General features: G+C 42.1%; 2 protein-coding genes and 1 non-coding gene across 4 annotated transcripts; 2 read left to right on the forward strand and 1 right to left on the reverse strand.

Annotated features, from left to right (window-relative positions):
- The first annotated feature begins 6212 nt into the window (after positions 1-6212).
- Positions 6213-28705, forward strand: KCNG3 (potassium voltage-gated channel modifier subfamily G member 3). Of its 2 annotated transcripts, none has more exons than XM_059942949.1 (2): positions 6213-6877; positions 28060-28705. In XM_059942949.1, the coding sequence occupies exons 1-2, from the start codon at positions 6213-6215 to the stop codon at positions 28703-28705; spliced, it is 1311 nt and encodes a 436-aa protein (XP_059798932.1). The 2 variants fall into 2 exon arrangements, with proteins under 2 accessions (XP_059798932.1, XP_059798933.1); XM_059942950.1 differs by having other exon boundaries at positions 6213-6844.
- Positions 28706-33902: 5197 nt separating this feature from the next.
- On the forward strand, positions 33903-34004 carry LOC132347166 (U6 spliceosomal RNA). The gene has a single exon (XR_009497122.1). It is a non-coding gene; the product is annotated as a U6 spliceosomal RNA (small nuclear RNA).
- Positions 34005-53780: 19776 nt separating this feature from the next.
- On the reverse strand, positions 53781-54351 carry LOC132377143 (heat shock cognate 71 kDa protein-like). Its single transcript, XM_059943194.1, is given in 4 exon segments — positions 53781-53887; positions 53890-53913; positions 53916-54077; positions 54255-54351. Coding segments are annotated over 4 exon segments (381 nt in total). The 5' UTR covers positions 54343-54351.
- Positions 54352-72089: the final 17738 nt, after the last annotated feature.

Below are 72089 nucleotides of genomic sequence, written 5' to 3' on the forward strand. Positions count from 1 at the left end.
TTAATTGTGGCTCACGGGCGCAGTTGCTCCGCGGCATGTGGGATCTTCCCAGACCAGGGCTCGAACCCGTGTCTCCTGCATTAGCAGGCAGATTCTCAACCACTGCGCCACCAGGGAATCCCAAGTCTAACCTTTTGAAGCCTCATTTCCTCATCTGGAAAATGAGGGTAATAGTTAGAGCCTTTTTGTGGAAAGCTGAGCTTGTGGTGCCACATAGAAAGGGCTCTTGGTCACTGTAAGAAGCAAGAGACCTGGAGTGATGGTGGGCAGAAGGGTGGTCACATCATAATGCAATATAGCAGCAGGATGGGAGTGAGGGTTGGGTGAAGGTAAAGGGGAGGGGTCTTTCTGTAATGGCACCAAAAATGTATTTTGCTGTTAATGATGAAGGGTAGAAGAATATCGCACCCTAAAATATGTCACTTTGGCATAAGGATTATTTTGAGCACTTAAAAAACATCAGGTACATAAAGGGTGCTCTGACCTCCCCCTTTTCTTTCTAAAAGCAGGAGATAAAACCGCAATTTGAAAGATGTCTTCCCTGTACCAGGAGGAAAGTACCATTCTTATCATCAAGGACAGAAGTCGAAGCTGAGAGAATTCTGTATAAACAGACTTTGTTAAAATAATTCTTATCTTCCTTTAGCCTCCCCATATATTTTAGTTACTTTTCTACAGTTGCCTCTCTTTGTTCAACCTTGTATAAAAGGATTTAGGGGGCTTCCCTGGTGGCACAGTGGTTAAGACTCCGCCTGCCAAGGCAGGGGACGCAGGTTCGAGCCCTGGTCCGGGAAGATCCCACATGCTGCGGAGCAACTAAGCCCGTGCGCCACAACTACTGAGCCCGCGTGCCATGACTACTGAAGCCTACGCACCTAGAGCCTGTGCTCCGCAACAAGAGAAGTCACTGCAATGAGAAGCCTGTGCACCGCAAGGAAGAGTAACCCCTGCTCACCACAACTAGAGAAAGCCCAAGCACAGTAACGAAGACCCAACACAGCCAAAAATAAGTAAATAAATAATTAACAAACAAACAAAAATAGTGTTTAGAGTTGCTGAAGGACCCTGAACACATCCAGTCGTGCAGTGCAAAGTGATGGAGGAATCCATGTTCAATCCAGACTCAGCAGTACATGGGTCACAACTTCTCACTGAATTTTTGATGTTTCAGGTTACTTTTTGTGATTGGTCACATTTTTAGATGAATCAGTTCACTTGTCTGATTTGTATTGATTTACAACCCAGGAATGAGAATGAGCATGACCTGCTTGGGCTGGTGGAGGCACACACGAAGTGAGATTTTTTTCCAGTGTCATGCTTTGAGCCATCTACCACCCTTGCATCATCTCATTCAATCCTCACATCACCCCTTTGATGGAGCCATGTTATCTCCATTCTAGGGATGAGAAAACGGAGGCCCAAAGAGGTTAAGGAACTTGTTCCAAGTCACTTAGCAAATAAGTTGTACAGCCAGGATTTGAACCTAGAGACAGCCCTTAGAACCATTGTGGACTTTATTGTAAGGACAATTTGTAATTGTAGATCCTTAGCCACTTTAGGTTCTTGAACTGGGGAACGACTTGATGAAACTGAAGGAAAGGAAGAGCTGTCCAGTGGCATAATACAGGATTCACAGACAGAGGAAGGCACTGGAGTGCAGAGAGCAGATAGGAGGTTGTGGCAGCAGTGCAGGCTCTGGAGACGGAGTGACTAGGGTTTGGAACTAGAAAATCTGGTTCTAGCCTTGTCTCTACCGTGATGCTGCTGGTTGGGGAACCTCGGGCAAGTTACAGCCACATCTCTGAAGCCGTGTTAGTCCTCCCCAAATAATGGGCTTATAAATTGAGACAAGAAAATCTCTTTCAAACTCTAAAATTCTGCCTGATGCCTTTAAAATTTAATGCAGTTTAAAGATTTATATTTGAAGACCCTAAATATCATCCAGAATCCAGAAAAGAAATTAAATGTAATAATTCTCAACATAAATCTTTTTTTTCAGAGTTCAAAGGAAGAAAATTGTTTTTAAGAATGCTTTTTAAACCAGATTATATTGACACAAGCCAATCATCTCTGCATCTTATTGTTTTCTTTGTTTAAAAAAAATGACTTGGGGGGACTTCCCTGGTGGCGTAGTGGTTAAGAATCTGCCTACCAATGCAGGGGACACGGGTTCGAGCCCTGGTCCAGGAAGATCCCACATGCCACGGAGCAACTAAGCCCGTGCACCACAACTACTGAGCCCGTGCTCTAGAGCCTGTGAGCCACAGCTACTGAAGCCCACGTGCCACAACTACTGAAGGCTGCGCACCTAGAGCCTGTGCTCCACAACAGTGGAAGCCACCGTAATGAGAAGCCCGCACACCACAATGAAAGAGTAGCCCCCACTCACCGCAACTAGAAAAAGCCCATGCGCAGCAACGAAGACCCAACACAGCCAAAAATAAATTTATTTATTAAAAAAAAAATGACTTGGGTATTGTTGTTGCAGTAGTGGTTGATGATATTAAAATCAAATAAGAATATTACTCTTGAAACAAATGAAATGATTTAAACCTATCTCTCTAAGTCATTTTATGAAAATATACCTAGGAGACACAAACTGAATTGTCATCAAATTAATTTGCTTTCCTTTTTTTTTTAACATCTTCATTGGAGTATAATTGCTTTACAATGGTGTGTTAGTTTCTGCTGTATAACAAAGTGAATCAGCTATACATATACATACATCCCCATATCTCCTCCCTCTTGCATCTCCCTCCCACCCCCGCATCCCACTCCTCTAGGTGGTCACAAAGCACCGAGCTGATCTCCCTGTGCTATGCGGCTGCTTCCCACTACTTATCTATTTTACATTTGGTAGTGTATATATGTCCATGCCACTCTCTCACTTCATCCCAGCTTACCCTTCCCCCTCCCCGTGTCCTCAAGTCCATTCTCTATGTCTGAGTCTTTATTCCTGTCCTGCCCCTAGGTTCATCAGAACCTTTTTTTTTTTTTTTTAGATTCCACATATATGTGTTAGCATACAGTATTTGTTTTTCTCTTTCTGACTTACTTCACTCTGTATGACAGTCTCTAGGTCCATCCACCTCACTACAAATAACTCAATTTCGTTTCTTTTTATGGCTGAGTAATATTCCATTGTATATATGAGCCACATCTTCTTTATCCATTCATCTGTCAATGGACATTTAGGTTGCTTCCATGTCCTGGCTCTTATAGAGCTGCAGTGAACATTGTGGTACATGATTCTTTTTGAATTATGGTTTTCTCAGGGTATATGCCCGGTAGTGGGATTGCTGGGTCTATGGTAGTTCTATTTTTAGTTTTTTGAGGAACCTCCATACTGTTCTCCATACTGGCTGTATCAATTTACATTCCCACCAACAGCGCAAGAGGGTTTGTTTTCTAAGCTCAAATTTAATTTAAAATACGATATTTCTTCAGCTGGTTCAATCAACAGACTTTGAAGGGATTTTAGATACAGAACATAGGAAATAAATATAGCAGTGTTGAAACGAATAATCGACAAAATAGTTGTTTTGTGTTCTGCTGCCTGTGATGCTTCTAGAAGCCAGGCTCTTCACTCTGCTAGCAACTGCAAACTTTTCTCCACCCTCATATCCTATAACAAATCCATTTCCAAGCCCTGCTGAGTTCTTGGTCTCAGTGTTTCTCAGAAATAATCCTTCCTCATCTACAAAGATTTAGGGGTGGGGTTCCCATTCCTTGGTTGCAGAAGTGGCCTTCTCCTGAGGGCAAATGGCTCTTCCTGAGATAAAGTTGGTTCTATTATTAAAACCTTCAGGGATCCCATTAGCTTGTAGGATGAAATCTAAATTCTACAGTGGAGATCCCCATCCTTTCAGCCAAGCAAATGCATTAGCTTTTTTACGGACTTTAGTCCTCCACACCTGAGATTTTGCTACTCGGCAGGCTCTCCTCTTTCTCTCTGCCAGCTTATGACCATCACCTCCTTTGATTCTGTCTTGAAACATTTCTTTAAGGATGTTTTCCTGGGTTAGTAGATATTTAGCAAGTAAACAACTTCGGTTTTTGAGTTTTTAATCACACTGAGTGCATTTAAGATAAATTATCCAAGTCTAGGGATAATATCCAAGTCTAGGGAAAAACAACTTAAAGAGATTTTCATTCTTTAAGAAATCACCCAACAAGGAAATATATTCAATATCTTGAAAAAACCTTTAATGGAAAATAATCTGAAAAAATTATAGACATATTATCTATCTATATCTATATATAACTGAATCACTTTGCTGTACACTTGGAACATTGTAAATTAACTTTACTTCAGTTTAAAAAAAAAGGCACACAAAAAAATCACCCAGAGTGATTTTACTTTGTGAGGAGAGACCACTCCAATTTTTAGGTGTCTGCCTTTTCGCTAGGAATCCACATTAGAATAAGAGCAAAACGACTCTTGATGGTGACCTCTAGTGGGCAGGGGACAATCCTACGAAATTATGAAAAGTGAAGGGCAAAGTAAAACCTTTCCCAAGTAACCAGCTGGGTTTACTCTGAGGTCAAAAGACCGCATCCACTACATCCCACCCCACTCTTATTTTTTCTTCCAGTACTTGTTTTACATTTAACATAGCTTGCCTTACAACTCACCTGTTTCGCCTCTGGCGGGTACTGCGCGGGCAGGGCTGCCTGTATCGGGTGTCGTGTGAATTGCTGGGAGCAATTTAAAATAATCCCTGCCAAATGGAGCCCACTCCCAGAGCATCGAGCAGTGCCCCGGGCAATTCGCTCTGCAGAGCCTTAAAGGGCTCTTCAAGCTCCGAGGGCCGGTGCTGCAGCCGACTTGGAGGTGCATGGGGGAAATCAAGACATTATGAAAAGGAGGGGGCAGACGAAGGCAACGCGAAATTCTGTTCTTGCCAGTGGCAAGGCAATTCTCCCCAGACTTTCACGCCACTCTGCAGGAAGCGTCACGAGAGGGTCCAGCGGCGCTACACTTCGGTGCTCTCTTAGGACCCGCGCCCCAGAAAGCGGGGGCTGGAGCCGCTCCCCTCCGAGACAGGGCAGGCGGGAAGGCGGCACCGAGACCGGGTGCTGGGATGTGTGGCCGCCTTCGGAGCACGCGGTACGTAAGTCTCCGCGCCGGGAGAGGAAGAACAAAGTCGGCAAGAAAAGAATTGCTGGGGTGCCTTCTCTGAGAAATCCTTTGGGGCGGTCTCAGAAACCGAGCTGGGCTCCGAATAGCTTCTGGAAAAAGCTCTCCCAACGCCGTCTGTCCCCGCCCCTCATATCCCGCACCCCAGTCCTCACTCCTCCTTACCTTCCTGTCGCCTCCCTTTGGGGGCCGTTAAAAGGGCCCTTGGAGACTCCCCAAGTCATCCCGATGGTCCGGGGCGGGACGCCGGAGCCGAGACCCCGGCCGCGGGGCTTTGCTACCCCTTCCACCCGGGGCTCCAGGCTCGGCGCATCCCTGCTCCGCGGACCCCTCCTGGCCACTGGGGGCGGGAGCGGAGGGGGAGGACGGCGTCACGAGGCGGGGAGCCCGAGGTCCAGGGAGGGGCGCCGGGGAATCCCAGCCCGAGCGAGGTGAGGGCGCGGATGGGAAGAGGAGGGCGGCGCGTGGAGGGAGGTGAGCGGAGCGTAGCCAGGAGGCAAGGAGGGGGAACCGCGAGGAGGCCCCGCCCCCGCCTCTCGGAGCCGGCTCTTCACCGCCTCCGAACCCGCTCACTTTACCTCTTGCCTCTGGACGGTGGCGGGGCGCGTGCTGGAGCCGCGGCCGGAGGGAGCGCCAGGGACCCGGAGACATCCAGCGCCGGCGCCTCCTCTCTGCACGCACGCCCCCCAGGGGGGAAAGCGCCGCCGCCTTGAAAGGGCACCCCGGCCTCGGAGGGGGCATCCCTCAGACGCGAGGGGCGGCGGCGCTGGCAGCTTCGTTCTCGGCCCGTGGGGCGCAGCGCTGGCGCCAGAGGGGACTCCCCGGCCACCTACAGGTACGGCCGTGCGGAGGGAGCGTCGCTAGCAGCCACGCCGGACTGCCGAAGAGCCTAGAGCCGAGGGGCTCCCGGGCCAGCGAAGGGCAGCAGCGGAGCACGGAGGGAGAGCCGGCGGTATAGCCTGCGGGGCCCGACGGCGCGCTCCCCGGTCGGCCAACAGCAGGCAGGCCCCGCGCGGCGGCCGGGGGGGCGGCGGCGGCGCCGTCGGGCTTCGGGGCCTCTGGGCTGCCAGCCATGACCTACAGGCGCAGCGGGGCGGCCTCGGTGGTGCTGAACGTGGGCGGCGCCCGGTACTCGCTGTCCCGGGAGCTACTGAAGGACTTCCCGCTGCGCCGCGTGAGCCGGCTGCACGGCTGTCGCTCGGAGCGCGACGTGCTCGAGGTGTGCGACGACTACGACCGCGAGCGCAACGAGTACTTCTTCGACCGGCACTCGGAGGCCTTCGGCTTCATCCTGCTCTACGTGCGCGGCCACGGCAAGCTGCGCTTCGCGCCGCGGATGTGCGAGCTGTCCTTCTACAATGAGATGATCTACTGGGGCCTGGAGGGCGCGCACCTCGAGTACTGCTGCCAGCGCCGCCTCGACGACCGCATGTCCGACACCTACACCTTCTACACGGCCGAAGAGCCGGGCGCGCTGGGCCGCGACGAGGCGCGACCCGGCGGTGCCGAGGCGGCCCCCTCCCGGCGCTGGCTGGAGCGCATGCGGCGTACCTTCGAGGAGCCCACGTCGTCCCTGGCCGCGCAGATCCTGGCCAGCGTGTCGGTGGTGTTCGTGATCGTGTCCATGGTGGTGCTGTGCGCCAGCACACTGCCCGACTGGCGCGCCGCGGCGGCCGACAACCGCAGCCTGGATGACCGGAGCAGGTACTCCGCCGGCCCTGGGAGGGAGCCCTCCGGGTAGGACGCACTGCTTCTCTGCCCGTCCTGTCCGTCCTGTCGAGTCTGTCCGTCCCGTCCGTCGGTCCGGTCTCCGTCCTGTTTGCCTCTGGGAGGCCAAGCCAGGCCGGGTTCTGGGCCGAGCGCGGCCATAGGCGCGGCCAGCCAAGGGGTGGGTTGGTCCTCACTACCCCCCCGCCCCTTTCCCCAGCTCTAGCCGGCTCTGGTCCGCCCACTAGACGCCCCTCCTGAGGGCGAATCGCCAGCCTTGGGGAGACGCAGATAGAGATGAACAAGCCTCCCATGTTTGTAGTTTACTTTTGAGCAAATTAGCAACCGGTTAATTAGATTTCTCTAAACTTTCATCGTTAGTATTCAACAATTTAACCTTGGGCTAAGAGCAGTTTGAATTATTTGCAAATTTCTGATGGTGTTTGAAAAGATGAAGTCTTGTTATCATGGAGTGTGGTCTGCTGTACACTGCCCACACACTCTATACACTCTGCATAACATGAGTTGTAATGGAATTGTTATAAAGGAGATTAATTTAGCGATAGATTCTAAGTAATGGATGTCCGTGCCCTTTTCTCTCTTCTTTTCCTACCAAGTATGGAGTTAGCAAAGCACCTGTCCACCGTTTGTTACCAAAGATTCACACTATGACTTCCGGAAGATCTTCAGGCTAGGGAGGGAAAAAGCCATGGGAAACTGCCCTAAATTCAGAAACAGTATCCAGTATTTAATGGTTTTTCTTTTCACCTTAGTAGGATGAAAGGAAAATATTTTGATCTTTCCTTTGATGTTGCTTACCTTTCAATAGTGATAGCATACTTCCGTTTTTAGTTCTAGTGAGTTTATTTTGCATATTTGGTGGGAGGAATAAACAGTAAAGTTGGACTTTCAAGGGAGACAGCCTCTTTGGGCACAAACACAAAATTGTATCATGTATTTTACCTTGTATCCTCTTTTAAGATTCACTCTCCATTCATTTTAAAAATTTGGTTGCTTGCCTGGTAATCTTTTCCTGATAGACATGTGCATGGTTCCACTGGTGCTATGTGCCTTGATACTGGAGTGGATTACTTCCACATAATATTCTTCCTTTGGAGAGTAAAGATTTTTATTTAAATCTAAGAAGTAAATAAACTGTCTGGAACCATGGAGTCCATTACTGATATGCTATCTTGACATGAAATCTAAGACACATGCTTTGAAAGGAAATTAATTAGAAAACTCATTTTGTTTAATGTATTAGTTTCTGAGTTTTCAATTTACAGATAAGAATTACTTATTTGGTACTCCATCAGTACAATGAAATTAATTTATGTACTTATGAAAGAAATGAGAGACATGAATAATAATTTTAGGGGGAGAGAGAGAAAGAAACCAAAAAGGGAAGAGACAGATGGAAAAGAGGAAGACTGCAAAAGAAGTGAAGGAAGAAGATAAATGTTTTATTTGTGTATATGTATTTTATGTATGTATATAATTATTCACGTCAGAACTGTTTCCTAGATACGCAGATATTTCAGGCAGAAACATGTTTTTCTTGGCTTAATGGCCCGGTTTTAAGCTTCACTCTGAGTGTAGGTATATGAAAACCATTATCTGTAATCCCAAACAGATAAACTGAAGGATGACTGAATGACTTGAGGCTGCACATTACAGAGAGAGCCTCCCACAGGCCCCCTCCAACAGACAACTAAGGTGGTACTTTGAGAATAGTGTCTCAAACCCTGTTTGCTTGTAGTTGCTGAAATTAGTCTTTCTTCCTAAAACATCTTTCTGATCATATTTGTCATCTCCCAAATGAAGTCGGAACTTCTCTCTTGGCCTTCAAGGCTCTTTACCTTTGGTTTGGTTTGTTTTGTCTTGTTTTGTTTGGCCGCGCTGCGTGGCTTATGGGATTTTTAGTTCCCCGACCAGGGATCGAATACCGGCCCCTGGCAGTGAGAGTGTGGAGTCCTAACCACTGGACGCCAGGGAATTCCCCAAGGCTTTTTTAAAAAAAATTATTTATTTAATTTATTTTTGGCTGCATTGGGTCTACATTGCTGCACTCAGGCTTTCTCTAGTTGCGGCGAGCGGGGTCTACTCTTTTTTTGTGGTGCGCGGGCTTCTCATTGCGGCAGCTTCTGTTGTTGTGGAGCACGGGCTCTAGGCACGCAGGCTTCAGTAGTTGTGGCTCGTGGGCTCAGTAGTTGTGGCTTGCGGGCTCTAGAGCACAGGCTCAGTAGTTGTGGCGCCCGGGCTTAGTTGCTCTGTGGCATGTGGACCAGGGCTCGAACCCGTGTCCCCTGCATTGGCAGGCGGATTCTTAACCACTGGGCCACCAGGGAAGTCCCTCCCCAAGGCTTTTTGCCTGTTAACCACAATCTGCCTTTGTTGACTTACCCACTGTAACTTGCAGGCATCTTTTGAGTATCCGCTGTGTTCAAGGTACTATTGGTATTCCAAATATTGTAACATTTTTTGGTGAGGAAACCGTGTCAAGCTGGCAGTTGATGTAGGAATCAGAGGCACAATTGATCAACAGTTGAGTTGAGTTGTTCTGGGAAGGTCTCAAGGTGGGAGAGGATGGAAACAAGCTGTCTTTGGAAGGTTGCAGAGGTTGTGCACTGCCCAACACTGGCAGGCAGTATCATTTATGTAAACTACAGTGTTTGAAACCTGTACAACCATGTGTACCCCACCTGGGAACAAAATACGGAGATTTTCCGGGTAATAGGAACATCTAGGGCCTAGGCATGACATTTGTATATTACGTTTAGGGAGTGTGAGTCCAGTGATGGAGTGAGAGATGGAGACAGGGCAATGTTAGAAGGCCTGGAATGAGAGGGAGAATAATTTTATTTTGCAGGCGGTGGTTAGCTGTTGGCAGGTTTGGGGTGAGTGGATCATGAGTATAAAGTGACAAATGTCATGAGTTGTACACCATAAATTGGAGATGGTGGAGACTGGAAATAAGAGGATTAATTTGGAGATTTTTGCAGAGGGAGGGAATGAGAGCTTGGATTGCTTTGAGGTTGGTGAGAATGGAGATGAAATGACAACTCTGGGAGATAGTAGGAAGAATCAAAATAAATCCAGGGCATTGGAATGATACAGGCTCAGGGACTGAATAAGTGGATTTCCAGGAGCTAGGAGCACTCCCTGCCACCTGCAGGCTCCATTTGTCCAGACCAGCCTGTTCACTTGTTCCTGAGCCACCTGGATGTCCCTTACTGTGCAGTCAGTCCCTTGCCTATTGAAATTAGATCATCCATCAAGCCCAACTCTGATTCTGTTTCCCTTTTGAAGCGTTTCCTGACTACCCTAGTAGATGTGATATTTCCTCCTGAGTTTCTTGAGAGACTGCTTACTTGTGTGACTCATTTGGCAGCTGTAATATTCTTCCTAGCATGGTGGTTATTTTTTTATATAACCATGTCTTAGCCCCCAAACTAGATGAGATGAAAAGCCCTAGAAGGCATCTAAATTCTCTTATTCTCTTGTACTATTTATTATGATAGCATCTTTTAGAAAAAACTATTATTCAGGCACAATAAATATCTATTGTTTATCTTACATTTCAAAACATAACCTTCCAGGAATATATCTTCTCTTGCATAGATTGAAAAGCTCTGTGGGTTAAGGCTGAGGCATTCAGGTGGTGGAACTCTTAGTTGAGGAGAATGGGATCCTGTGCTAGAATGAGAAAAAAGTCTGGTAAGTCAGGGAATAATTATTTATCAAGTACTTACTGTGCAAAAGGAATAAAGATAAGAATATATGGTTTGGGGACTTCCCTGGCAGTCCAGTGGTTAAGACCTGACGCTTTCACTGCCAGGGTGGGTTCAGTCCCTGGTGGGGAGCTAAGATCCGGGGAACTAAGACCCCGTAAGCCACTCTGCGCAGCCAAAAAACAACAACAACAACAAAATCCCAAGAACTGCTCAGTTCTTTTATGCAGCTGCATGACGTTCCATTGTATGAATGTCCTATAATTTCTGGACACTTAACATTGTTTCTTGTCTGTAGGGAATGCTGTAGTGAATATCCTTGTACATGTACATTATTTTGCTTTCATGAAAGTATATCCATAGGATAAATTCCTGAAAGTAAGTCATTGGGTCAAAGGACATTTGTACTTGTCTTTTAAAAAATTATATATATATAATATATATATATATATAATTTTTAAAATTTTTACTGAAATATAATTGATTTACAATGTTGTGTTACTTTCAGGTATACAGCAAAGTGATTCAGTAACATATGTATGAATTCTTTTTTAGATTCTTTTCCTTTATAATTATTACAAGATATTGAATATAGTTCCTTGTGCTACAGTAGGTCCTTGTTGGTTATCTACTTCATATTTTGTACTTGTCATTTTCATAGATAATTCCAAATTGCTCTACAAAAAGTTGTATCAATTTATACTCCCACCAGCAGCATGTGAGAGACCATGTTTTTTCATACTCTACAAAGCATTATTAAACTTTTGATTTTTTTTTTTTAGTTATTTCTGAGTTATACATTTTAAAGTAATAACTAGAATTATGACTTATAACATTATACCTATACTTTTGATTTTTTTATCATGCTGGAAGGTGAAAAATGGTGTCTAACAGTTTTAATTTACTTTTGCCTTGAGTAAAAATGTGCATCTTTACATATATTTAGGACTCAGTTATTTTACTTTTCAGTGAGCTGTGTGTACTGTTTGCCCATTTTGGCGATGACTTTCTTAGTTGGAAGATTTTTAGAAAGAATTAAGAAATTAGCTCTTTGTTAATGACATGAGTTGCAAATATTTTATTCTCTAATTTAGGACCCCATTCAAAGAAAACTACAGGGACTTCCCTCGTGGCACAGTGGTTAAGCATCCACCTGCCAATGCAGGGGACACGGGTTCGAGCCCTGGTCAGGGAAGATCCCACATGCCATGGAGCAACTAAGCACGTGTGCCACAACTACTGAGCCTGCACTCTAGAGCCTGCGAGCCACAACTTCTGAGCCCGAGTGCCACAACTACTGAAGCCCACGTGCCTAGAGCCCATGCTCCACAACAAGAGAAGCCACTGCCATGAGAAGCCCCTGCTCACTGCAACTAGAGAAAGCCTGCGTGCAGAAACGAAGACCCAACGCAGCCAAAAATAAAATAAATTTCTAAAAAATAAATAAATAAATAAAAAGCAAAGAAAAAAAGCCTCTGTGCTCCCAATGCAGGGGGCTTGGGTATAAAAATAAATAAATAAATAAATAAATAAATAAATAATAAAAGATGGACCAGATATAAATAAGTTGTGCCTTTTACTTTTTAGTCCCTCAGTTATCTCAGCAGCAGTGTTCTCTTTTTTTTAAACTTTTAAAAATTAATTAGTTAATTAATTTTATTTTTGGCTGTGTTGGGTCTTCGTTGCTGCACGCGGGCTTTCTCTAGTTGGCGGCGAGCAGGGGCTACTCTTCGTGTGGTGTGTGGGCTTCTCACTGTGGTGGTTTCTCTTGTTGTGGAGCATGGGCTAGGTGTGCGGGCTTCAGTAGTTGCAGAGGGTGGGCTCAGTAGCTGTGGCTCACAGGCTCTAGACTGCAGGCTCAGTAGTTTTGGCGCATGGCCTTAGCTGCTCCACGGCATGTAGGCATGTAGGATCTTCCCAGACCAGGGCTTGAACCCATGTCCCCTGCATTGGCAGGCAGATTCTTAACCACTGCGCCACCAGGGAAGCCCAGCAGTGTTCTCTTTTGAGCTTTAAATCTCTTTAGCATGCAAAGCCTTGCTGTAATTTTAATCTGTTCTTTAGAAATTATTTCTAAAAGTTGCTTTGTGTTGTAAGACTTTGAGATTTAAAGATATTTAAATTTCTTTAGGTGTTATTTTAAGCCCAAGTTTAAAAAATGAAATCAAAATGAAACAGCAGGTGATGGAAATTTAAAACTCAATTGTATTATTTCTATTGCCTTTTAGGTCAGTATTATATAAATGCAATAGGTTTTTTAAAGTACTTTAAAAATAAAAGCAATATTTGAAACTGAAGATGAAAGTCTCAGTGCTTTTACTTTGCAGATAAGGTGGATATTTTCGGAAGCCAGTAATTAATAGATCTCTGATAGGATTGAACATAACCCAGAACCTCAGTTAAAGTCTGTTCTTTCACAGTGGACTGTTTCTTTTAATCTGTGTACAGGGTTTTTCTATCTGCTGCCAATTTTAGAATTCAGTGGAAACTTCCTTTTGTTAATACCTTTTATTTAATCAAAGTGCTTTTTTTCTCCCTTTTGGTAAGCAAGTTGTTTTAAACATTATTCTTCTTTTTTTTTCAAATGAAAACTTTGCTCATTGGAAAAAAGTATGGTTCTAAGTGTTACAAAGTAAAGAGTAAACATGCCTCTTTCTCCTGCATCCTATTACCCAGTTTCTGAGTATTCTTCCAGAAATTTCTTTGCATATATACAAATACACACACATATATATGTGTGTATATATGTGTATATGTATACTATCCACATATGCATGCATATATAATTATATATGCATATTATACAGATGTCTCTTATTTATTTATATATTTACTTATTTGATTGCACTGGGTCTTTGTTGCAGCACGTGGCCTCCTTAGTTGTGGCATGCAAACTCTTAGTTGCGGCATGCATGTGGGATCTAGTTCCCTGACCAGGGATCAAACCTGGGCCCCCTGCATTGGGAGCATGGAGTCTTATCCACTGCATCACCAGGGAAGTCCCTACAGGTGTCTTTTTATTTTTTATTTCTTAATAAATTTATTTATTTTTTCTTTTATTTTTTGGCTGTGTTGGGTCTTTGTTGCTGTGCGCGGGCTTTCTCTGGTTGCGGCGAGCGGGGGCTACTCTTTGTTGCAGTGCGCAGGCTTCTCATTGTAGTGGCTTCTCTTGTTGCAGAGCACGGGCTCTAGGCACATGGGCTTCAGTAGTTGTGGCACGCGGGCTCTAGAGCGCAGGCTCAGTAGTTGTGGCTCACGGGCTTAGTTGCTCTGAGGCATGTGGGATCTTCCCAGGCCAGGGCTTGAACCCATGTCCCCTGCATTGGCAGGTGGATTCTTAACCACTGCACCACCAGGGAAGCCCCCTTACAGGTGTCTTTTTAAATTTATAACTGGGATCATTCTATAATCTTGTTTAGCAATTTGCTTTTTTCACTTAACATCTAGGAACTCTTTCCACATCAGTTAATATAAATCTTCCTCCTTCTTTTTAAAATTTGTGTAGTATTCCATTGTATAGATGGGCCACAGTTCATTTACAAGTGTCTGTCCTATCAATTATAGTAATGGCTGTAATAGTCAATATTTATTGAATACTTATAATGTGCTACTCACTTGTTAAGGTTTTACAATTATTTTTTCATCTAAGTCTCATAATAATCCTACAAGGTAGCACCATTGTTATCCCCATTTTATGACTGAGATTTAGATAGATTAAGTAGTATGTCAGACTCACATAGTGGTTAAGTCGTGACCTGGCATTTGATTCCCAGGTCCCTGCTCTACTCTGCTGTGGAATGGTTAGCTTGACTGTAGTTTTTCAAAAATGCAAACAGCAGTGCAGAACACAGTCTTTTTCATGTTTCTTTGCAAATTGGTATAAGTACATATGTTGGATAAATTCCAAAGTGGAAAAATAGCTGGGGACTTCCCTGGTGGTGCAGTGGTTAAGAATCCGCCTGCCAATGCAGGGGACATGGGTTTGGTCCCCGGTCCGGGAAGATCCCACATGCTGCGGAGCAACTAAGTCCATGAGCCATAACTACTGAAGCCCGTGTGCCACAACTACTGAAGCCCGCATGCCTAGAGCCCGTGATCCGCAACAAGAGAAGCCACCGCAATGAGAAGCCTGTGCACTGCAATGAAAGAGTAGCCCCCACTCGCTGCAACTAGAGAAAGCCCGCGCACAGCAACGAAGACCCAACACAGCCCAAAATAAATAAATAAATAAATAAATTTATAAACAAACAAAAAAAACAGTACCTTATGCAATGGGCTTTTAAAATAAATTGTCCCTATTTCTCATTTAATCTGTATAGTTTATTTAAATGGTGGATGTTTGTGCTTCAACATTTCTACAGCAAATGCTCCAAAGAATTATTTTTAACTTAGGAGACTACTGAAAATAAAGCAAAATTTAAGCATTTTTTTAAAATGTAGATTTCTTTATGCCAATCAAAATTTGTTTTCTTTGAATACAATTACCAAAAACTTAAAAAGCAGAACAAATCAATCTGTGAAATAAAGGAAATACATGTTTTATGAAGGCAGAAGAGGAAGTTATGCAGAAAACCATCATAAAGTCTTTCAGGCATGTAAAAAAGTATAGATTATAGTACATCGAACACCTGTGTACCTACCACCCATCTTAAGAAATAAAACATAAAAAGTACAGTTGAGGTCTACTAGGTGCCTTTTGCCCATTGAAATCATTTCCTTTTCCACAGATATAGCTACTTTCCTGACTTTGGTGTTACTATTTTATGCATTTAAAAACACTTTTAGGAATGGTACAGATGAACCGGGTTGCAGAGCAGAATTTGAGACACAGATGTAGAGAACAAACGTATGGACACCAAGGGGGGAAAACTGTGGTGGGGTGGGGATGGTGGTGTGCTGAATTGGGCGATTGGGATTGACATGTATAAAGTGATGTGTATAAAATTGATGACTGATTAAAAAAAAAAAGAAAGAAAGAAAAAAAAAAAACCAGCAATAGGTATTTGAAGAACAGAGGATTTTATGTTCTCTTTGATGATGATCCATTAAAATATTTTGCCCATGGTTAAAAAAAAAAACAAACAAAAAAACACTTTTAGGGACTTCCCTGGCAGTCCAGTGCTTAAGACTCTGTGCTCCCAATGCAAGGGGTGTGGGTTTGATCCCTGATCGGGGAACTAAGATCCTGCATGCCGCAGAGCTCAGCCAAAACAAACAAACAAACAAAAACACATTTTTTAAAAAATTGATTTATTTTTTGGCTGCTTTGGGTCTTCATTGCTGCGCGGGAGCTTTCTCTAGTTGCGGCAAGCGGGGGCTACTCTTCATTGCGGTGCGTGGGCTTCTCATTGCAGTGGCTTCCCTTGTTGCAGAGCATGGGCTATAGGGGCACGGGCTTCAGCAGTTGTGGCACGCGGGCTCAGTAGTTGTGGCTCGCGGGCTCTAGAGCGCAGGCAGTAGTTGTGGCACATGGGCTTAGTTGCTCCGTGGCATGTGGGATCTTCCCGGGCCAGGGCTTGAACCCGTGTCCCCTGCATTGACAGGTGGATTCTTAACCACTGCGCCACCAGGGAAGCCCACACTTTTTTTTTTAAGGAAGCGTGTTTTAATCATTGCTCATAATTGGAATTAACATAAACATGACAATTCTGAGTACAGCTACAAAAAAGTTCCTTAAGATAGTATGGATTCCCTGAAAAGAGATTTCTAATTGAGAAACCTGTCAGTAATCCAGGAAAGGAGGGACATACGGAATGTTCTGCCCCACAGTCTTCCAGGCTTATCCCAGAGCAAGGCGGGGCCCAGGGGACGAGTCCAGACAGGCATAACGAGCCCTCCACTGGGATGACCCAGGCCCCAGGCCAGGGCATGGGTTGAAGGGGCGATGTGGGCCAGGCAGAAGGCCGCGATTCTTCTCGTTGCCGAGTTCCACAGGGCTTCAAGCCTCTACAGGGTTTCCGCAGCTCCGGGGTGTGGGGTGGGGAGCGGCCTGGGCACTTGGAGGCGATCTGGCCTCGTGTCTTTCGGCCTCTGCTGCTGCTGACATCTCCTGGCTATTCAGGCCCTATTGTGCCCTGCGGTGTTTGGCTTTGGCCTCTTCTTGACGGGACTGTCGCTCCATCCTGGATTAGCCACTGGCTCCTGGATGTGTGGTTCTCACCAGCGTTTTTGGCCGCTCTCCACCTGGGGACCGTCTGCGTGTCTGGTGCAGGCATGACGCGGCAGCCCACATGCACAGTAGTGCGCGTTCCCACAGAAGTGGGGGCTTTGGCAGGAGGGGCAGCTCAGCGCAGGGAAGTTATCCAGAGCCCAGGCCCAGGCCTGTTCTAGGTTCAGGCCCGGTGGCATGTGGGGCTCTGGAGTGCCCTCCTCCAAGACAGCTATTCCAAGGTGTAGTATGCGTGGGCTTCCATGGCTTCAGCCTCCTCACCCGGCAGGGACGCCTAGCAGGTCTAAGCAAAGGGGCGAATCAAAAACACTTTTAATATATGCTTGTACATACGTATGTATTTACACATAAAATATAGCGTTGTTTTGCATTTTTAAAACCATTTTTAGGGACTTCCCTGGTGCAGTGGTTAAGGATCCGCCTGCCAATGCAGGGGACATGGGTTCAAGCCCTGGTCCGGGAAGATCCCACATGCTGTGGAGCAACTAAACCTGTGCGCCACAACTACTGAGTCTGTGCTCTAGAGCCCGCAAGCCACAACTACTGAGTCCACATGCCACAACTACTGAAGCCCATGCGCATAGAGCCTGCGCTCTGCAACAAGAGAAGACACCGCAATGAGAAGCCCACACACTGTGACGAGGAGTAGCCCCCGCTCGCTGCAACTAGAGAAAGCCCCCATGCAGCAACGAAGACCCAACACAGCCCCCAAAAATAATAATAAATGAATAAATAAATTAATTAATTTTAAAAAAAAGAAAAGAATTGGGGGAGGGAAGGACTTGGGATTAGCAGATGTAAGCTATTTTATATAGGATGGATAAACAACAAGGTCCTACTGTATAGCACAGGGAATTATATTCAATATCCTGTGATAAACCATAATGGAAAAGAATATTTAAAAAATGAATGTCAAAAAATAAATAAAAAAACAAAAAGAGAAAGTAGAAAAAAAAAGAAAAGAATTGGTATCAGTTTTTATAAGATGATCGTGTCTGAGGAGGATGGTCTCTTGATATCATTTCTTTTTTAAAAAATTCTTTTACTAATGCACTGCCAATGAAATTTTAAAAAAAAGTAGAACCCATCGGGTAGTTATATGTGGATTGGGGACAGATCAATTCTTGCAGTGAGTTGATCTTCTTGCATCATTATTTAGATGGATTAGTGTCTCTTTGGAGTGGAGGTGAAGGTGCTGGGGGAGATTATTGTACCTGCAGGATGAAGGGCACCCACCTGGAGTGGAGAACGCTGGTGGCCTGGATGGGCAGGTGTTGATGGGTCTGGGTTTCTGTTGCTCTCACCTCTGGGAAGTGTTTTAGTAGTGAGAACCAGGACCACAGATTTTGGGTCTCTCCACTTGTTATGTGTATGTTCACCTAGAACATGGTGGTTTACTGAAAACTCATTCCTCAGCATCTGGTGAAGAAAAGCTGCCCTGGTGTCCCTGACTTTGAGAGCATCTGGTAGAGATACACACAGAAATGTGGATTGTTTCTTCAGAGTCAGCCCAGAGCCTAGTCCTCGATTACAGGGTAATGAACACAAACACTGAAGCATGGTGTTGATGAAATGCTTTTCATAATTTGGCTCTGGAAAGATGATTTCTGTCTTTTCATCTGTTAGGAAAATCAAGAGACTGGTTCAGAGTGGCCATCTCTTGTAATAAAATTTTGCTGGGTGGTTTTCTTTTCTTCGCTTGCCTCGAGGCATCTGCCTGGTTCCCTCTGACCCACACGTCTCTCCGAGGTCCAGGATGGTGGTGAAGGTCTGCTGAGTCTTGGGCGTCTGCTCATATCCTTGCAGCTGCAGCTCTTTGTGCCCTTCACAGCCAGCCAGTGGTAGGGTCTTGTTGAAGTCTTCTGCCATCTATCCCCCATTTCATTTCATTTCATTATTTCATTTCGTTTCATTCCCATCATCCGCCAGTTTGGGCCTTCCATTTCTCTTGCCTGTGTCACAGCCTCCTGACTGTTTGCACCCTCCAGTCAGCCCATAAACATCTGCCCGATGTATATTGCCACAGTACACTTGGCCTCTTCCCAGCTCACAGGCCTGGCAATATGCCCAGCACACGGTAACCTCTTAAGAAATGCTTATTCAACGAATGAATCCACCTGTTGCCAAATCTTTAAGGGTTTCCCTTTGCTTTTAAAGCTATAACTTGACTTTGAAAATCTATCAGCTTTGCCATAAGGCTTCAGTGTTGCCATAAGGCTTCCAGCCATAAATCCTACAATCACGCCTCTCTCCACTGCACATCTCACTTGGCAGCCCAGTGAGGATCCCTGTTCTGTGCGTACTGTGCATTCAGTTGTGAGAATTAAATGAATTAATATGTATAAATTTACAGAAAAATGCTTGGTACTCGAGTAAGTACCTAATGTATGTTTTTGTTTATTTTCATTACTGATCTAGAGTACAAAATATATGAGTGGTATGGATTTTTTCTTTCTGTAAGGTAATTAAAATACATAAGAAAAAAATCAAGTTTTTTTTGTTTGTTTGATTCCTGCCTTTTTCCCCCACTGAACTTGTGGAGAAAACTTTTATAAGGACATGAAAGAGACTGTAGAGAATTTGGTGGACGGTGATGTACAGTTTGTTGGTGATGTACAGCTTATTACACCACGTATCATCACACTGTATAGGCCTGCTGGAAATGCCTCATACGTTCAAGCCTGAAAGCTTGGGGTAGGAAGGGTGCAACTCCTGGGGGTGTGCTGGTTGATTCAAGCCACTGACAACTTCATCATGGTGATTGCTCTTCTAGTTGGGCATGCTTTTCACTTTTTCTTTAAAATTTTTCTTAATTGGAAAAATAATATGTGCACATGGTAAATCATTTAACAGCACAAAAGGTAATAAAGTAGAAAGTGAGTTTCCATCCTGCGTCAGGCTCCCTCCCTAGAGTCAGCAACTGGTATTAACAGTTTCTTAAGTATCCTTCCAATACACACGGACACACACACACATGCACGCACATGCACACAATTAAAGCATAATATATGTACTGTTCTGCACCTGTACATCTTGGGAGACTGTTTCACATCAAAGCTCAGGAATGCACCTTAACTCTTTTTCGTGGCTACATGGCATAAGGTAGAGTCATAAAATTTCCAATGTCAATTGCATATGGTTCAACCTAGTAACTTTGGGAAATACATTTATATAATCAATCTCCTCTGGATAGATGTTTATATATTTTTTTATCCTTGGGTATTACAAACAGTGGATCTCATTGTACATATTCTTATGTAAATATGCAAGTGTGTTTGTAGGATAAATTCCTAGAGTAGGTGGCTGGGTTTCATGTGCAGTATAAAGCTTGATATATTCTGCCAATTGCTCTTTTAAGTGGTTTTACCAGTTTATGCTACAGCCAGCAGTGTGTGAGAATATAGGCAGAATTCTTGGGAGAAGAGAGAATGAAAGGATGGAGCTTTCATTCTTGCCTTCTCTTTGCACTCAGGAAAACACTGAAGTGATCTCCTTTTGAGTGTGAAGGGAAGACTGCAAGCCCAGAGATGGTTTGTAATAATGATAATTATAGACACGATTTATTGAGCACTTACTATTATTTCATATTAATTCATTTAATTCTTAAGACAATCTGAGAGATAGGTCTTACTGTTATTCTCATCATTTAACCGTTGAGGAAAATTCAGGAAGAGAGATTAAATAGCTTATCCATGGTTTCACAGCAAGTTACAAGTGGAGAAGGGCTCCTTGCTTCAGGAGCCTCCTATCTTCTTCCCTTCGTTGGACAGTTTCATGTACGTATTTTTATTTTGGGCAAAAAGTACATAACATAAAATTTACCATCTTACAAATCTGAAACTGTGTTAAGAACCAGCAGTATGAAAAATGCTGCTCTAACACATAAACCATGGAGACTAAGAGATTGACATATTTAATATTAACAATTAACATTGTCATAAAAATCATTAGCATTTTCAGATGTTCCTTAGTGCTTCAAAGCCCAGTAGATCTGTGTTTTATTAACTGTGCCACTGCAATTTCTTAGTTGTGTGATCTTGGAAAAGATGTTTGACTTTTTAACCTCAGTTTTGTAATCTGTAATATGGAGATATTAGGGGAAATACCCATTAAACAACAACTTCTCTTTTTCCTCTTCCCTCAGCCCCTGGTAACCACCATTCTATTTTCTGTTTCTCTGAATTTTGACTACTTTAGATATCTCCTATAGCTAGAATCATACAGTGTTTGTCTTTGTGTGTGTGTGTGACTGGGTATCTTTCACTTAGTATAACGTCCTGAAGGTTCATCAATTTATTAGCATGTGACAGGATTTTCTTCCTTTGTAAAGCTGAATAATATTCCATTGTAAGACTGTGACACATTCTATTTATGGAGTCATTCATTAATGGACATTTAGGTTGCTTCCACCTGTTGGCTATTGTGAATAGTGCTGCTATGAACACAAGTGTGTAAATATCTCTTTGACACCCTGCTTTCAGTTCTTTTGGATATATAACCAGAAGTGGGATTGCTGGATGATATGGAAGTTCTGTTTTTAATTTTTTTTTTTTTTTTTTTTTTAGAGAAATATGCTCACTCTTTTTTTTTTTTTTAAAGTATTTGTTTTTATTTATCTATTTATGGCTGTGTTGGGTCTTCGTTTCTGTGCGAGGGCTTTCTCCAGTTGTGGCAAGCGGGGGCCACTCTTCCTCGCGGTGCGCGGGCGTCTCACTGTCGTGGCCTCTCCCGTTGCGGAGCACAGGCTCCAGACACGCAGGCTCAGTAATTGTGGCTCACGGGCCTAGTTGCTTCGCGGCATGTGGGATCTTCCCAGACCAGGGCTTGAACCCGTGTCCCCTGCATTGGCAGGCAGACTCCCACCCACTGCGCCACCAGGGAAGCCCTTCAGTTAACTTTTGTACTTGGTGTAAGGTAAGGGTCCAGCTGAATTCAGCATGATTTTTTAAAAAATAAACTAATTTTTATTTATTTATTTTTGGCTGCACTGGGTCTTGGTTGCAGCGTGTGGGCTTTTCTCTAGTTGCGGCAGGTGGGGGCCACCCCTCGCCGCGGTGCGCGGGCTTCCCATTGTGGTGGCTTCTCTTGTTGCGGAGCACGGGCCATGGCACGTGGGCTCAGCAGTTGTGGCTCGCGGTCTCTAGAGCGCAGGCTCAGTAGTTGTGGCTCACGGGCTTAGTTGCTCCACGGCATGTGGGATCTTCCTGGACCAGGGCTTGAACCCATGTCCCCTGCATTGGCAGGCGGATTCTTTTTTTTTTTTTGGCCGCGTTGGGTCTTTGTTGCTGCGCGCGGGCTTTTCTGTAGTTGCAGCGAGTGGGGGCTACTCTTCGTTGTGGTGCGTGGGCTTCTCATTGGGTGGCTTCTGTTGTTGCAGAGCACGGGCTCTAGACACACGGGCTTCAGTAGTTGTGGCACACGGGCTTCAGTAGTTGTGGCTCATGGGCTCTAGAGCGCAGGCTCAGTAGTTGTGGCGCACGGGCTTAGTTGCTCCACGGCATGGGGGATCTTCCCAGCCAGGGATCGAACCCGTGTCCCCTGCATTGGCAGGCAGATTCTTAACCACTGTGCCACCAGGGAAGTCCCTTCAGCACCATTTTTTGATGACAGGCTTCAGTTATCCCTTAAAGCTCCCCAAAGAGCCATTCCAGTCCTTCAAGTTCTATCAAAGTCACTACATTGTACTGGACAAAAAGCTGTTGAGCGCTTGTTGTATGTCTGATGGGAAGTAAGGGCAGGAGATACAAAGATGAATAAGGCAGGGAACTCTCAGGTGATGTGAATGCTCTATATCTTGATAGGAGTTTCAGTTATAGAGGTTATGCATTTGTCAAACCTCAGTGAGTGTGCACATAAGGTTTGTGCATTCCATTGCATGTAAAGTTCAAATCAAAAGAAAAAAATGAAATATTGAACTCTGGTTAATAATATGCACTCTGAATTTTTTAGATGGAAGTGCACCGATGTCTGGATTTATTTTAAAATGCATTCAAGAAAAAAAGGTTAATAGATGGATATAGGGATGAATAGGTGATAAGCAAGTATATTTAAAATATTAATTTGTTCCATGTTTGAAATTTTTCACAATAAAATGTTGAGGGAAAAAGATGAGAAGTTAGCACCCAGAGGGAGACTGATCTTCACCTCATACAACATAGTTAATGGCTTTTTATGTCCTGTCCTAGTCTTATTTGCAGGCAGGAGGGGATGGTTAGCACTAAAAGCATTTGTTCTCCTGTGGAGCCTGTTTGTAAACCTCTGAGTCATTGCCAGAAGTGCCTTCTGTCATGACGGATCAGTTAGGGGAATTAGAATGACTGATGATTGCCAGCAATTTTTGAGGTCCTCCAATGCCTACGGAAGGGAGTACATTTTACATCGTAACTTAGTACACAATTATATGTAACTGAAACAAAAGTTTTATGAAACTATACTTTGATGCACACTAATATTTCTATTTAATTTCCAAAAAAAAAACCACCATCAATTTTGATCCATTAATGGGCTAAGAACCAGCAGTGTGAAAAATGCTGCTCTAATACATCAACCATGGAGACCAAGAGATTGACATATATAATTTAATATTAACAATGAACATTGTCATAAAAATCATTAGCATTTTCAGATGTTCCTTAGTGCTTCAAAGCCCAGTAGATCTGGGTTTCATTACCTATGCCACTGCAGTTTCTTAGTTGTGTGATCTTAGAAGAGATGTTTAATTTTTCAGCCTCAGTTTTGTCATCTGTAAAATGGAGATATTAGGGGAAGTACACACTCCATAAAGTTCTTGAAAAGGGTTAAATGAGATGATGTCTACAAAGTGCTTAGCACAGTGCCCAACTGAAAGGCCTCTCTCTCTCACTCACTCTCTCTCTCTCTATATATATATATATGTATATGTATATATACATATATATATATATATATATATATTTAGCTGTGAATTCATGAGCTTCTATATGTTTGAGCCTCAAAAGAAATCAGAATGGGCTTCAAAGGATTCTGGTATCCTTCAGTATCTTCTTCCGTTCTTTTTTTCAGTTTGTTTTTTATAGAAGTAGCCCTCGGAGTGCCCAGTCATTTGCTGTAGTGCTCAGTAAAACACAGCACTCAAGTTTTCCAGCAGTTGCTGGAGGTGGCACTGGCAAGAGTGCCATTTGGAAACATGGGGAGTTTTGGCAGGCTTAGTGGTGTTTGTTGTTGGAGAATGCCTTGGCATAATCCTGGGTGAAAGAGGGATGCCTGAGGTTTCTCACTTATTCATCTCCTTAGCGTGGAATTTTGGATAAATTGTGGCTGACTTGGGGGGTGGGCAGGAGGAGCCCCGTGGGCCTCATTACAGATGAGTTTACCTCTTTGAAATTCCCTTACTGAGAGATTCTTTAGTGTCAGTTGGATTTCCTCCTTTTTAATCTGAACAGTTTGGCTGCTGGTGGAAGCAATTAGCTGAAAATGTTCTGGTGTTTCTGGCACAATTAAAATTTTTACTCTTCTTGGGCTTCCCTGGTGGCGCAGTGGTTGAGAATCCGCCTGCCAATGCAGGGGACACGGGTTCGATCCCTGGTCTGAGAAAACCCCACATGCCGCGGAGCAACTAAGCCCGAGTGCCACAGCTACTGAGCCTGCCCCACGACTACTGAAGCACAGCCAAAAATAAATAAATAAATTTATTTAAAAAAAATTTTGGCTGCGTTGGGTCTACGTTGCTATGCAGGGTGCTTTCTCTAGTTGCGGCGAGCGGGGACTACTCTTTGTTGCGGTGCGCGGGCTTCTCACTGTGGTGGCTTCTCTTGTTGCGGAGCACGGGCTCTGGGCGCACGGGCTTCAGTAGTCGTGGTGTGGGCTCAGTAGTTGTGGCACAAGGGCTTAGTTGCTCCACGGCATGTGGGATCTTCCCGGACCAGGGCTCGAACCCATGTCCCCTGCATTGGCAGGCAGATTCTCAATCACTGCGCCACCAGGGAAGCCCCTACTCTTCTTAATTTAATAGGATCTTAGGATTTTATTGCTGGGAGAGCCCTTAGAAGATCAGAGTGAGAAGAGCAGCAGGGCTCCCGGCATCAGGTCCAGTGCTCTTCCTCATGTCTGGCTAGAGAAGAGACATAGTACTTTAGCTAGAGAACTGGTAAAAACCACAGCTGATCAAAGAACACTATTATTGTGACTGCTTTGTGCTCTTGCAATCCTTTTTGAGTGTGTATCTTATTACTTACTGAATTTACCAGTTTATTACTTAGGATAGCAACCAACTTAGAAATTCTGGTGGCTTAACAGAACAAGGATTTATTGGTTGCTCACATACCATGTCCAATCAGAGTCAGGATGGGGAATGTCTGTCTTTCTTTGAACATATACTCAGTGACTTGAGCTGGTAGGGACCCCACCATCTTGGAGCCACTTAGGACACATGCCTTTCAGGTTGCCACGGCAGGGAAGATAATTCACACCCACTCTTCCATGCCTCTGCCCAGAACTGTAGTCATTTTGCTCACAGCTCATAGATCAGAACTGGTCATGTGACCTTGCCTAACTGCAAGGGGCTAGAAATATGGGGGACCATATGGAGGATTTGATGAGCATTACCAGGGAGAAGGAATGCCTGGTATTATGTTTATTAAAACTGAATATTGAAAAAATGCAGCCTCCTATCTTCTAGATCTACCAAGTTTCATTACCCTCCCAGTTTTCTAAGCCTCCAGGTTCATAGAGGTCATTATGGCAGCAGCTTTTACTGATAGCCTGGTGGGGATAGAGAAGCTGCTGCCAACCACAGAGTAATGGGGTCTCTGTGCAGAGCAGCAGGTAATACAGTAGAGAAAGAGATAGGGGCAGCTGTGACTTCATCTGCTGACCTTCCTCACTGGGCGGTAGGTTGGATTACTTTCACTGTGGGCTTTATCTTCCTGTTTAGTTTGTGTGTAGGCTGAAGAATAATCCCTCCCTCCCCACAAAAGATATCAGGTCCTAATCCTTGGGAACAAGTGGATATTACCTTATATATCAAACGGGATGTTGCAGATATGATTAAATTAAGAATCTTGAGATGGGGGATTGTCCTGGATTATCCCAGGGGCTCTGAATGCTATCATGTGTATCCTTACAAGGTGGAAGCAGAGGGAGATTTGACACGGTGAGCACAGAGGCAAAGATAGGAGTGATGTGGCCCCAAGCCAAGGAATGCCAACCAGGAGCTGGAAGAGGCAAGGAACGGATTCTCCCCTAGAGCCTCCGAAGGGAGTGGGCCCTACTAACACTTGATTTTGGCCCAGTGATAATGATTTTGCACTTCTGACCTCTGGGTATGTGAAAAAATAAATTTCTGTTGTCTTAAGCCGCCAAGTTTGTGGTAATTTTTTACAGCAGCCACAGGAAACTAACATACTCAAGTTACTACTTTCTTGTTGGTCAGTGGTTCTTGCCCTTCTGACCAGTGAGGAATTGGGACTGGAGTGAATACTGGGGAACCAAGTGACTGGGGAATAGGGTGAGAGTGAGAATTTTCTTTCTGTACTCTTTTTTTTACCTTGGAAATTTAAACCATGTGAATGTACTACCTATTCAAGACATAAATCAAATTAACCTCTATGGCCCTAGGAACCTCCATAGTAGGGGAACATGGTTAATTTTATTTATTCATTTCCCTGAGAAACATCCAGTGCAATCTGTGTTCTGTGCCATGCACTTTGGGTACTTCTTTTCAAAATGTTGCCCCACAGACCTTACCATCCCACCTGCTACGTTTTCTTCTCTCTCCATCATACTTCTCATGTTTGGGTTTAGGTCAATAGTAGGACAGAATTATGTGGAGAAAAATGAATGTTGGTATAAGGATTGTAACTTTAAATTTGAATTTTAAAATGTAATTTAATTATAATTTTTTTAAATGCCATGTTTAAAACATTTTATTACAGTCATATTTGCACTGTACTGTAGAGACATGTACTGTAGTGCATTTTCTTCTTTTCTAAAGCTACTGCATGAAATAACTGAAATGAAAATATTTACAAATAAAAAAATGTAATTTAATTAAAAATTACCTTAGCATTACCTCTCACTCTGGGTCAGGGCTTCCTAACCACTGTGCTGAGATTTAATTCCTCAGCCTTGGGGAGTGTGGGGCGAGGCTGGTGGCTTCCACTTCAGGAATGCTACCCCTTGACGCCAGTAGGCTATGTAGGTAATACTCTTTTCAATGTGTGCAGTGACGTGGAAGGGTTGGTAAACACTGCTCTAGATTAAATGTGGCCCTATATTTTATTTATTTATTTATTTACTTATTTATTTATTTATGGCTGCGTTGGGTCCTCATTGCTGCGCACGGGCTTTCTCTAGTTGCGGCAAGCGGCGAGTGGGGGCTACTCTTCGCTGCGGTGTGTGGGCTTCTCATTGCGGTGGCTTCCCTTGTTGTGGAGCACAGGTTCTAGGCACGCGGGCTTCAGTAGTTGGGGCTCACGGGCTTAGTTGCTCCACGGCATGTGAGATCTTCCCAGACCAGGGCTCAAACCTGTGTCCCCTGCATTGGCAGGAGGATTCTTAACCACTGCGCCACCAGGGAAGTCCATGGCCCTATATTTTAAAGATACATGTTGAATAAAAATAGCTATGGAAAACAAACAGACAAACTTGTTGGTTCTTAGTGATTGTTTTGCTCCATTGCAGGATTTCTCAGCCTTTTTTCCACTGTAACGCTTGTGATGAGGATGGTCATGACCTGGTGCTCTCCTGGTGAGGGCACTGGCATTCCTGCAGAGCCCAAAAGGCAGGCTCAGATTCAGTGTCTCCCACACAAGCCTGTAGGAAAAAAAAAATACAGTAACATTTACGGAAATGATCTTGAGTTCACTCTTATTTACCAAGAAGTAAATCATTGAAAACTTGGGTGTGTCCACTGTCTGTAGGAACCAAGCCCTTCTGACTTACCTAATAACTTACATCACAGTAGAGAACCACTGTCCTCATGGAATAACATTTCATAGTGTGGCGAGCTGAGTATAAGTTAATTTCAAGCCACCAAGTAAGAGAGAGATTTTTTTTAAGTATTAGTGACAACAAGCAAACAAATGTTTTTTTCAATGCTATTACATGCCATATATAAATAAGAACTTTATCAAGTTCAGTTTTCATTTGTTGATGTATTTGTTGTTCTCTTGCATCCCGGTGGGTCTGATGATGTTGGTAATGCTGTCTGTTTTTTATGTTTTCTGGAAAGGTAACTAAATTTGTATGTCAGTGTAGTACTATCTGAAGAAATCTAAGAGCTATTAAAATGCTTAAAAATAAAATGATCAATTCTTCTTTTGTTCTCCTGACAGGATAATTGAAGCTATCTGCATAGGTTGGTTCACTGCGGAATGCATTGTGAGGTTCATCGTCTCCAAAAACAAGTGTGAGTTTGTCAAGAGACCCCTGAACATCATTGATTTACTGGCAATCACGCCGTATTACATCTCCGTGTTAATGACAGTATTTACGGGCGAGAACTCTCAACTCCAGAGGGCTGGAGTCACCTTGAGGGTGCTTAGAATGATGAGGATTTTTTGGGTGATTAAGCTTGCCCGTCACTTCATCGGTCTTCAGACACTTGGTTTGACTCTCAAACGATGTTACCGAGAGATGGTTATGTTGCTTGTCTTCATTTGTGTTGCCATGGCAATCTTTAGTGCACTTTCTCAGCTTCTTGAACATGGGTTGGACCTGGAAACATCCAACAAGGACTTCGCCAGCATCCCTGCTGCCTGCTGGTGGGTGATTATCTCTATGACTACAGTTGGCTATGGAGATATGTATCCTATCACAATGCCTGGAAGAATTCTTGGAGGAGTTTGTGTTGTCAGTGGAATCGTTTTATTGGCATTACCTATCACTTTTATCTACCATAGCTTCGTGCAGTGTTATCATGAGCTCAAGTTTAGATCAGCTAGATATAGTAGGAGCCTCTCCGCTGAGTTCCTAAATTAACACATTGCAAATCAATTATTGCATACACTTCATTTGATCGAGTTGACGCTACTTCATATTCATGCATTTCTCGTTGGGTGAGCACTGCAGTGGTACTGTCATCACCTTGGTAGAGTAAAAATTGTCCTTCCCAGCTGAAGGGGTAAAGCAGTTTACTTATTATGGAGTAAATATGATTGAGACTGCAAAGGAAAAGGAATGACTCCTAGAGTAAATTTTAGGATCCTGTTTTATTTAGACTTGTCTCTTCCTTGCCTTGAACAATTACACTTTTTGTGTTTGTTTTAAAGTATATTATTTGAACATTTTAAAACCGAAAGCTACTATTTTCCAAATGTTTTTCCATCTTGTGAATGCAGAAGAAGCTTGGAAGTTACAGTGTTTTTTGTTGGAGAGTAACATTTTCATTTCTAAATGTTTTATAATCTCTCATATCAATGTCAGAAGTACCCTGGAAACATATGTCAGATGCAGGAAGTGTTTAACAACTACTTTAAAAATTTGGCCAGATTTTAAACTGTATAGTGGAGCTAGTAGATAGAAGCAAGAATAGTATTTGAAAAACTTCTCCAGCATATTTCTCAATTATCTGATTTATGTTTGTTCCTATTATTCACCTTATCATACAGCTTCATGGAAGGTTGAGTATGTTCTTCCTTTTCCATTTTGGATTTCTTTTTTCTCTGTCCTGATATGACTGAAAAGGGTATTTGTATTGGTTAGCATTTTATTGGAGTTCATTCTATTTGAATTCATTGCTGTTACTAGGTGATAATTATCCTAAGATTTGGATGTCCAAACAAGATTTCCAACATTAAAATGATAATGGAAATAGTTTGATATTACAACCCATATTTATCTTCTCTGCTCTTAATTTTTTTTGCCAAAAACACCAGGGGTTTAATAAGACTTCAGATGAAAGGATATTTATGTAGCCGTTTTATACCAAAGTCATACTTAGATGTTGTCACTAGATTATCATAAAAGAAGAAATTATTTCCTTACTCTTAGTTGCTGTGTAGCCAAGCCAATTGTAAGTCAGCTAAAAACAATAAATACATAATTATTTGAGCTGATCTTCACCATTGTCAATTATAGCTATGCCAAAACTTCTTGTAACAATATTGAATAATATGCCATACTAATCTGGCTAGGTTATTAGGACTAGATAATGTAAAACTGATGATTGTTTAGTGCTGAATTGTAGCAATCTGAATTAGGATTTTGCTTTGTTAACCAGTTGCCATAAAGCCGTCAGTATAGAAACACAAAAAAATTAAAGTCGTAGATTCGTGAATAATTTAATGTTATACACTGTAATTTAGTGCGGGTGGGAGGGGGAGCAGGGGAGTTGGAAAGGGGACCTGGATATATTTATCAAAAAAAGGTTACCAGAAGTGTTCATTAAAGGAATATTAGCCATCATCTAGTTCAAACCTCAAGCAGTATGGGTAGAAAACCAGGGCAAGAGAGGATATGATTGTGAAGGAGTTGGGGCTAAAACCTAGATCTCTAGGAACCTTGCCCAGCAGCTTATTCTTAACACACCTCTGGGTTTCAAGAAAAGCCTTGAGAAACCACACTCTTTGCTGTTGGCACTGCTGAGGTAATAATAGCGAAACCATTCCTTTTCCCTAATTTCCTTTCCTGAGTTTGGGTGATATTTTGGCCATTAAGACTCTCGCCCCATCTTGCCTACTATTGCACACTGGTATGTTACTTATTACATACTCAAAATAAGCTCTGTTATGTATTGTATATTTATTGTATTTTAATATATTTGAAATAAATAGCATGGATTTATTTTTTCTTACCTATTTTGATTAAGGCTATGTGATTTATGCAAATAATAGGCAGGTGATAGCACCCCTACATTACTAACAAGAATAAGACAGCCAGCAATTTTTCTGGCACTGAGAACTCTTCATGAGAATATATGTCTTATCTCCCCAAGTAAAGTATAACTATCTTGAGGGCTGGGATCCTCTCTCTCACACACACCTTCATGTCCCCACAGCATATGTGATAGACATAGACTTGGGTACAAACTGTTGACTGATTTGGGGAGAGAAGCTGCTTTTTGAAGAGACAAGGAGAACTGTATACCTGTATGGGAATGTGTAGAGTCACACATGTAAATACACAAGCAGACTTTGAGGCTGCCCTTAAGTAACTAGTAAGAAATCTCTTGTTGGTGATGCCAAAGTTTTCATAGGACCAGTTCTCATAAAGGAGCATGTTAGATAAATGCTGATGGCAGTTCAGTCACCCGTGTAGTAAGGATGATGATGAGACCTGATAGAATAGTTCATTCATGAGTGAAAAAAATATATATCATGGATGTTGTAGTTTTTTAGGAACAGAGGCATTTTCTTATAGCTTTCCCTGAATGTTACTGCCTTAAAAAATAATAATTGAGTAGCACTTCTTTCATAGTTGTACTTCTAGAAATTTCTCATAACTTAGTCTTCATGGCAGAAATGCTTTCATTAGGGCCTATATTAGTCTTAGTAAGTCAGGTATCTTAAATTAGAATGCCCAGGGAGGAAAGAGGAATCCCAAATGTTTGTTCTCATTGTACCGCACGTGAGCTTATGTGACTTGATCTTATATATGACTTGTTTTGTATCCTCTTAAGTGGGATTTTTCAGAATTAAAGATCCAAAATTAGGAAACATATTTGGAAGTGAATATACTCTAACAATTCCAGGTCTTCTTTATCTTTTATTTATTTATTTAATTAATTTATTTTTGGCTGCATTGGGTCTTCGTTGCTGCGTGCAGGCTTTCTCTAGTTGCGGTGAGCAGGGACTACTCTTCATTGCAGTGCACTTCTCTTGTTGCAGAGCACAGGCTCTTTATGACTCTTATGTTATTGCTGGTTGCTACATTTGCATTTGCTTTTCTCTTGGGTTTTGTAGATACTTGTAAGCACACCTTTCTAAGTTCTTACTTTCTTAAAAATGTGGAAATGTATTCTTTCATGGTGGCAGTAAGTCAAAATAATATTTCCTGTTTTTAAACTTTTGTCCAGATGTCCTAGGTCTCCAATGATCTAGGAGGAGGAGAGATGGGATTAAGTTGGATGTTGGTATTGGAAGAATTTTCACTGTTGGCTTGATATTTTCTAGAAGCAGCTTATTTTTCCTCTTTACTATAGAAATGAAAAATAAAAAACTGAAAACTCCTAGCTCTGTTTTGCTATTAAGCATATATAACTCCAAATTTAACACATAGCTTCACAAAATATTTCCAGCGCCCTCTGACCCTACATAAAAGTACATTCACTTATGGTATGAAATATACATTCCAATCAAATGTGGTATAAATATGTCGTAGGGTCATAATAAATTACAACTAAAGGGCCCTGGAGACCTTCTGGTTTGCCTTGCCCCTTCCTATGTCCTGTATCCCATCCACACGTTAGCAGTCAGGCCACTGTGCTCCCAGTGGGTTGTGGTTTAGCCATCGTCACCCACAGGGAGACCAGCTTACCCTGGTTTGCCTGGAACTTTCTTAGTTTTAGCACTAAACGCACCCCCATCCTGGGAAATCCCTTAGTCTCAGGTGAACTGGGACACTTGGTCACCCTAGTGTCAGAGCACGCCTCAGAAACCTGGTTTTCACACTTTTGATTCAGTACTCTTTGGACATACTTTTTTTTTTTTTTTTTTTTTGATAACTTCAGAAGGCACGAAGGATTTCTCTTAAAAATATTTTCTTTGGGACTTTGGGGCCCCTTTTTATAGGTCATATAAAAATCAGATGTTGCTTTTAGATGTCAGAAAGGAGGACTTGGGACTAGTGTACAGGGAACTCAGATTTTCAATAGAGTTGTTGTTTTTTTTAAATTAATTTATCTTATTTATTTATTTTTGGCTGCATTGGGTCTTTGTTGCTGCGCGTGGGCTTTCTCTAGTTGCGGCGAGCGGGGGTTACTCTTCGTTGCGGTGTGCGGACTTCTCATTACGGTGGCTTGTCTTGTTGTGGAGCACGGGCTCTAGGCGTGTGGGCTTCAGTAGTTGTGGCACATGGACTCAGTAGTTGTGGCTCACGGGCCCTAGGGCGCAGGCTCAGTAGTTGTGGCGCACGGGCTTAGTTGCTCTGCAGCATGTGGGATCTTCCCGGACCAGGGCTTGAACCCATGTCCCCTGCATTGGCAGGCGGATTCTTAACCACTGTGTCACCAGGGAAGCCCTTCAGTAGAGTTTTTAAATTGCAAAACTTCACAGTTGTGCACTCATTCACATACATGCAAATAAGTGCAGTTATTTCATAGTTTATCATTGCATTATTTAGAAGGGCCAGGTTGAGAAATGTCATAGCTGAAGAGGAAGTAACATGGGTTGAAGCTTTAATGGCATGTTCTGGAAAAATTCCATTTTGGTCAGGGAAGGTTTCATACACTTCTCTGTTTGTTCAGCATGCTTTCATATGGTGTTTTGCTTCCTGCCTTTCCAGACCCATCTGTACTTGGAGGACTGGGCATATCAGTTCTGCCCCTGAAAAGTAAACTAATAATTTGCTGCCCCATGCTGTTGAGCCTTCCATAGACTTGTGAAATGTCATCCACAAGCACGATTATATTGTCCCATTCTGTCATTAACTTTTATTTTTCTTTTAGCAATTCCACACTTACGCCTAAACTTTCAGATTTTTCCAATTCTCCCAGACATTCCCAATAAGCACTTAAACTTTTGACTGTTGGTGTAGCTCAATTGTGAGTTTATTATTTGTTACGGAATTGAATTGGATAATCTGCATTTTTGCTATAATTTGAACAAATTAATTTTACGTAGCTTTGATGAGCATCCTTTGATTTATATTTTAAACTATCAACACTATACCAATATACACTTAGTGGATGAAAGCCAGAGGGAGTATATATTATTTGGAGTTCACCTACCAGGACTAAGTAATGCTATATCATTTATGTCTGGAGTAGTGCTTTTACTTAATTTATGCAATGTTGTATTGAAACTAAAACTAAAATTTACCATGACTTTGTACTTGGTAGGTTTTCCCCTCCTAGACTTCAATTATTTTAATTGTTTTGAAATAATTCTATAATTCTACCCATGACAGAGTGGAGGCCATTTGTAGTGTTTATTGTTATAAAATGTTTTTTTTTTTCCATTAGAGAAAAGAAGTGTTAGTAATGACAGGGGTTTTGCTGTATTAAAATACAGGGATTTTTGCTCGCTTCAGCAGTGCATATACTAAAATTGGAGCAATACAGAGATTAGCATGGCCCCTGCGCGAGGATGACACGCAAATTCATGAAGCAGTCCATATTTTAAAAAATAAAATAAAATACAGGGATTTATTCAACTTAACATATTGCTTTTTTTTTTTTTTTTTTTTAAAGCACTTTTCTTTTTTATAGCTACTTTATTTATTTATTTTATTTTATTTTTGGCTGTGTTGGGTCTTCGGTTCATGCGAGGGCTTTCTCTAGTTGAGGCAAGTGGGGGCCACTCTTCATCGCGGTGCGGGGACCGCTCTTCATCGCGGTGCGCGGGCCTCTCACTATCGCGGCCCCTCCCGTCGCGGGGCACAGGCTCCAGACGCGCAGGCTCAGCAGCTGTGGCTCACGGGCCCAGCCGCTCCGCGGCATGTGGGATCCTCCCAGACCAGGGCTCGAACCCGTGTCCCCTGCACTAGCAGGCGGACTCCCAACCACTGCGCCACCAGGGAAGCCCAACATATTGCTTTTTAACTGTACGTTACAAACTTGATCTTGGAGCTCCAGTGGAATTCCATGCTTTCCTTCTCTACAATGCAGAGGGCAGGAGAATTTTACTTCCTTAGTGGAGAGCAGTATTTGAGTTTAAATCCTCGACTCTGATACAAGAGAATTGTGTGTGTGGCCATAGCTGTGCATATTTTTTTTTCCTCATTTTTTTAGCCATAGCCACTCTTTCATATGAAACATTTGGAAGTAAAATGCAAAATTATGAAATCAATATAAGGCTTAGCTTTCAGGTCCATGTGAAAGGCTGTTTATTTTTGTTCATTGAACAGAAGTGGAAAGTTTAGATTTTTTTTTGCTTTGAGATAAACTGCCTAACTTCTTACCTGTGTTTTTATTCATTCGATAATCTTTACCATTGGAAGGTTTTTAAAAAAAAAAAAAATACAAATTATATAAGTATAGTATAGTTTTATATAAGTATAGTATAGTTTTAAAATTAGAATAATGGGTCATTGTCCCCTTCTTGAAAGCTTTGGCTTACATAAGGAAAGTCACCTTTAATTAGCTCTTCCAGTCACTCAGTTTAAAAAGGTCGGAAAGAAATTGAGCATATGTATGTTTGTGTCTTTTTCTTAAATACAGTTTTTATTTATGCACTTTTCTGTGCTGCAGTGCATGGCAGAGATAGGAGCATTGTAGCATGCAAGAAATAATTAGGTGCATCCCCTTTTTGTAATAAATAGGTTTCCAAACATTAGTATGAAAAAATTTTTTGTAAATTTCATCATATTTCATGTACACAATAATGGATGTGTATAGGAATTTGGTTAGGGAATCCTTTTAACCTGTGAGGCATCCTTCTGTTGTGTTATTGTTCCCTGAACTGTATGTTTTTTAGATTTGACTTTTCATGTATGTAAGAATGAGGTCTCTTGTGAAGAATATACTTGCATGGGGATCAGACTCATATCAAATTATTGAAAAGCTGCTATGTGTGAAATCAGATTTGAGGAATTAGAACATTTAACTTAATGAGAATTGTTATCAGCTAATTTTTATTAGCTTTTGGATGTGATTTCCTGATCCCCTCAAAAGTTTTCTAAGGGGTAGCTGAAGATGAAAGGGTGGATACCTTCTTTTTATTGCCTCTTCTAAATCTTTTCTGCCTTTCCCTTTCTCAGTTTAGTAATTCACATCTTATTCTGTTTAAAACCTCACAAGTGAGGTTAAACATGTCTTCACCATGCCAAGAGGCAAGTGAGTGGCTAGGGAGGGGAGTGAGAAGTAGTTACTGGGTATTTGACTAAATTGATGGATCAGTTGTAAGCATTGTGGTTTTGTCAGCTTTAGGTGATTTTGGAAGGTTAGTTAGGGGAGTTAAAAAGTGGAACTAAATAAATATGAGGTGGTCTTAATAATATATTTATGTATTTTTTACAAATTGAGATATAATTCACATACCATAAAATGTATCATTTTAAAGTATATAAATCTGTCGTTTTTAGTATACTCACAGAGCTATGTAACCATCACCACTAAATGTTCTAATTCTAGAACATTTTCATGTACCCCATACTCATTTGCAGTAACTCCTCATTCCTCCCTTACCCATCTCCTGACAACCATTAATCTACTTTCTGTATCTAGGGATTTGCCTATTCTGGACATTTTGTTTAAATGGAAACATGTGGCCCTTGTGTCCATCTTCTTTCACTTAGCATAACGTTTCAAGGTTCATCTATATTGTCGCATGGATCAATACTTCATTCTTTTTTTTTTTAGAAGAATTTTTTTTTTTAATTAATTAATTTATTTATTTATGGCTGTGTTGGGTCTTCGTTTCTGTGCGAGGGCTTTCTCTAGCTGTGGCAAGCGGGGGCCACTCTTCATCGCGGTGCGCGGGCCTCTCACTATCGCGGCCTCTCTTGTTGCAGAGCACAGGCTCCAGACGCGCAGGCTCAGTAATTGTGGCTCACGGGCCCAGTTGCTCCGCGGCATGTGGGATCCTCCCAGACTAGGGCCCGAACCCGTATTCCCTGCATTAGCAGGCAGACTCTCAACCACTGCGCCACCAGGGAAGCCCAATACTTCATTCTTTTTATTGCCGAATAATATTCTATTGTATGGATGTACCACATTTTGTTTATCTATTTCTCTTTTGATGGACATTTGTGTTATTTTTACTTTTTGACTGTTGTGAACAATGCTGTTATGAACATTCATGTACAAGTTTTTGTGTGAACATAGGTTTTTCATTTTCTTGGGTATATACCTAGGAATGAAATTCCTGGTCATATGGTAACACCATGTTTAACTTTTTGAGGAACTGTCATACTATTTTTCAAAGCAGGTGAACCATTTAGCATTCTCACTGGCAATATATAAAGGTTCCAATCTCTTCACGTCCTCCCCAACAATGATTCCTTGTCCTTTTTTTTTTTTTTTTTTTTTAAATAGCATCCTGGTTGGTGTGAGTTAATATCTCACTGTGATTTTGATTTGCATTTTCCTAATGACTAATGATGTTGAGCATCTTTTCATGTGCTTATTGATTATTCATATACCCTCTAGGGAGAAAGGTCTATTCAAATCCTTTGACCATTTTTAAAAAATGGTTTTTTTAATTGTTGAATTTTAGGAGTTCTTTATATATTCTGGATACTGAACTTTATCAGATATATGATTTGCAAATATTTTCTCTCAGATGAAGGGGTTGTCTTTTCATTTTCTTAATGATATCATTTGCAGCATACAAGTGTTTTAACTTTTGATGTAGTCCAATTTATTTTTTCTCTTGTCTTTTGTGCTTTCGGTATTGTATCTTAAAGAACTCAAGGTAATGAAGATTTACTCTTCTGTTTCCTTCTAAAATTTTTATTGTATTAGCTCTTACTTTCAGGTCTCTGATCCATTTTGAGTTAATTTTTTATATATGGTGTGAGGTAGGGGTCCAACTTCATTCTTTTGGAGGTGGATATACAGTTGTCCCTGTACCATTTGTTGAAAAGACCATTCTTTCCACCATTGAGTGGTATTGGCATACTTGTCAAAAACTGGATGACCATAAATTTGTGGGTTTATCTGGATTCTCAATTCTTTTCCATTGATCTACATGTGTACTCTTATGCCAAAACCACATAGAAGACTGTAGCTTTATAGTAAGTTTAGATAGAGGTCAGGAAATATGAGTTCCTCTTCTTTTACAAGACTGTTTTGGCTATCTAGGTTTCTTGCGTTTCCATATGAATTTTAGGTTCAGCTTGTCCATTTCTGCAAAAAAGGCAGTTGTAATTTTGATAGGGATTGCATTGAATCTGTAGATCAATTAGGGGAGTTTTTCCATCCTGACAATACTAAGTCTTCTGATCCATGGACATAGGATGTCTTTCCATTTACTTAAGTCTTCTTTAATTTCTTCCAGTGTTTTATAGCTTTCAGTGTACAAGTCTTGTGCTTCTTTGATTTAATTTATTCTTGTGTTTATTCTTTTTGATGCTATTGTAAATGGAATTGTGTTCTTAATTTCTTTTTCAGATTGTTCATTGCTAGTGTATAGAAATACAACTGATTTTTGTATATTGATCTTGTATCCTATAACCTTGCCAAACTTGTTTGTTAGTTCTAATCGTTTTTTGAGGATTTTTTAATTGTTTTCTATATATAAGATAATGTCATCTGCAAAGAGAGATAGTTTTACTTTTTACTTCCTTTTTTTTTCTCTCTTGCCTAATTACCCTGGCTAGAACTTCTAGTACAATGTCAAATAGGAGTTGTGAGAATGGACATCCTTTTCTTATTCCTGATCTTAGGGGGAAAACTTCTAGTCTTCCACTATTAAGTATAATGTTAGCTGTGGGTTTTTCGTAGATGCCTGCAATCAGGTTGAGGAACTTGTATACCTAGTTTCTTGAGTGTTTTTATCATGAAAGGGTGTTGGAGTCTAACAATGTGTTTTAATGAAGAGATGGGCAGATTTTGTTGTGAGTTGAGTTCTCGTACTATTTATGTCAGGAAATAATTTTCTTGAAGTGAGTTTCTAAATCTATACAAGATGCTAATCAGGTTGAAGCCATAGAAGTGCTTCTTGATGGTTTTTACAGTTTGTCAATTGATACACATTTAATGGTTTCTAAGACTATTAAACTGATCCTCTTCATTAACCCAAGTTAATTTGAGTTTGTGTTCACTTGCCTGAAGATACAGAGACACACAGACATGAGAGATAATTTGTTTCTGTTGGTTGGTTTATTTTAATGCCTTTTTATTACCTGACTTTTTGCTTCTCAGACTTAGATATTACAGGAGTACTAGGAGAATGCCAGAGGGTGTGGATAAAGGCGGACTCTATCTCCCTGAACAGTCGGGATTAGAGCTGTTGCAATTTTCTTCTTCTGCCTATCTTGGGGATACCTTGGTAGAAAAGCTTGAGAACCAGCTTCCTGGAATTGGGTTTCGTAGTGTGTTTGTCTGCATCTTTTCATAGTACTTACAGGAAGTGCAAGTATCACTGAATTACTGGGATGGGGAAGAAGCTATCTCAAAAACAACACTTGATAGCTAATTAACCTGCAGCATGGCTGTAGGAAAGGCTTTTTAAAAAATTATTATTCTTATTTTTAATCCCGTGTGTGCACGTAGTAGGAGCTTTTGCCTGACTTCCGTGCTGGGCCCTGTGGGGCACACAGGGATGACCATCAGCTGCCCTTGCCCTGGCAGATGCCTTTTGAAAAAACCCTCCTGTTCTGCTCAGAAGACCTATTCTGAGCTTCCTGTACACAAATACTAAGCCCAGATTTTTTAATGTAACCCTAGCCATGAATATAATCATTCTGAAATTCCTCTAGGAAATTATGTCAGTAAAATAACTGGTGAAAAGTTCAATGTTATTTGTAAACAACGCTTCCCCAAATGGTTTGGAAGATCACCTGCAAGGTCGAGTTTTCAAGTCTGACTATCTTTTAATGGACAGAGCTCCACTGGCATTTTTTTTCATGAGTAATATTGCTAATGTAGTATTTGACTGAATACTACAGTTCTCTAATTTTGTACATATGCCCCAAGGGCCTTTGGTTAATGGCTACATTTTTAATAAATCTCATGAATGTGCTGGGTGAATGTTAATAATCTTCAATGGAAATGCAAATATCAAACCTAGTGGAGTTATGATCCTAGATTTTGGGCATGCTACATCTGTAATGTTACATGTTTACTAAAGATGTTTGGGGAAAAAAGGTTTCAAAGAGAGGTGTACTTTCCTACAAATGTATTCAGTACTATTCTTAACAACTGTTCTTAGAAATAATAGGATTTCCAATTACTAGTCATTGAATGCTTGGATAATAGCCACAATTCCTAAAATTTATAGAGCAATGTAAATTATGGCAACTTTTTCTTAAGAAATAATGTACTAATGTTTCATAATTCTTTTATTTTTCCTTAGTACTTTTATTAAGTATTATGAAAATAAATCTCAGACCCTAGTTGGTCATCCCAAGAATCAAAATTTGCTAAGAGAAAAAAAAAAGTATAACTAGCAGTATATACAGGGAAGCACGCAGGGCACCGAGGTAGTAGGTATTAATTGTAAAGATGCAGCAGCAGCTGCCTGACCAAGTCTGGCAGTTCTGATGTCTCTCCTCCTGCCTCTCAGGGTTGGCATTACTCTCAGCAGTGTGGCATCTCTGCACCTCTTCCAGTATCTTCTCTGCTTGTCAATTTCCACTGGTTGAATCTATTCTTTTTTCCCTGTTCAAATTCCAGAGTAGTATTAGCTTAGCCTTACTGTCATACGCAGGTTGGAGGGTGGTCTTCCAGGCTTGGGGAAAGCAGTCTTTTTGAGGTGGAGATGTTGCCGTGGGCAGGGTAGCTATAGGAAGGACCATGATACGGTCCGCAGAGCCGCTGCACAGAACCACACCCTGGGCCACCACGTTTATGGTTTTGCTGATTGGATGTGATGAGCAGGCAGTAGTAGCAGGCACTTAGTGATTGGCCTTGTCTGGTGCACTCAAAGGAGAAAGCTCAGCCAGAGCTCCAGGTGCAGTTGTGATTAGCCACAGGTATGAGAGTGAATGGTCCTGTGGACAGAAGCAGTGGCTGGTTGAGGTGTTAGGAGTGTGAGTGACACAGGAAGGCCCCGTGTAGAGCAGAGTGGGGAGCAGTGCACTGAGGCGGGCGTGGGACTGAAGAGAAGAGGAAGCAGTGGCTGGTTTGTGGCTGTCTCTAGAGGTGCAAGTGTTTGAAGTCAGTGGTATGTTGGGTTAATTACTAAATAAGCAGGTTTCTAGATCCCTTCAAACAAAGGAGCGCTTAACTTGGTATCTACACTTACCACTCCTTTCCTCCCACCCTCTGCTGTTAACCAATCAATGTCAGGACATTTTTGCAAAGAATCGAAAACTTGAGGGTGCTTTGTGCCTGTTCTGTAGGAATTGGCAAGAGGCTCCACAACCAGATGATGCCTGACATCACTGTGGAAGTGGAATTTAGGGGTTGTGAATCTTTCTGGTTACTCTGTGTATTCCTCTTTTGATGGAAACTTCCATTTTTCCATCCACAGTCTTAAATTCCTTTTTGTTCATATGCCATCAAGAATGAGGTTACCAAAATGTTTTGCTCTTAAATTTTCCAAATTTGGGATATTATTTGTCATTATTGTTATTATTTATTCAGTTACATGGTCTAATTTTTTGAACCCCATTTTGTTTTTCTTATGTTGATCTAATTTGGAAATGTAATAAGCAATTCCTGCTGCACTTCCTTTAGAATGATATTTTTCTAGAGTATTTGATTAAAGTATTAGGTGAAAATAATTAGAATATTTTTTCTTGTTAATATCACCGGGACTTTGACAGAGGAAATGAATGCTGTAATTGTCAAACTTAAAAAAAAACCACCTTGTCATTAGTTTACCTTTGTATTTAAGCATAATGAATACGGTCAATTTGCATTTTAAGGAAAACATTTTAACGTGAATACAGTTAGTAATCAGATTTTTTCACTGAATGTCATTGCATCAAACTATTCAATAATTAAAAATACTGAGGGACTGTAAGTTTTTGGACTAGAGCAGAAATCTGGGGTATATTTTTTCCACTTTATGTGGTATTAATCATTTTTTCTCTTTTAGGGCCCCAAACTGATGGCTTACATGTTAATGCACCGAATGGCCTATGACAGATTTGTATTATCTCTCATTTTATACAGCCATTGACTGGAAATATCCAAAGATAAACTGTTACACTGTTCCTAACTTGAAAGTAAAGAATAGATCTACTTTTGTAAAGGTCACAGAGTGTAGATTTTTTAAAATATATATACCAAGTTATGGATTATATTCCATTTAAATTATTTATGTAAAGGTGTGTCTGTTTTGCCCTAAAAAGTACCTTACACATTCAGTCATTTTTATATCACAATAGTTCAGCTTTATGTTAAAAAAATGATAGGAAACTTTTTATTTGATGTATTTTAAAGTTTGCTTTTTCCTAAATTTAATTTTGCTCCATAAACTCATCACCTCACTATCCCTCATGAAACCAAGTCCTCTCTCTTTAGTTAAGAATAGCTTGAATTTTGGTGCACACTTTTGCTATTTTCAGACCAAGTTTGAAGTAGCCTTATATCAAAGGTAGCCTTATGTGGAGAGCCTTATTGCAAAGATTTTAGAGTATTTAATTTCTAGTATTTTTTCTAGAATTCAGAATCTTGGGTATTTCTGGACATATAAGAACTTTGAGAAGAGTTCTCTATTTAGTTTTTGGTGAAATATGTTAAGCACATTGAGAATGTCCTTACACTTTCTGACATTTGTATTTATGTTAAGTAAAGTTATACCTCAGTTTTTCTGTTGAATTTTGTACTGTCATATGATAAAGTTCACCAATGAATAAATTGTTATGTATGTATGTGATAAAGATACTTGCCTTAAAATAGAGCAGTCCTGTTTTGCAAACAGTCTATAGTCAAATCGTCTTTCCAGTTACTAATATTTCTGTGCGCCTGGTGAATGCAGGCCTGATTAAGTCCATGGAGGTAGGAAAGAAGATGAATATCTTTTCACTGTTAATAATCTGAACCTGGATTGAAAAGTATCTTGGACATGTAAAGATTTTATGGAAAAAATAATATGAGTGTTGTGTGGCGTTTACTCCTAAAGATAGCAAATGACTGAACAGATAAAATGTCCGTTGGTTTTAATCATTATTTTCATTGACCCTATTCTCAGTAGGAGTAGTGATTCAAAAATGTGTGTATGTCAGTTGTACCATATGGTCTATAATTCTGCTGTGTATACATAACTACTGCTAATTGTCATCGTTAATGGCCATTGCCTTTATCGTAGAGGGATCAGATGTACTATCAACCAATAGAGAGGGTAATTTGGATAGTAAAGATTGTATCATAGTTTGGGATTTAAGGTAATAATTTTATTGTTTAGAAGCTCTTTTAGGAATGATGGTTAAAATGGACATCACTTTTATCTTCTAATAAAAAGATTCTTAAAATCAGCTCAATTTATGTGTCATAATTTTGTTTTCTACTTTAATATGGGATTAGTAAAGTATGCAATCATATGGGTCATAGCTTTTCTGATTCGGCTATGTGACTTACATATTTATGTCAAATCTTTAATAGTACCTATAAATGTGCATCAAATATTTAATTAATTAGTGGTTCCTTTAGTCCCTAAGGAAATAATATTTTATTAAAAAATAACTTTTTTATGATATACATACGTTGTATGTACATCTGAAAAAAATCTGTACAGCTTGACCATTTGAATAGTTAATAAATTTTGACTTTGAGAACCACCTACAGCTGATACTAAATACATGTTCCTGTCTGGTATGTTGACTTCACTGATTAGTGTAATTCATTCTTGGTAGACTTATTTCCCTTTTGTTTTGAACCTAAACTTCACTTTGCAATAAACCAATGGTGGATGAAGCACAAAAGGTGTCTCCTGGCTGTGACGGTGCCTCTCATGGTCATGAGGCTTTGAATCAATCATTTGATCTTCTTCTGACCTGCTTTCACATTCTCTCTTTCTCCCTTTTAACTACTCTTCTCTGTGGTAAGAACATAAGTAATCTACGTGAGGTACGTTTCCAGTCGATGATGATGGGTACCTGTAGGCACATAATATGTGTTGAGTTGAATAAAAAGTCTTGGACATTGAACCTTCTAAATGCCATACTTGTTTAGAGTGTGTTCTCAGTGATACAGATGCCTGCCAGACCCTTTCAGTTTTCCTAGTGAAAAGTCCACATGACCCTCTCCAACTCCCCTCTTACCCCATGTCTCTCTCCTCTGTGTGATCCTTGCCCACACCCCACACCCACAACTTCCAGGAGAAAAGGGAGTCCAGATTTGACCTTCTTGTACTCCAGTGGCCCCTTTGACTTGGATGAAGCTCTAGCCCCACTGGCAGAAGCACCTTGCTCTGGTACCGCCAACGCTTGGTGGAGTCATCCCCAGGATGGAGGCCAGCCAAGACTCAGGCCAGGATTTCCTGAGGGCAGAGGTCCTGCTTGTCCTGATTGTCTCAGCAGGCTCTAGCAATGGGCTTAATTGTGAAGCTTACCCCTCCAGGAGCCAGATGCAAGGACTTCTGAGGGCAGAGAAATAGGTACCTTCCTGGACAGCTCTTGAGCGTGGTTTGAACACCTCGTTCCATGGTCTCTGTTGACTGAGGGGGGAAGCAGTCTAGTCAGCCTGAGTGCTGAGGTGAGGTTTCCTTTGCTTTATTGCTATTAAAGTTATTGCTTCAAGAGCTGGGCATAAACTATAAAAACTGTGGGGATCACGAGAAATTTGTTGATAATTGCATCTGAGATAAGAATCCATTCATCAGGTAACACTTATGTGTTGTTAATCAGAGTGATGATTTCTAAGCCACAGGGTTTGCTTCTCAACTGAGCTTTTATGTTTTATTTTTGGAACTAATCAGGTGTTTGTTTTCTTCTAAGGGAAAATAATAGCAAATGTCAGACTGAACATTATATGGTTGGCTTATTCCTTACAAATTTAAAAGAATTACAAGCCAGTGTGCATTGTTGAAAGTTTTGATATCTGTCTGAGAAGACAGTGTTTCAGAAGAATTTTCAGAGTTTTTTTTTTTTCTTCCCTATCTTTCATTGATGTCTCAAGTTGACAAGGTGGTGGATATATCACTCAGAAGTTCCATCATCTCCATCCTCTTTACATCTTAGTCAGGGTCTGTGAATGTACCTCTTCATTTGTGTTAGGCTGTGAATACAGTGAGGGTCTGATGAATTTTTGGCCAAAAATGGGTTTTGGCACTCTGCTATTAGAGCAATGTAACCTTTTCAAGGCCAAGGAGTTTATGTGTGTGTGGGTGGTCCTTCTGTCTGCTGAAAATGTTGAAGTAACTGTTTCTACTTTGCTCAGTTCTGAAGAATTTGTGGAGCTTGAGGTCTTGAGCCAGAGGGAGCTGAGGAAAGACAAACTTTACTTAGGCAGCAAGTTCTCTTATTGGAGCTCTGTAGGAGAGACTGGATACATCTTAAAAATGACCTGATTTTTTTTTAAAATGTATAAAAATAGTATAATCCACATACTAGAACACATAGGAAACAGGAAGAGAAGAAATAAGCACATGGTTCCCTGTGTAACAAGTTATTGTCATTTCTTGGCTTTATTTTCTTCTTTTTGCCTCATTTCTCTCTGTGCTCTGCTCTAGACACACATGTGGAAGATGAGCCCCAGCCTTGAGGAGCTCCCAGTGGGGAAAGTGACCAGTAATAAAACATTAAAGAGGTCTAGGGGTAGGATAAAGGTTATGAAATGGCTGCTGTGGATCCTGGAGGATGGTCACCTCATTCAGCTCAGGAGTCTAGGAAGGCTTCCTGGAGGAGTGATTCTTAAATTCAGTTCAGGGAGATAAGCCCTTAAGGATTTGCAACGCTTAGAGGGTTTAGAACGCACCAAAGCAAGAGAACGTGGCTTGTTCTGGCCATTTCACTCGGTCAGCTAGCGCACAGAGGAGTGTGTGAGGGGTGCAGTTGGGTGGGTAGAGGCCAGATTAGGAAAGGCTTTATGTGCCAGCCAAGGAGGTGAGCTTTACCCTACAGGCACAGAGCCATTGAAGGATGTAAGTCAGGGGAATGGCATGGCAAGGTTTGTCCTTAAGGAGGAATGCTGGGAATTCCCTGGTGGTCCAGTGGTTAGGACTCTGAGCTCTCACTGCCAAGTGCCCGGGTTTAGTCCCTGGACAGGGGAACTAAAATCCCACAAGTGCATCGTGGCCGGGGGAAAAAAAAAAAAAGGAGGATCGCTCTTTCAGGTAAGTCAAGGGTGGAGAGAGCCTGGGAACAGTAGGACCAATTAGGAAACTATTGTGCTCATCATCCAGGCAGGAGGAAGTGATGAGAGAGGACCCAGTAGCAAAGACGGGAGACACAGGGCAAGAGTGAGTAGCTTTTGATGGGAATACAGGAAGTAACCTGGATTCTGCTCCCGGAGACTGACAAATGGGGCAAGAGGAGGAAAGGAGGTTGAGGGGCCCAGCAGGGAGGTGGGGATGTTAAATGACTCCCAACAATCAGGTGAGTGGAGAACTGAAAAGTAGTCATTGGATTCAGCAACTCGGAGCTCTAGGTGGCTCCGCTGAAATTTAATCCTAGGTCTTCTCAGACTAAATCCTCATTTTATATAGATTGCCCCATGGTAGTGAGGGGATCTCCAGTTAACTACTGACCAGCAGCCTGAGCTCTTAGGAGTTGAGCTGGCTTTGAAATCACTTCTGGGATTTAGCCCCATAGCACATGATTGCTGTCTGGTCTTTTCAGTGCCATCATTGGTTAGTTGTGAGTAGTTATTTATTCTATTGCAGCTGCATCCAACAAGCCCGGCACATGAACTAAATGGGAGATCTTCCTGCTAGTCAAAGGGCTGAAAGTGTAAGTTGCATTGAGTAGAATATGGAAGTAGTTGGGCACTAAGCCCAGGCTTTCCAACTCTGATTTAGCAAACCTTTGATTCAAAGTTTCCATTTCCCTGAGCCTAACCTTTTCCAAGATATCAGGAAGCACCATTTGAACTTTATTCTAATCACCTGGGAAATTACAGCACATGAGAATGTCCTGTGGGCCTGTCAGGAGCAATGTTAACACAGTTTGAACAGCGGAAATCACAGTAGCATTTTCAGTTAAAAAACAAAGGGCAGTTCCACAAGGGTGGCATTTTACTACAAATGATGTAGCTGAAACTGGGTATATTCTTAATCACATTTAGAATCTGGGAGTGTGGTACTATAATAAGCTTCAGCTTTGTTCAAAAGGGATTGTTATTACTAATAATCATTCATCATTATGAGCCATAAAATCTGATCCAGAAGAATACGAGGAAAAAAGTGATAATATTATGTGCAAGAGTCTCATTTAGTGATATATGGTTTCCAGCAGTGTGATTTTAATTTTTAATAAATGCTCTTCTTCATTTATGGATGTTCTGCGGCTGACCGACTAGTGGAACCACCCTGAGCTTTTACTAATAATTTTTAAAAACACATTTGTAGTGATTCGTTATGTTTCTTGTTAATCCCCCTTCTGATCAAAAGGAACTATTTATTTTTAAAAACCCTTATTAGTTTTTTAAATTGCATAAAAATTATTGTAACTAAATAATTTTGGAATATAAAAAATGAAGAGTAAAGGTTTTCTCTATTCCATATTGAGCCCAACAGGCACCAACTGATAGTGGTTTTTGTGTAATATTTCAGGCTTTTTTCTATGATAGCATGTTTTTGGCTGCTACTAGATCAAAAAACACAGTGACAATAGCCATAAAGATGGACACAACTCAAATGTCCATCAACAGATAAATGGATAAACAAAATGTGGGGTATATACGCACACAGAGACACACACAAATGGAATATTACTGAGGCTTAAAAAGGAATGAAATTCTGATATATGCTACAACATAGATGAACCTTGAAAACATTATACTAAGTGAAGTAAGCCAGATGCAAAAGGACATATATTGTATGGTTCCACTTATGTGAGGTACCTGGAATACACAAATTCATAGAGACAGAAAATAGGGCAGAAGTTACCAGGAGCTGGGGGTGGAAGAATGGGGAATTATTGTTTAATGGGTATAGATATGTTTCTGTTTGGAATGATGAAAAAAGTTCTGGAAATAAATAGTGGTGATGACTGTACAACATTTTGAATGTACTTAATGCCACTGAATTGTACACTTAAAAAATGGTTAAAATGGTAAATTTTATGTGTATTTTACTATGATAAAAAAGAAAAGCACAGTGACTATGTAATTTTTGCATCTACTCTAAACACTTAGAAGTTATTTAAAATGTGATACAAAATATTTTTAAAATGTGGTTATACTTGACAGCTTGAAGTTTGTATCCGTCACCTTGGTCTAAGTTATGCAGTGATAACCAACACCCCCCAAATCTTAATTTCTTACCACTACAAAGGCTTGTTTTTTGCTCATGTTGCATGTCTTTCACAGGTTGGCTACGGTTCTATGCCATATCCTCTTCATTTCAGGATCCAGGATGAAGGCATGGTCCCTGCCTGGGATGTTGCTATTCTTGTGTCAGAGGACAAAGAGAAGATGGTGGAAGCACTCAGACCCTTAGAGCATCTACTCAGAAGTGTCACACTTCATTTTAATCCACATTTTTTATTGACAAAGCTAGTCACTTGACCCAGCCTGACATTATTGGGGTGAGAAAATATAATCCTCCTATAGGGAGGGGCAGTGAATATTTGGGAGAAATAATACAATTACCTTAGGTTTGTAACTAGAAATATGACATTTGTCTGTGGCCATGGGAGGAACAGAAGTCATCTGTACATGTGAGACCTCACTGAGCTGGTGAAGGGTCTGGAGTCACACTATCCAAATGGGGCAAAAGCCCTGAGCCCTAACGCGAGGTCTAGCTCGGATCTCTGTACTTGCTTAGGCTGGATTATAGCACCAGAGAAACCAGTTGACAGGAAGGGGCACAGCAGGATAAAATTCCCAAGATAAGCTCTCAAACATAAATTACAAAACACTTGTGGTCCAACCCTATGGAAGAGAATCAACAATTCCAAGAAATGGGAGAATTTCTATCAGGAAATAGAAATAATAGGCCAATTCAAAAGATTTTAAAATAAGTATATTTTAAAATGTTTAGATGTAACAGAGGGATAATTCAGTGGAGTAAGATCTAGAGGCAATGAGACTAGAACAGGTATATGTAAAAAATATAGCCATCAAAATGAAAAACTACTAGGCTGGACACATTCAAAGGAGAATTAGTAAAATGGAAAATGGAACTGAGAAAGCCTCTTTAAGTTCCAGAAGGAGAGACTAGATAGAATGACAAAGAGGCAATATTTGAAGACAAAACAGGTGAGAATTTTTCAAGATTTAAGAAGGACTCAGGTTATCAGATTGAAAACACTTACTGAATGCTGAGGCAGATTACAAAAAAATAAAGAAGAACAAAACAAAAGAAAAAAGAAAAAGTAAACGAACTACACTTAAAACATTGCAGTTAAACTACAAAATATTAGGAGTAGTCATCTTAAAACCTACCAGAGGGAAAGAGCAGATTATCTGGAAAGGAATGACAATCAGAATAACAGTATGCTTCTTCTTAGCACCAATAGTTGCTGAAAGACAATGAAATAACACCTTCAAAGTACTGAGGGAAAATAATTTGGATGTAGAATTCTATACTCAGCTAACCTATCAATAGTGTGTGTAAAATAGAGATCTTTTAAGACATGAAAAGGCTAAGAGAACTTACTACCAAGACTAAAAGAATTTACAGACCCTCACTGGAAGGACAGCTAAAAACTATGCTTCAGCAGGAATAAAAATGAATCAAAAAAAGAAAGGGCATGATGCCAGAAGTAAAGGAGAAAAAAAAATTGGTAAACCATGTTGGCGAACTTTGAATGGAGTAATTATTATTATAACAACAGGTTTGTGTGTGTGTGTTTAAAGGCAAGCAATTCTTCACTGGAAGAATAGGAATAGAATATAGCTTCTTAATCACTAGAAGAAGAAAAATAGAATAAAAATTTTATCAGTTCAATAGACAGCAGGAGAGAGAGAGAAAAGCAAAGAAAAAGTATAGCAAATAGGATAAAAACAAGATGGCAAATATACACCCAAATATATCAGTAATCATAATTAATATGATGAGGTTAAATTCCTCTATTAAAAGCAGGGATTCTGTTTTTGGATTTTGAAAAATCCAGCTACATACTGCTTATAAGAAATAATTCTAAAAAACTTGATATGGAAAGGTTAAAAATAAAGGAATGGAAAAAGACATTCCAGATTCCACTGAGGGAGAGAACTGGGTAGCTGGTAGCTTCCGTGGATGGAAGACGTCACTGGATAACCTTTTAAATTTTGAACGATATGAATGTTCTGCTTTCTTCCAAAAAAAAAAAAAAAAAAAAGAAGGCAAAACCCCTCAATTAGTAGGCTAAAGAAAGTTGGCATATAACAATATAATATATATCTAACAAATATAATAATAATATCAGACCAAAGGAATTAAAATGCACAAAGGTTATTTTATGCTATTGAAAGAAACAATCTACCAAGAAATTATAAGAACCATATATTTTACACCTTACAAAAGAACATTAAAATATTTAAAGCAAACCTAATAGAATTTGACAAATTTACAATCATAATGGGAGATTTAAACGTAGCTATCTAAAGAATTGGTAGATCTTTGTGTTTACAAACACAAACAGAAGATATAATGCCAGAAGAAGACCTTATTATTCAATAGTCACACAAAAGATAAAATACTGAATCAGGGTTCCATTCAGGAAACCAAAACCACTCCCAAATATTTCAAAGCACAAAGGAATACAAGGAATTAGGAGCTTCCAAAATCACTGCCAGGGCTGAAAGTAGCGTAAGTAATCACAGATATAATTTTAAAAATTTGCGTATACCAGCTTCTGGCAGATGGCATGTGCTATATGAGTGTTTATTAGATAAAATTTGAAAAGATATATGAAGTTGAGGGCTGTCATGGGATTAACGATTTCAAAGTCAAATCGTCATAGCCGTAATTCAGAGGTCAGGAAGCTGTTGCTGCTTCTGCCACCACAATTTCCTCATGTCCTTACAGGTGGTGACTAGATACGAGAATATCGAGTCCAGGGCCTGGAAACACTCGTGTCAGTCTAGCCTCACATCCAGCCACCACAGGGTCTCCACCTTCCTGCTCTTGTAGGTACACGTGTGATTTGTCAAAGCTAGTTATATCCAGAACTCCAGCTGTTACAGTCTGGGAAATGTGTGTTTTTTTTGTTGTTGTTCTTTTAATATTTGCCTTTCAGTCCCAGCAATTGAGAGGGGAACAGAGAGTTAGGTGGGAATGAATGTCAAGGGCCAATTAACTGTATCAAGCACAAATACCTAATAATCCACCTAATAAGAAATGTATAAGACCCCTATGAAGAAAACTTTAAAATACCGCTGAAGGACACCATAGGAGACCTGAATGAATGAAAAACATTCCATGTTCTTGGATCAGAAGGCTCAACATCACACTTAATTTATAAAAGTGATGCAGGAGCAATAAAAATGCTAACTCTTATTTACAACTGGAAATGGTGATGCTGTGATTCATATGGAAATAAGAACAGTGTGGAAAACTGAAAAAGTAGGTCAGTGAATGGTAAATAGCCCTTCCAGGTCTGAAAACACACAAACTCTCAAAAATGAAAACAGAGTATTGATGAATGAATAAAGAAAAAGCAGTGAAACTGAATAAAAATTTTTAGAGGATTAAAGTACATAAGAAAATGTTTATATATGTTAAAGGACTATCCCAAATCAATGGGAAAAGAGATTACCATATGGAAAAAAAAAGTTGAATCCCTACCACAAAGCGTACACCAGAAAAACTCTAAATAGTTAACGATTAAAGATAAATGTACAACATAAAACCATAAAAGTGGAAGGAAACATAGGAGAATTCCTTCATAACTGACATGAAGAAAGTCTTTCCAGCTTTGACCACAAAGTTCTGAGTAGGAAAAAAAAAGGAGGGGGGGAAGAAAAGAAAGAAGCCACCATAGTAAGCAAATCAAAGTCAAAAGACAAATGAGAAATTAAGGGAAAACACTGACAACAAAACCCTATAAAATACACAAAATCTCAAACATTGAGGGATGCAGATAAAGCAGTGCATTTAGTAGGAAAAAAGGAAGATTGAAAACATATTATTTAGGGTTCAACTTAAGGCTAGAGAACAAAAAGGCTAGAGACTGAACCCAATGAATGCAGAAAGGACAAAAGGATAAAGATGAAAGCACGAACTGATGGAACAAAACAAACAAAAGAGGATCAATAAAACCAAAAGCAGGATTTTCTAAAAAGACAAAATAGGCAGATATCTAGCAAACCAATTGAGAAAAGAGAGAGAGGAGGCAGGGATAAACAATCTTAGGCTAACAGAGTGCACATAACTGCACATAAAGTAGAGAGATTTTTAAAAAATCACGAGATGGATTAGATATAGTTGGCTGGCAGCTGGCAGTTATTTCCACCTGCTTCGAGTGTGTCTTCCTGACTACAGAGGCTGCAGAGCTGAAAACAGTATTTCAACGAGCTTTCTAGATGAGAATTAGATTTTGCCAGTAGCTGCACTTGTGTGAGATTTGGTTGGCAGAAGAGAAGCAGCAGCCATGATCCTTTTGACTCACTTCTTTGGCTGCCAGACAAGGGTGTGGAGACGCGGAGTCCAGGATCCAGCTTTGAAGGTGTCGGTAGGTGTAGCCACCCTGGCGGACGCTGGAGTCAGTCATGGCTTCCTGATTCTGGGTTGCAGCCATTGCCGTGTGTACCTGAATTCACCTGTCGCCATGGCAGCCTCTGGCTTCCCACCTTCCTGATGTTGGCATAGTTGGCAGTTCCTCTGGAGGGTCAGTTCTAGACTCTCCTGGGAGTCATTCCTGGGGGCCCCACCCAGAGCTCACTCCTCCAGCCCTTTCAACAATTTCGTAAGCAGCTGGTTTGTTGTGTTAAATCAGTAGTTCCCCTTCCCTGCACTCAGACACGACTGATGGAAAGAATACTATCAACGATTCTGTGCCAAGAAATGTGAAAACTTGGGTGAATGGATAACTTCCCAGAAAATACAAATTACTAAAATGAACCCACGAATATGAAAACCTGAATAGACAATAACAATAAAACTGAATAGGTAATCAAAACTGCCAGCTCCCCTCCCACCTCATACAAAGGCTACTAGGCCTCAACATTTTTATGGGCTGGTTTTCCAAGAAAAGATAACCCTTATATATCATGCAAATTGTTCTGGAGACAAGAAAAATAGGGAAAGTTACTCAATTCACTTTGTGAATATTGTATATAACCTTAGTACCAAAACTGGATAAAGAGAGGACAAGAAAAGGAAATTAAAGTCCAATCTCAAGAACATAAATGCAAAAATTCTAATTAAATTAGCACATTAAATCCAGTATTGTATTAAAAAAATTCATCATGACCGTACAGGGTTTATTTCAGGTTATTAGAAAATATATTAAATTAATTCATTATATTACATTAACAGATCTTTTTCTTGGTGCCAATTTTAAATACAGTTGTATTTAAGACATTGCATTTTCTACTTACAATACAGTGCTCATAAAGTGCAATGCTACTTCCTTTCCCTGTGCTCATAGTCAATATTCACATATCAAGAATGTCCTATTCTTTTTTTTCTAGTTTTACTGAGATACAATTGACGTGCACCACTGTATGAGTTTCAGGTGTACAGCATTAAGGTTCGATTTATGTACTTGTGTAATGAGTATCACAATAAGTTTAGTTAATATCTGTCATCTCATATACACACAATGAAAAGAAATGAGGAAAATAAAGAAAACAATTTTTCTCCTTGTAATGAGAGCTCTTGGGATTTACTCTCTTAATTGCTTTCCTATATAGGAAAGCTTATGGCAGTGGTAACTATAATCATCATGCTGTACATTACGTCCCTAGTATTTATTTATCTAACTGGAAGTTTGTACCTTTTGACCACTTTTGTCCAGTGCCTCCTCCCCCTATCCCCTGCCTCTGGTCTGATAACCACGAATCTAATCTCTTTTTCTATGAGTTGTTTTTTTTAAAAAAAGATTCCACGTATAAGTACTGGATCATCCAGTACTTGTCTTTGTCTGACTTATTTCACTTAGTATAATGCCCTCAGGGTCCATCCATGTTGTGGCAAATGAAGAATGCCCAGTTATTTACTATAGCAGCTCAACTTTAAAGCTACCATGGAATTTGCTACAAATTTAGGTTCCTTCGATGCTTTGTGTGGAACAATGCTCAATCTATGCTCAGGTTGCCTTAATCGACCTCTTCTATGATGGACCCCGGGAAGACACCACCAGATGGAGCAACTCCACCACCAGGGGAGCCCCCAGGCATTCCTCCTGGCACGCCTCCTGCACTCCGTACAGCTTAGTAATGATGGGGTTTGCAGACTCTCCAGCTCTTTCTGCTGATGTTCAGATTCTTCCTTCTCAGCAGCCTGGTTCTCATCAAGCCTGTTGATGATTTCATTACACTTGTCAAGGCACTTCTGTTTATCCTCATCATTGATCTTTCCTTGAAGTTTTTCATCTTCAACAGTTGCTTTCATGTGTTTTGTTGTTGCTGTTTTGTTTCGTTTATTTATTTTCTTTACTTCTTGGCTGCACTGCGTGGTATGCAGGATCTTAGTTCTCCGACCAGGGATTGAACCCACGCCCCCTGCAGTGGAAGCGTGGAGTCTTAACCACTGGACCACCAGGGAAGTCCCAATAATAGTTGCTTTCACGTTGAATGCACAGGATTCAAGCAAATTCTTGGAAGATACCTTGTCCCATTGCTTATCTTTAGCTTTGTACTTTTCAGCTTCCTGGACCATATGCTCAATGTCTTCCTTACAGAGAAACACCATATGATTTAAGTAGATTCAGAAAAAGCATTTAGCAAGATTCAACACCCATTCATTACATTTCTTGGCAAACAAGGCATCATAAGGGCCTTCTTAGCTTGATAAACCAAAAGCCCACAGCACATGTCATTCTCAGTGGTTAAACTGTAGAAGCAGTTCCACCAAAGTCAGGAACATGACAAGGACGCCTGTGTTTATTACTAGTATACAGCACTGCGCTAGTGGTCCTAGTCACACAATGTTACCAGAGAACCAAGAAACCAGGAAAGTAGCAGAACTAATAAGGGTATTTGCGAGGTGGCTGAATTCAAGGTCAGCATAAAGAAAGCAATAACATTTCTTTGCATGAAAAATAACCAATTAGAACATGTGTAAAAAATAAGAGAGAGGGAGACACTTATTAACAAGATTATACATTATTTGGGAGCATTATCCTCGGAGCTGTGGATCTAGTCCAGGTCCTAGTGTAAGCAGGACTCCAGGGGGTCTGTCCTGTTGGCCCTGAGTCCCTAGAACAAGTCCCCTCTCCTGTCCCCAGGGCACCTGGAAACCTTTCCCCCCTCCATCTCTCACCTTTGTGCACATGTCCACAGCTTGTTGTCATCTTGTGATTCCCCTCATTTACAGAGCAGAAGGGATATACCTACTGTCGCAAATTGTTTTGTTTCGTGGCCATTTCAGAATTAATAATTATATTACATGTGTCAAAAATACCCACTGCTTTAAATTGTAATGGGGTTTCCTTTGGAAGCCGCTGCTACATTTTGCGGATTCTTTTTCTGTGTTCTTTGTCTCTAAAGGATTGGCTTCTGTTGGAAGATTTTTTATTTAACTTGGAAGGTTATGATAGTTATCAAAGCCATTCTGAGTCTTCTATAACGTGTGTCTCAAAAACCCATTGTAGAACTTAGGTTAGTCACGGGTGGTGGAGCCAAATCCCTGTTCCCCAGGCATTTCCTGGGGGGCTGTTGTCTCACCTCTAGCCAGAGGAGAAGGCTGGATGCTAGGAAGATCGGGCTGAGCGAAACAAAGGCCACGTGAATGCTGGAGGCAGCAAGGCAAAGAGCACTGATCTCAGGGTCCAACTACAAAGTGTTATTATCTTGCCTTGATTTTTTTTTTTTTTTTTTTAAAGCTCCCTCTGGCTGCTGGGTGCAGAATGGATTTTTTTTATTTTTATTTATTTTTATTTTTTTATTTATGGCTGTGTTGGGTCTTCGTTTCTGTGTGAGGGCTTTCTCTAGTTGCGGCAAGTGTGGGTCACTCTTCATCGCAGTGTGTGGGCCTCTCACTATCGTGGCCTCTCTTGTTGCGGAGCACAGGCTCCAGACGCGCAGGCTCAGTAGTTGTGGCTCACAGGCCTAGTTGCTCCGCAGCAATGTGGGATCTTCCCGGACCAGGGCTCGAACCCGTGTCCCCTGCATTGGCAGGCAGATTCTCAACCACTGCGCCACCAGGGAAGCCCCTGATATTTTTAAAATTAATTAATTTATTCATTTATTTAATTTTTGGCTGTGTTGGGTCTTCATTGCTGCTGCCAGGCTTTCTCTAGTTGTGGCGAGTGGGGGCTACACTTTGTTGAGGTGCACGGGCTTCTCATTGCAGTGGCTTCTCTTGTTGTGGAGCATGGGCTCTAGGCGCACAGGCTTCAGTAGTTGCGGTACGTGGGCTCAATAGTTGTGGCTCGCAGGCTCTAGAGTGCAGGCTCAGTAGTTGTGGCGCATGGACTTAGTTGCTCTGCAGCATGTGGGCTCTTCTCGGACCAGGGCTCGAACCCATGTCCCCTGCATTAGCAGGCGGATTCTTAACCACCGCACCACCAGGGAAGCCTTCTCGCCTTGATTTTAAAGACAGTGTCTGCCTGTTAGAGTTGTGAGCATTAAATGACGGGATATGCATAAGAGTGAACTGTAGACTCTGAAAGGGCCATAGAAATGCAAGGTTTTCTAATATATAGCACAGTCGGCCACGTCTTCTTAAAAATAGATTCTCAGGCTTCCCTGGTGTATCCTTTACAAATTCCTTTACTGATGCTTTAGAGGAGTGTGAGGAGGGAGCAGGAGTAATACATGTATTTACCCACCAGCTTCATCCCCTCTTTCATTTAGAAAAATGCTTTGATTGGTCTGATGAACTTGTTGGTTGAGAAAGACATGTGTCCAGGTATTCAGATATAGATGAGGGCAGTGCCAGGGGGAAGCCACATTGCCCAGCATCACACTGAGAATTTTGAATTTCTGGAGAGAAGGAAGTGTCTGAGACTAGGGAGAAAGGGGAAGGTGTGAGAAGGGTGCAGATGTGACAGAGGTCTAGGGAGACAGAGACAGGAGCTAAAATGATGCAGGTAAGTTAGCGCACAAGGAAAGAAAGGTAGCTGATGAAAACTTTCCTGTGGGAGGGGCTCGCTGAGGAGCTTTGGAAGACATGCCTAATATCCAATTTTAGGTTGTGTGCTATGCTGTGATGTAGTGGCAGAGATTGTTTTCTCTCCCTACATTTATTCTTCCCTATCTTTTTCATGGTTCTTAGCTGGGCATGTTATCACCTGGAATAAAGAGCACATTTCCAAGCTTCCCTTACAGCAACTCATGGTCATGTGACACAGTTCTGGCTAAAAAGATATAATCAGAAGTGTGAGGGCTTCCCTGGTGGCACAGTGGTTAAGAATCCACCTGCCAATGCCGGGGTCACGGGTTTGATCCCTGGTCCGGGAAGATCCCACATGCTGCGGAGCAACTAAGCCCGTGCGCCACAACTACTGAGCCTGCGCTCTAGAGCCTGCGAGCCACAACCACTGAAGCCCATGCACCTAGAGCCCAAGCTCCGCAACAAGAGAAGCCACCGCAATGATAAGCCCACATACCACAACGAAGAGCAGCCCCTGCTCGCCGCAACTAGAGGAAGCCCGCGCACAGCAACGCAGACCCAGTGCAGCCAAAAATAAATAAATAAATTTAAAAAAGAAGTGTGACTAAGTTCAGGCCAATAAATGTAAACTGAAGTGTTAGGTTGGAATCCCAAGAGGGATAATTAAAGGAGAGCTCATTCAGCTGGGTAAATCTCTTTTTGCCCATCTGCTGTTTGTCCTTCTTCTAGACTGCGATTTGGATGCAATGGCTGGAGCTCCAGCAGTTATCTTGTGTCACGGGGTAACATTGAGGAGGGAACAGAAAGACAGGAGTATGGGTCTAATAGTACCACGAAGCTGCCAGCAATACCAGCTCTGGACTGCTTACCTCTGAACTTTTTTTTTTTTTAATGTAAAAGAGAAATACAGTTCTTTGGGTTTCCCCCCCTGTTTTATTGTAATAACCACTTATCACATGACAAGTAGTGTTCTAAATGCTTGGCTTACATGCTAATCTAATCTTTACACTGCCAACCCTATGAGGTAGGTACTATAATTATCTCTGTTTTACAGATGAGAAATGAGGAACAGAGAGATTGACTTGCCTATAGTCACAGCTAGTAAAGACTAGTAACTAGGCAGTCTGGGCTTGTAAGCACTATGTTATACTGCATAACTGTGGCCAAACCCAGTCCTCATTGATACAATTGTGCAGTGCCACCCCAGAATCTGCCACCCACCACAGCCATATATTCTCAGTGAATTTTCAGTATTCCTGGTGAGTGATTTACAAGACACAAGGCCCACCCACCCCCAGTACCCCCAAGTCACCTGTCCCCTGACACTAATGTGAAGAAAAGAGATCCCGAAGTTTTAGTTTGTGACCAGTAGTGGTGTAAGCAAAGGCCCAAGGAGAAGCAGAGACTGTAGGAAGGAACCAGGTGACCTGAAAGGGCAGGGGAATGTGGGCTGCAGGGGGACCAAGAACAGATTTCCCCAAATATATTAGAGGAAGGTGGCCGAGAAAGATGCTTGTATTCACGCCTAAAAAGCATTTCCAACATTTAGCTTCATTTCCTCAGGACTGCTTCCCAGGCATGGGCTTTGGTACATCTTGACTTCATTTGAATCGAATTGATGGAAGAATTCTTTAGCCAATTTCAGATGCTCTATTTGTTATAAATATAGTGATCACCACAGATTCCGCTATATCCCTGGTAGGTAAAATTAGGGGCCAAATTTTAAGATACTAATAAGAGCACTTGACACCATAAAACCATCTTTATTGGTTGAATTAATCAAAAACAAGAGATATAAATCATTAAAAGAGAGATCAGTGTTTGCTAGACATCACTCCTTGGATGAATGCCCAGCTTTCTCAGGAGGCTGTAGTGAGAAATTTAGGCTGTTCCTGTGCTGCCTTCTCTCTCTGATACTTCCAATACCCAGGGGCATAAGTTCCAGTGGAAGCTGATTGTAAATAGGCCAACTTCAAGGACACCCTTTACAAGCTAGCAGGTGCTTGGGGCAGAGTTTGAGCTCATGCTAATTAGTTGCAAGGGGGCTAAGCAGGTGCCAGTTTGCCCTGGGTCGTCAGGCAGCTCTCAGGGGCTTGTCTCCTGGTCACAGAAGTGAGGAGAGTAGAGGAGGGCAGACTTCTTTGGGGGCTCCATGAGGAGGCTGAAGGATCTTAGACATGCTCTTCTGCTCTGATTTTCCCCCTCATTCTTAATAAAGACACAAAATACAATGAGGCAAATGGGCCCTGCATTTGGAAAGCAAATCTGGCCTGCAGAGCCACATTCTGGCAGAGCTGCCCTGGGAGGAAACTAGTCACAGAAGCTCTCACCAGAAGAGTCCTTCTAGAAGATTCCCCAGGAGAACCCCAAGCTCGGGCCACAGCACTTTCCCTCTGAGGGAGGGGGATGGCGATGGCCTGGAGGAAATCAGAAGCCAAAGCTGGCCTGCCTGGAGAAACAAATGGGTGTCCCCAAGGAATCTTGCTGAAGAGTCCAAATTGGACTCTCAGAGAAAATGAGAGAAAATGAAAATATGAGTGAATCAATCATGGCTTCAGACATATTTGGAGCTGGGAAGATAACTCAGGCTATGAATGCTGGGCTGAGGATTGCTCTAATAGCTCACTAAATATTTGTTAAGTTTTCGAGTCACCTCAGAGAAACAGGCCTTTCTAAGGAGAGAACAAAGTCTCTCAAATAGACAGTTTTGAGAAAGGCACAGAGCTGCTTCACAGATCAAAATGGCCTTATTCAGAGGAGTCTGATAAACAACGCAGCAGCCTTTTCTTCTCAGCTTTTCTTTTCTCCCTCGTGATCATTCATGTACTTCATGACTTCTTCTTTCTTCATTCACTTTAATCCCTGGGGACAGGGTTGTGGAGAAATCAGGGATACATCCAAGGACAGGATGTTAAGGGTACCATCCTTGTCCTGCATTAAAGACAGAACATCGTAGAGCCATGGAAAATGAAGCCAATCATTCACCTAGGACGGCTCAGAATAGATCATTCCCCGGGCTCTGCACCCACCATTCGTAAGCGAATCCAGAGCTTTTCTACAGGAGCTTAAAAGATTTTATTCCTAATCCATTCCCCCACACCCCACCCCAGAGCTTTGGAAATATGGCTCTGTAATTTAATGATTACAGGAGATGAACGAAAGAATGAACTAAATAAGCTAGCATCAAATTTGTAATGAAGGGACAAATTTTCCAAACATAGAGTAAAATCCAATTGTGGTGCAGTTGTTTATGTTTCCTGCATAGCACTGACATGAGAGACCCCTTGGGAACGCACACATGTCCTCGCCCACATAAGGAGCCTCCCCTTTGGCTCTTTACAAAGTTTGGGGAAGAAATCCACCCTCACTGCCTTGTACCATAGTAACTTGGCTGATGGAACAAGCATAAGCTGGAACAAGTCATACCCCGAAGCAATGAACAATAACCACTAGTTAACATTAGAGACAGCATGCCCCCAAAACACCACGGGACTTTTCTGCGGCTGATAAAGAGTAAGCTATAAAAAGCGATGCCGGGACTTCCCTGGTGGCACAGTGGTTAAGAATCCACCTACCAATGCAGGGGACTCTGGTTCGAGTCCTGGTCTGGGACGATCCCACATGCCGTGGAGCAACTAAGCCTGTGCACCACAACTACTGAGCCTGCGCTCTAGAGCCTGCGAGCCACGACTACTGAGCCCACGTGCCACAAGTACTGAAGCCCACGCGCCTAAAGCCCGTGCTCCACAACAAGAGAAGCCACCGCAATGAAAAGCCCGCGCACCACAACGAAGAGTAGCCCCGCACGCCGCAACTAGAGAAAGCCTGCGCGCAGCAACGAAGACCCAACACAGCCAAAAATAAATAAATAAATAATTTTAAAAATGCACGTCAATATATATTAACTTAGTTGACTGCCACAGCAGTAAGCAGTAAGCAAGGCAGGTAATATCGCTCCTCATGAGTGAGGTTTGGGAAGGTTGCATGACTTGCCCAAGGTCACCTGCCTAGTGATAATGGAACTAGGACCAGGAACAGGGCCTCTTGACTCCAAGACCATTGCCTGTCTCTGCTATCAGTTACTGACTGTCTAGCTCTTTCTTTTGCAGCAGCCCTGGGCCATCTCATGAGTAGGATTCAGCGAGCTGGCTCAGTCCTCCAGAGTCCCCCCAACCCCCAAATCCCTAGGCAAATTCTGGTCTTCATACATTTCATATTGGAAATAGAAAGATGTTAGGTTCTCCCACTTCCATGCCAACCACGAGCTATTTCTGGGTCGTGTGTTTTCCAGAACCTCAAAGGCTGTGAAGGCTTTGATAGAGTCTCGAACAGCCAGCCTTGATTTACCCTGTGCATCCACCTGGCTGCAAGGTGAAGCCTGGACCCTGGGCCCCAGAAGGAAGGTGGCACTTACTGAAAATGGCTCTGCTAGAGAAGGAAAAGCCAGGATCTGTCAGTGTTGGGATCTAGCTCAATATCTATCTATTTATGTATTTGTTCTGCACTGGCAAGTATGAGCTTGGGTAACCATCTTTAAATCCTCTTAGGGATTTTGCAGTTTTTGCATTAGTGAGTGAGAGCAGTTGCAGACATTGGCACTCTTCGCTAGATTTCTTAAAGTTAAGTAAAAAATTTGATGACTAAATGGAAGAACCAGGAAGAGATTATTTTGGCATGGGGATTGCTATTGCTCTCTTTGACTATGGAACTTAAAAAATGAGTTTACTTATTAAGTAGGAAAATGAAAAGAGCATCGTACTATATGTGCATTCAGCAGACATATCAGTGCTTGAAATGTGCAAGGCATTGTGCTAGGCTTATAGGAAAAAAAGCTGCACTCAAAAGTAATACCTGCTCTCAAGGTACATGCAGCCCACTGGGGAGATAGACATCTACACACATCATTGTTATCCAAGGCAGTAGTGTTTTCAATCCCAGAAGGTGGTTGGAAATGTGAAGGGAATCATTTTATTTTTTAATTTTTATAAACTTAATTTTTAATTTTAGTTTATTATACGTTTTTTAATTGAAGTATAGTTGATTTACAATGTTGTGTTAATTCCTGCTGTACAGCAAAGTGATTCAGTTTTACATATATGTCCATTCTTTTTCATATTCTTTTCCATTATGGTTTATCCCAGGACATTAAATATAGTTCCCTGTGCTATACAGTAGGACCTTGTTGTCCATCCATTCTATATGTAATAGTTTGCATCTACTAACCCCAAACTCTCAGTCCTTCCGTCCCCAACCCTCTCTTCCCCTTGGCAACCACAAATCTGTTCTCTATCTCTGTGAGTCTGTTTCTGCTTTGTAGATAGGTTCATTTGTGTCATATTTTAGATTCCACATTTTAGATTCATATTTTAGATTTAGATTAGGAATCATTTTATTGTTTTTTAATGAGATTTTTAAAAATTGAGGTATAATCGACATATATTTGTTTCAGGTGTACAAAATAGTGATTCGATATTTGTATATATTGTAAAGTGATTACCATAATAAATCTAGTTAATAGTTAATATCAGTCACATTATGTAGTCACAAAAATTTGTTTTGCAATGAGAACTTTTAAGATTTTACTCTCGTAGAAACTTTCAAATATGCAGCACTGTGTTATTAACTATAGTCACCATGTTGTGCATTGTTTATACCTTTTGATCCCCTTCATCCATTTTGCCAATCCCCTTACTCACCGTGCCTCCCCTCCCCCCATCTCTGGCAGCCACCACTCTGTTCTCTGTATCTATGAGCTTGTGGAGTTTTTTGTTTGTTTGTTTTTAGATTCCACACAGAAATGAGATCATATGGTATCTGTCTTTCTCTGACTTATTTCACTTAGCATAATATCCTCAAGGTTCATCCATGTTGTTGCAAATGGCAAGATTTCATTATTTTTTATGGCTGAATACTATTCCATTGTGTATATCTCACAGTTTCTTTATCCATTTATCCATTGATGGACACTTAGGTTGTTTCCATATCTTGGCTATTATAAATAATGCTACTGTGAACATGGGTGTACATATATCTTTTCTAGTTAGTGTTTTCATTTTCTTCTGATAAATACCCAGAAGTGGGATTGTTGGATCATATGGCAGTTGTATTTTTAATTTTTTGAGGAACCTCCATACTGTGTTCCACAGTGGCTGCACTAATTTATATTCCCACCAACAGTGCATGAGGGTTCCCTTTTCTCCTCATCCCCGTCAACACTTGTTATTTCCTGTCTTTTTGATAATAGCCGTTCAAACAGGTGTGAGGTGATATCTTATTGTGGTTTTGATTTGCATTTCCCCAGTGATTAGCGATGTTGAGCACCTTTTCATGTATCTGTTGGCCATCTGCATGTCTTCTTTTTAAAATGTCTATTCAGATCTTCTGCCCATTTTTAAATTGGATTGTTTGTTTGTTTTGCTATTGAATTGCATGAGTTCTTTATGTATTTTGGATATTAACCCCTTACCAGCTATATGATTTGCAAATATTTTTTTCCCATTAGGTAGGTTGCCTTTTCATTTGCAGATGGTTTCCTTTGCTGGGTACAAACTTTTTAGCTTGATGTAGTCTCATTTATTTTTGCTTTTTTTTGTCAAATCCAAAAAATCATCACCAAGACTGATGTCAAGTAGCTTATTGCCTATGTTTCTTCTGGAGTTTTATGGTTTCAGGTGAGAGGTATTACTTTAATTATTATAATCACTAGAGGTCATCATGGAGGCAGGTCCAGAGATGCTGAACGTCCTGCAATCTTGGGAAGAATTCCATATAACAAAGAGTTATCTGGCTCAAAAGGCTGAGAGTGCTTTGAGTGAGGATCTGGAAAAAGGACAAGCACAGAGCAAGGTGGAGAGGCTGAAGCTTCTGGGGAGAGGCCACTGAGGTGATACTTACAGACAGGTGGGGTTCTGACAGGCACAGATGGGCACAGGGATATTTTATTCAGAGAAGCAAGGTGAGCCAAGGCCAAGAACACACAGGGCATAGTCTCAGAATGACAGTTCAGGGTTTGGGGAGTAGAAATAAGACTGGAAACATATACTAGGTCATGAAGTGCCATGCCAAGAAATCTGGATTTTATTTTCTGAGGAGTGAGTAGGTTCTGGAAAGAAGTTCATGAATGAGACAGGAACAAGAGCAAAACCACGCTTAGGAAGGTTGAATCTGGGCCCAGTGTATGGGACGGGGTGGAGAAGTCCGCTCCACGACGTCTGGAGTCTGTGACTCTGGGCAGCCTTACTTCACCTGTCTTGGCCTGGGTTTTCTCATCTGCAAATTGCCGTAAGGTTTAATTAAACAGACGTAATGTATGTGAAGTGCCCAGCACACGTTGCACGAGCCCAGTAAACAGTGGTTGTTACTGTTTGTGGTTTTGGGTTGATTGGTTCCTGCTGCTACCACTACCAGCTACTGGCCGGTAAAGCTGACCATAGATGTGCAAACTGGTGTGTCTTGGCCCACAGGTGTGTTCGGGGTTATGAGAGGAACAGTTCTGGTCTTTTCTCCTTGACCTTCCTTCCCACTGGGGGGCTAGAAGAGGCTAAGCCGGAGCCCAGACCCACCCCTGTTCCCAAATGGGCCATCAGGTTGGAGCGCTCAGAGTGGGACAAACCTCAGAGTCAGCTTGCTCAACACTCTCTACTCCAGAAGAGGAAATTCATACCAGAGAGGCAGCGGCCTGATGTCACACAGCCGGGCAGTGTGATCAGAGTTGGGACGAACCCATATGTTTGAATCCCAGCCCCTGCCTCCCCACACGGTCCCACAGGTGAGGAGAGAGGGGGAGGCTGGGCCCTGGCCCCTTCCCTACTCTACGTTCATGCCTGGAAGGTGAGAAGGCCCTAAAAGGGAATGGGGTGTTGTGGTGGTGGTGAGGGGACTCGAGTCAGAGGAAGCAAGAATATGGGATGGAGGCCCTCCCCTCTGAAACTCCCCATGGCTCCCAACATGTTCAAGTCAGGTTCAGACTCTCCAGTGTGGCCTCCAAGATCCCCCCGCCGCCAGCCCTACCCCCGTGGCAGCACATCTCTCCCTGCTCCTCTGCACACTCCAGCAGCTTTCCTTGAAGCCCTTCTGCGCTTTGCTGCCACCGGGACTTTCTGCATCCCGTTCCCGGGTCACCTTCTTTCCCCTGCTGAAATCCTGTGCCTCTTTCTCAGTCCCGCTCAGATGCCTCAGCCTCCGGGAAGCTTACCCCCGTCCCTGCCTTGGGAAGGGCCCCTCTGCCGCCTCGAAGCACTTGGCCACAGCCCGGTGTTCAGCCTTGTGTCCCAGCCGGTTGACTAGCACCTAACCATTTGTCTCTGGGGCCATACGTTCCTTAAGGGTAAGGACTGCGTCTTCTGTCAGCATCTCAAAGGTGGGCGGCACTTGTGGCATTCATTTCGGCATCCTCAGGGCCAACCTCAGCGCCTTGCATATCCTTGGTAATGATAAATATTTCTTCAGCGGGATTGCAGTTTTCTCTCCTCCTCCGTTTGAAGCTTAGTAACTGGCCAGCAAATCTTTGTTGAATTGATTTGAGGAGGGACCGAGGGAAGACTAGCGCGAGACAGGCATTTGTTTCTCCAGTTATTTACAAGAAACAGCCCAGGCCTGAAGTTATAAATGACACTGGCAGCCCTGCTGATGGTCCACGTGTCCCAGCTTCCTGGAGCGGCAGCGGCAGACTTGCTAATGACCGCGCTCAAGAAACCCGCGAGGCTGGCGCCCTGCAGAGCTTGGGGGAGACAGATGGGCAGGAGAGGGGAAAGGAAGCTTGAGCACCGTGATATACTCTTCCAACATTTCCTCTCATAAAGCCAGTAATAGAATCATTAATGCTGGTTTTTAATTTAGACAGTCCCTTTCACCTGAGCAATTCTAGGGTTTAATGACCAGTAAGCTGATGGCTTGGGAGGTTGCTCTAATAACTTTATTTATGCAAAATGAAAGAAAATGGCCCCAACGAACTAGGTGGTGTTCAGATAACTGCACAGTAAGTTCAGAGTCAAACCAGAACTGGAGATCCAACCCCAACTCCCAGTTTCAGTAAACCCACACGGCTGCTCTGGTCTGGAAGTCTCGGAGCTGTCGTCCATATATTTAAGAACTAAGAAGTACTGCGATGGGCCTTGTACCAAATTCTCAGGCCTTTGTTGTTCTCCAGAGAGTCCCTGAGGAGGAAAAGTCTAGGAGGGTGGCTTACTGACCTGCAGCGGAACTCCGTGTGTGGGCCTCACCGCAAGGTGTCAGGCCTGTGAACACTTTGGGTGGTGTTTCCATTGCTGTGGAAGCACAGTCCGTTCCCGGCCCTTTACTGGTTTCCCTTGTACCACAAGCTTGACCGGCTTCTGAAACCCAGGGAGTTAGCTCAGGCTCAGGTGGCAGGCCCTGTTTATCTAAACAATTGGCTCTACGCTGGAGAAAAGAAATGGGCTTAGGTCACCGAAACTGTCTTAGGTCACCAAGAGGTGACCAGAGACCAGAGACAGGGCTAGAGGCTGGGGAAAGGATGTGGGGTATGATTTCCAGCCTTCTTTCTCTAAGGACAGATACAGGGCAATGACAGACCCATTGAAGTTGACCTTTGAATGCCATCTCTTGATTTCCAGGCCACACTGACCTCTTCCCCTTGCAAAGCTTACCACAGACTGCAGCTGCATAGCTCAAGGCTATTGGAAAAAGTCATTTGTTCTTAAAAAAAAAATAAAAATCCTTTTTTGAAGACTGCAGTGCATCCCACCACCCAGGGCGTGTGTCATGGAACAAACACGGGTCTCTTGGTCTCTGTTTCAGGCCATTTACTTAATGGCTCTGGTTCTTGGAATCTCTGCTGAGGACAAGAGTCACCCTGTTACATAAACATTCATCTGGCTAAAAAAATGTGTGTTATTGTTTTCTGAGTAATGGTCGTTTGAAGTTCATGTGTGTGTTTTTTCCCATCTGATTATTGTGAATATTACTTAGGCTCCTTTGGAAAAATAGTAACAGCCCCAAGAAACTCAAAGAACAGCAGAATTTCCTTTCCTCCCAGTCAGATCCGGTATTATAGTCATCTTGCACAAGTTGAGGACTGGTACCCAACCATCACTGCTGAGAAGAAAACCAGGAGATAATGTCAGTGGCAGAGAAAGTTGTCAGAGCAGGGTGGTCTCCTGCCGCTCTCAGAGTGCTGAGTGTATATGCCAGGAGGGCGGGGGGAGTCAAACCCTTAGTGGAAGTAAATTTGGAGGAAGAGCCAACTATTCCCTTGCACCAATATTCTGCGTACGGCGTTTCCTACCAAGTGCCCATCTGACCCCCTCCCTTGAACTCCCTTACATGGATGTGGGAAGAGGGGGGCACAGTTAAGATAAGGAGGCAGCTAATTGAATTTAATTCACTAAGGAGGCAACCAAGTTTGTGATGAAGCTTAGCTTCTAGATGCTAAATATTTTGCACTTGGTGCTCATCCCCTGAAAACTGAATGCCAGTTGTTTTGCAAGACAGATTGCACAGTGGATGGGCAGAACGGTGGGCAATCAGGGGACCGCAGGCAGGCGACCCCAGGCCCGGGGTCTAGCCTGTGTTAGTGGGTTGGCCTGGTCCCCTGGCTGCCAGGGCCTGCTGTATGCGGGACACAGGCCTGATAGGGACCAGGGTCTGTGAGGCAGGCTTTGTGATGAGACTGTATTTCCAAATTTAGATTTGCCAAAGTAAACAAAAATGCAGCCCTCCTTCTCCACTGTATGTGACATGCCAGTAGAGCATTCTGGAATGTGTGTGTGTGTGTGTGTGTGTGTGTGCGTGATGCTTATTTATGGAAGCAGTGTGTTCTTTAAGGTTTTAGATAGGATGTGATACCCTGTCTTTGTAAACTTGGTCAGTCACCAGCTGCCAGCAGTGGGCAATTTGCTATGACTCCAGTGCTTCTCTTGGGTAGGGATTATTTGCTCCCTCTCCCCTTTCTGTTTCCTCCCCACCCTTATTTGTTCCATTTCAGAGCTGACCAGATAGCATCCCAGACATCACACATTTTATTCCTCTTGGGAAAAGTAATTCCCATTTAACCTTTGATTGAATACTTAGCACAGTGCCTGGACCATAGGAGATACCCTACAAGAATTTGTGGGGTGAATAAGTGAAAAAAAGTTTTTCGTATTCTTTCTCTTTCTCTTCAAGAAACTAGACAGGAGGACTTCCCTGGTGGTCCAGTGGTTAAGACTGTATGCTTCCACTGCAGAGGGCACGGGTTCGATCCCTGGTCGGGGAACTAAGATCCTGCAAGCTGTGCAGCGTGGCCAGAAAAAAGAAAGAAAGAAAGAAAGAAAGAAAGAAAGAAAGAAAGAAAGAAAGAAAGAAAGAAAGAAACTAGACAGGAGAGGTGACTCCAGTGCCTTTAGGCTGTGATGCTTCTGGTTTGACCCTTATCCACCCAAACCCAGGTGTCCCCTGGGAGAGCTGTTATTATGATCTGCACCTGGGAGTGACCACAGGGACTGCTGGTAGGGACCTGCTATGTTGTCACCGTGGACCCCAAGGGCACCCACAGAGCCTGGCAGTTCACTCGAGTTCTTCACACTCAGAAGGTCCTGTCACTTATGACAGCTAGTTATATGGTCTTTTTCTTCATAGCCCAACACTCCAGAATCAAGGAGTTGAATGTAGATATTCATGTAGACAGGTCCCAGGGTGGGGTATCGTCTGAAAACAGTCAGATAAAAACAAAATTAATTATATCAAGAAAATAAAAGAAAAAAGTTTATCCTAATGGAATGAACTAGATGAATTTATAATTACTGATATTTCTTTTCTTTTTTTTTTTTAATTTATTTTTGGCTGCTTTGGGTCTTTGTTGCTACACGGGGTGGGGGGGCCTTTCTCTAGTTGCAGAGAGCGGGGGCTACTCTTTGTTGTGGAGCACGGGCTCTAGGCACGCAGGCTTCAGTAGTTGTGGCTTGCGGGCTCAAGAGCGCAGGCTCAGTAGTTGTGCACGGGCTTAGTTGCTACACAGCATGTGGGATCTTCCCGGACCAGGGCTTGAACCCATGTCCCCTGCATTGGCAGGCGGATTCTTAACCACTGCGCCACCAGGGAAGTCCCATATTTAATTTCTTTTGAGAAGAGCCTATTGATGATGAGAGATGGACTCTGAGGAACTGTGATGGGAAAATGATAACTGTATAAAGATCGTGGCAAACAAGGGGAGTGAGAGAGAATTTTAGTTAAAGTCAGAAATGCCAGAGGGATGTTTTCTGTACATGTATATCACACTAGGAAAATCAAGGTGGCAGCTTTCTTAGAAGCTGAAAACTGATCATTCTCGAAGAACCCAACTGTAGAGTAGGATCTTGAGGGGTGGAGAATACATATTTCCTATAATTATCTATATTTTTTACAAAATGGAAATATTCCTCTTTTTAAATTTAATTTATTAAAAATTTTTTTAAATTTGTTTTTTTATTGAAGTACAGTTGATCTACAATGTGTTAATTACTGCTGTACAGTAAAGTGATTCAGTTATACATATATACATTTTTTTAAAAAATTATTTATTTATTTTTGGCTGCATTGGGTCTTCATTGCTGCGTGTGGGCTTTCTCTAGTTGGTGGCGAGCGGGAGCTACCCTTCGTTGTGGTGCATGGGCTTCTCACTGCGGTGGCTTCTCTTGTTGCGGAGCATGGGCTCTAGGCCCATGGGCCTCAGTAGTTGTGGCTTGCGGGCTCTAGAGCACAGGCTCAGTAGTTGTGGCACACGGGCTTAATTGCTCCGCGGCATGTGGGATCTTCCCGGACCAGGGCTCGAACCCGTGTCTCCTGCATTGGCAGGCAGATTCTTAACCACTGTGCCACCAGGGAAGCCCCTACATTCTTTTTTTAAAATATTCTTTTTCATTATGGTTTATCATAGGATATTGAATATAGTTCTCTGTGCTATACAGTAGGACCTTGTTGTTTATCCATTCTATACATAAAAGCTTACATCTGCTAACCCCGACTTCCCACTCCAACCCTCCCCCAACCCCTCCGCCTTGGCAACCACCAGTCTGTCCTCTATGTCCATGATTCTGTTTCTGTTTTGTAGATAAGTTCATTTGTGTCATATTTTAGATTCCACATATAAATGATATCATACAGTATTTGTCTTTCTCTTTCTGACTTACTTCACTTACTATGATAATCTCTGTTGCATCCATGTTGCATTATTTTGGGGTACATGTATCTTTTTGAATTATGGTTTTGTCTGGATATATGCCCAGGAGTGGGATTGCTGAATCATATGGTAATTCTATTTTTAGTTTTCTTAGGAACCTCCATACTGTTTTCCACAGTGGCTGCACCAACTTACATTCCCACCACCAGTGTAGGAGGCTCCCTTTTCTCCACATCCTCTCCAGCATTTGATATTTGTAGACTTTTTAATGATGGCCATTCTGACTGGTGTGGAAATATTCCTCTTTTTTAAAAATAATTTATTTATTTATTTATTTATTTTTGACTATGTTGGGTCTTCATTGCTGCACACAGGCTTTCTCTAGTTGCGGCGAGCAGGGCTACTCTTCATTGTGGTGCATGGGCTTCTCATTGCGGTGGCTTGTCTTGTTTCAGAGCATGGGCTCTAGGCACGCAGGCTCAGTAGTTGTGACGCACAGGCTTAGTTGCTCCGCGGCATGTGGGATCTTCCCAGACCAGGGCTCGAACCCGTGTCCTCTGCATTGGCAGGCGGACTGCAACCATTGCGCCACCAGGGAAGTCCCAATATTCCTCTTTTTAATAAAATTTTGTAAAATTTAAAAATATTACAGGGACTTCCCTAGTGGTCCAGTGGTAAAGAATCCTCCTTCTAATGCAGGGGACGCAGGTTCAATCCCTGCCCCGGGGAACTAAGATCCCACATGCCGTGGGGCAACTAAGCCCATGCACCACAAGTACTGAGCTCGTGTGCAACTAGAGAGCCCGCATACTGCAAACTACAGAGCCCACGCACCCTGGAGTCAGTGCGCCACAACTAGAGAGAAGCCCGAGTGCTGCAACGAAGAGCCCACAAGCCACAATGAAAAGACCCCGCATGCCTCAACGATGATCCCGTGCGCCTGCAACTAAGACCCGACGCAACATACATAAACAAATAAATTAAAATATTTAAAAAACAATAAAAAAATAAAAATATTACAAAAGTAAATAAAGTCAAAGGTGTACATCCATCATCCATGTAATCTCACCTCATAGTAATAACCATGTTGAACAGACAGCATTGGTCCTGCCACATCCCTTTAGGGCCCCCTTCAGGTCACCTGTACACAGCTCTCATATGTACAGTCCAAGCAAGGGCAGTGAATGTCCCTGTAGACGCATCTCTGTGGGACAATTCTGAGGGGCTCCCAGGAGGTTGGGACCCAGGTGCCCGCACTGCCCATCAACACACTCTTACTTGGCTTTATGCCATCCAATCTCATTACTCCACTCCTTCTCTGTGCTTCCTGGGATCGTCTCCCAAATAATGTTCTTGCACCCAAATTCTTGCCTTAGGGTGTGCTTGGGGAACCCTGCCACACTCACAACTACCTCCTAGACTTATACTGTCTGCACCCAGGACTCAGGGAGGGCCCATGGTTTGGGGCCCTCCTGCCCTTCCACCTCACTCTTTTCTCTCCTACCCAAGCCTCTCCGCTCTGCTCCTCTTGCTGCTCAGAATTCTGGTCCAGAGGCCATTTCTCTTCCCACCGAGTCACACTCTCACCTAACCCACCTTTTCTTGTTTATTTCCATAATATAAACACATTGTTAGAGGGACACCTTAATTTACAATTCAATATGTATTCAATCAGCATTTGCTCAAGCACATGTGTTAATCATCATTGTGTCAAGCACAGGGCGGACTTGAGATGAATAGCTGTTGTCTCTATCCTCAAAGCAGGGGAGCAGGGAGACAGACCTTTGTGAAATAGCTACGATATTGAATGCCAAGTGCTATCATACAGATGGGTGAAGAAAGAGGTGTTGGAGTTAGGAACTCAGAATGTCTTTTGCAATAGAAACAATGTAATGTGTGATGGGTGTCAGGCAGGTGTAGTAGGTTGAATAAGGGTTCCCCAAAGATGTCCACATCCTAATGCCCAGAACCTGTGAATATGTTACTTCATATGGTAAAAGAGACTGCAGATGCGATTAAATTATAGCTCTTGAGAGGGGGAGATTTATCCTGGATTGTCCAAGTGGGTCCCATATAATCACAAGGGTCCTTGTAAGAGGGAGACAGAAATGTCAGAGTCAGAGAGGGATTTAAAGATGCCTCACTGCTAGCTTTGAAGACAAAGGAAGGGGCCATGAACCCAGGAACGAAGGCATCTTCGAGAATCTGGAAAAGGAACCAGTCCTACCAACACATT

The sequence above is a fragment of the Balaenoptera ricei genome, chromosome 13, assembly GCF_028023285.1.
Source record: "Balaenoptera ricei isolate mBalRic1 chromosome 13, mBalRic1.hap2, whole genome shotgun sequence".
NCBI lineage: Eukaryota > Metazoa > Chordata > Mammalia > Artiodactyla > Balaenopteridae > Balaenoptera > Balaenoptera ricei.

What these genes read in the sequence shown, in the direction of transcription:
- KCNG3 (XM_059942949.1), top strand. Translation starts at nt 6,213, where the DNA reads ATGACCTACAGGCGCAGCGGGGCGGCCTCGGTGGTGCTGAACGTGGGC. An exon ending in CCTGGGAGGGAGCCCTCCGG is followed by an intron (nt 6,878 to 28,059) that starts GTAGGACGCACT and finishes TTCTCCTGACAG; the next exon opens with GATAATTGAAGCTATCTGCA.